The sequence below is a fragment of the Lissotriton helveticus genome, chromosome 3_1 (assembly GCF_964261635.1).
Source record: "Lissotriton helveticus chromosome 3_1, aLisHel1.1, whole genome shotgun sequence".
NCBI lineage: Eukaryota > Metazoa > Chordata > Amphibia > Caudata > Salamandridae > Lissotriton > Lissotriton helveticus.
Genome location: NC_136061.1, coordinates 1,555,454,176 through 1,555,526,264, shown reverse-complemented (window position 1 = coordinate 1,555,526,264; position 72,089 = coordinate 1,555,454,176).

The following is a 72,089-nucleotide window of genomic DNA, read 5'->3' as shown; positions in this document are numbered from 1 at the left end:
AGGCAAAGGTCAAAACTCAGCCTTCGGGGCCCAGTCTCGACTGAAACACTGCTTCGAAAGCCCCGCCATCGAGCCCAGCTCCGATGAAAATATTAAAGCCTTCCGGTAGCTCCATACCGAGCAACCCGCACATGCCGATACCACCAGCTCCCTCTGCACCGAAACCGAAAGAAGTCCCGGTTCCGAAACACACTCAAACAGTCGACTCCTTAAAAACAAGACGCTCCAGAAACAATGAAGCCTGCTTCCGGTGCTTCCAAGCCCACGAAACAGGCCTTGACTCCAAAGACAATATCTTCGGTGCCGAAAACTACGCCAAAGGACTCTATACCAGCTCCTAAGGCTGAAGACCAGCTACAACCATGCCAGGAACCGAAACAATTTACGCCAAAAGAGTTTCCTCAAGAAGAAGAGCTTTTTCAACCTGATCCTTTGCAAAAAAGGATCTACATTGATCCACAAATAGGACATGTTTCTACTATGCCACACAGAAAGAGGAAGTTGGATACAGCACCTACATCTCCAGTGCCTGTCAAGAAGGATTCTTCCACATCACCTATGCACCCTTCTCCTGTACCCTCTCCTTAACCTCCTCTTCCTTCAAACCTTTCACCTCAAAATTCTCCTCCTCATTCTTTGCCTCCACATACACCACACCACCTCAGAATGATGAGTATAACCTAGGGGAAAGGGGGACCCAGGTGAGCCTTTTCCCTACCCAAGTGATACACCAGACTGGGAGCACCCAAACCCACAGGATGTACCAGATATCCCAGATCCACATCCATACCCATCCAAACCATCTCCTCCAGAAGATATCGGTATTGGACACTTACTCAATAGGGCTGCCATCTATCACAATGCATTCAGATGAGGCAGAAAATTTTTTGCTAAATACTTTTGAACACTCACAAAAGTCAGTTCAAATACCTATGATTAAAGGGGTCACTAAGCATGCCCCAGAAGTCTTTAAAGATCCTGTACGAGCTAGGATCATAAATCCAAGAATAGAGAAAACGTACAGACCTGCTCCTGCGGATCCTGCCTACATTAAGGGACAGCTACCCTTAGACTCCCTAGTCATTTCAAATGCCAGAAAACGAGCAAACTCACAGACATTAGGTGAAGCACCACCTCCTAATAAGGAGTCAAAAATAATAGACTCTTCAGGCAAAAGAATAGCTGCCCAAGCTAGCAATACATGGTGCATAGCGAACACTCAAGCCCTCCTTGCAAGATACACAGGGCTCCCTATGATCAGTTAAACACTTACATCTACCTGACCAATATAAAGCACAGGCAAATCACCTTATACAAGAGGGTAAGCTAATCTCAAATGCCTCAACCAAGTGCATGCTAGATGTAGCAGACACTGCATCTAGAGCAATAAACACTAGTGTCCTACTTAGACGACATGCATGGCTACGCATTTCAGGATTTAAGCAGGAAGTGCAAACATCCATCTTAAATCAGCCATTTAACCAACATCAGTTGTTTGGTCCAGAAGTAGACACAGCACTTGAGACAATGTAGAAAGACACTGATGCAGCCAAATCTATGGGAACTCTGCAATCCACCCAAGCAGTAGGCTCCTTTTGTCGCTCCTTTTACAATGGAGGCTCCAAACAAGCTGGCGCAGACAATTCAGCTTCCTTTAAAACCAATACACAAACATCTTCCTAAAGAGGATATTTTAGAGGAGGCTATAGAGGCAGCAACAACAACAAGGGAAGAGGTCGAGGAAATAATAATTGAACCTCTCCCAACACAAAAAGGTGACTTCCTTCTGCTTCCCCAACAGCATTCCACTCCTGTAGGGGGCAGACTAACGCAGTTCCTACCTGTCTGGAATTCCATCACAACAGATAAGTGGGTAAGACATATTATCCAGTATGGCTACTGCCTAGAACTTACAGCTACCCCTCCACATATACCACCCAGACAGCGTCCAATGTCTACAGAATATCTAACGCTGCTCAAACAAGAGGTTCTATCATTGCTTCTAAAAAATGCAATAGAAATAGTTCCATTACAACATCAAGGAACAGGGGTTCACTCGCTGTATTTCCTAATACCCAAGAAGGACGGGACACAAAGACTAATTCTCGACCTCGGGCCCCTCAATCTATATATACACTCAGATCATTTTCATATGATCGCTTTACAGCAAGTGCTCCCTTTGTTCCAACAAGGCGATGTCCTTACTACATTATATCTCAAGGATGCCTACTTCCACATTCATCCTTCTCACAGGAAGTATCTAATGTTTGTGCTAGGACAACACTATCATTTCAAAGTCCTTCCATTTGGAGTCACAACTGCACCAAGTGTTTACAAAGTGCCTAGCAGTAGTAGCAGCACATTTCAGAAGACCACACATCCATGACTTCCCATACCTTTAGAGCGCAATGTCCGTGGACTCGATAATTCTCGCCTCAGAGCCTACTCTAATCATGGGTCCCACTCTGCAACTCTGGGCAATAGCTTGCTTAATCGCCACAACGCCCCCTACAACACTGGGATGCCTGGCTTCACCTTGGGGATGCCCAGGAGGGGCTTCTCACAGGGAGAGCCAGGAAGGGTTCCACAGCGTTATACAGCGCCGAGACGCCCCGTTGGGGCAGCTGTGCGCTTTACAAAATTTACTACATTTACATACCTAGACGATTGGCTTATAGAAGCCAAGTCGTTTAATCAGTGTGCCCAACACATATTATGAACGATTCAAACATTGCACAACTTAGGATTCACAATCAACTACACCAAGTCACATCTTCAGCCCTCTCATATACATCAATACCTAGGGTCTTCAATAACACAGCTACAGCTGTAGCTTATCCCAGTCCAGCCAGGATACAGAGCTTCCAAGCCTTAGTCACAAAGTTTCAAACACAACACTCTCTCCCAGCCAAAGTGTTCATGCAACTAATAGGCATGATGGCATCATGCATTTTTATTGTTCCATATGCAAGACTGCATATGCGCCCATTGCAAGAATGTCTAGCACATCAGTGGAACCAGGCTCAAGGACAACTTACAGACCTGGTGTTGGTAGACAGCTGCACACATCGCTCTCTGCAGTGGTGGAACACCAAAAACTTGTCCAAAGGGAGAAAGTTCCTCGAGCCTGTTCCACAAATAATACTTAAAACAGATTCATCCCTAACAGGATAGGGAGCCCATCTCCTACACCATACAACTCCAGGGAAATGGACCACTCAACAACAAATGCTCCACATCAATCACTTAGAGCTGCTAGCAATATTCCTAGCACTCCAGTCTTTTCAAGTACATGTACAGAACAAGACTGTCCTGATCTGGACGGACAACATGACAGCCATGTACTAAATTCAAAAACGGGGGGGGGGGGCACTCTGCAACTGTCCCAGCTCGCACAGATTATTTGGAGATGGGCAATTCCACAGAAAATATATCTGCTAGCAGAGCACCGTCCAGGTGTTCACAATCAGATAGCAGATCTGTTAAGTCGGCAGACACAAAAGATTCACGAATGGGAACTACATCAGCAAGTTCTTCTACCATTCTTTCACAAGTGGGGCCATCCAGGCATAGATCTGTTCACCACACACGAAAACGCAAAATGCCCAACCTTTGCCACTAGGTTTCCACACCCGTTGTCCAAAGGCAATGCGATATGGATCAACTGGTCCGGCAGATTTGCGTACGCTTTTGCGCCACTCCCACTAATACCGCTAGTAGTATGTAAGTAAAGACAACCGTCTCTCAAGATAATCCTAGTAGCTCCCACATGGGCCCGACAACCGTGGTTCACAACCCTGCTAGAACTCTCAATAGTTCCACACCAGAAACTGTCTGACACCATCCTTGCTAAGGCAGAACCATGGAGAAATCAGACATCCAGATCCAAATCAACTAAATCTAGTGATCTGGCTCCTGTAGTCTTAGAGTTTGGTTACCTTTACATACTACCAGACTGTATGAATATCATTAGGGAAGCCAGAAGACCTACTACTAGAGCCTGTTATGCAGCAAAATGGAAAAGATTTTCTATTTACAGCAACAATAATCAAATTGATCCACTGGATGCTTCTAGCCAGAATAGCATCTGCTACCTTCTACACTTACAAAGATGTAGTCTAGCATATTCATCTATAAGGCTTCATCTTGCAGCCATTGCTGCATACCTACAAAATAGACAACATCTGTCATTATTTAGGGTACCTGCGATTTAAAGCATTTATAGAAGGATTGAAAAGAGTCATTCCTCCTAGGTTACCACCCTCTCCAGTGTGGAACCTACACATTGTTCTTATCAGGCTCATGGGACCCCCTTTTGAACCTTTACACAAATGTGAACTACAATTCCTCACATGGAAAACAGCTTTCCTTATTGCCTCTCGGGAGAGTAAGTAAAATTCAGGCTTTCACTATACAAGAACCATTTTTACAACTACACCGTAACAAAGTGGTCCTAAGAACAAATCCAAAATACCTTCCTAAAGTCATTACTCCATTTCATCTAAACCAATCAGAGTTGCCAGTGTTTTTTCAAAATCCAGACTATGTAGCAGAAAGAGCTCTACACACCCTAGACGTAAAAAGAGCCCTTCTATATTACATTGATGGGACTAAAACCTTTCGAAAAACAAAATGATTGTTTGTAGCTTTCTCACCACCACATAAAGGCAACCCCATCTCTAAAGCTGGAATTGCTAGGTGGATTGTAAAATGCATACAAATATGCTATCAAAAAGCAAAACTTACATTAACAATTCCTCCTAGAGCGCACTCCACACTCAAACTAGGAGCCTCTATGGCCTTCTTAGGGAACATTCCGCTAGAAGACATATGCAAAGCAGCAACATGGTCTACAATACATACCTTCACTAAACACTATTGTGTTGATGTGCAAACAAAGCAGCAAGCTGCAGTAGGCCAAGCTGCCCTCAAAACTCTCTTTCAAAGTACTGCAACGGATACAGGCGGCCACCGCTAGGGGAAACATTGCTGTATAGTCCATGCTCAGTGTGAGATCTGCAGCTCATATGCCTTGAACGGTAAATGCTACTTACCAGTATGCATCTGTTCTTGGCATATAGGGCTGCAGAGTCTCACACGCCCACCTGCCTCCCCGGGACCTGTATCTGTTCCAGTTCTATCTTAATTAGATCTACACACATGGACATCCCTTTTTTTTCTATTTCTACTAACTCCATCATTTCCCATCATGGCGAAAAACAATCTAAGGATGGAGTCGAGCCCATGCGCACTATCGTCCAAGGGAGGAGTCACCCATCTCGTGACTACAAAGACTTCTTCCAAGACGACAACAGGCAATGATCCGAGCCCAACACCAGGTGGCGATCTAATGCTCAGTGTGAGAGACTGCAGCTCTACATGCCAAGAACAGATGCATACTGGTAAGTAGCATTTACCATTCTGTTTATTTTTCAAAGATTAAAGGGGGCAGACCGCAACTATTCAATGGCAGAAAAGGAGGCCCTCACTGTCTTTTAGGCAAAAAGTAGTTTGTTTGGGGATGTGATTTCACGGTTAATGTGGACCACAAACCACTCACATCTTTGAAAGGAAGGTCTTAATGAGATATCTGCTAGGATAAGTAAGTGAGTTGTATTAGAGAAGTTTTGCTTCACTGTGGAGTAACAGGCCTGAAGAATAATCTAGCAGATTATTAAATTGGAAGGGGATGCGAGTGAATACGTGGTATATCTGATCAGGAACTGTGTGATTGTAGAAGATGAGTGGATCTTGGAACTAGGCAGTGACATGGGTTTGCAGTTTGTGACCAATTGTATCAAAGAATTTTGGAAGAAATTCTTGAAGCTGAATGAGTCCAGGAAGGCATTTTGCAGAGTCTGGAGTAAACTTTCAGATCAGGATGGATTGTTGCTACAAGGTACTAGACTGATTCCTCCTAGTTTGGTGAAAGGGCACCTGATGGCATCCTATTATTCCCAAAACAAATGAAAGATTGCGACAGATGTATTGGTGGCCTCGGTTGACATTCAAGCTGAAAGGGCTGTGAGGGAGTTTATGGAATGTTTGTAGTGTGACAAAATGCTGAAATGTAAGTTTTAGCCCATGGTCTTGATCAAATTGCCCAGGGAACATTGGGAGGAGATGGCCATGGACATTTTAGGCCCCATTAGAGTGTCAAGTGTTGATGGGTATGTTATTGTGGTAATTGATAAGTATTCAAGATGGTCTGAGGTGGAAGTAACTATTCAGACAAAATGTGATTGGGTCTCTTGAACATGCTTTTGTGCAAGAAGGCTTTCCCTCCACTCTCTTGACAATGAAGTCCAATTTCTGCGCAATGAAATTGAAAAGTTTCTTGATCGGCATCATACCCAAAAGAAATGGCCTTTTATCACCCAGAGGCCAATAGGATGATGGAAAGGTTTAACCGTCTCTTGAAGGAAACAATTCCGAGTGGGCAGTGTTAAATCAGTTGTGTTAGAACTCTTTAATAAGATTTGGAATTTTAGAATTACCCTACACGCAATGACAGAAAAACTCCCTCTTGAGTATTTTTTTTGCAAAAGGAAAGAATGTACCTTGGTTTGTCCCTTTTGGATGGATGATGGAACCAAGTGTAGTGTAAGTGTGGAAGATGAGACAGGAAAAAGAATACGAGGAATTGAGGAAGATGCTTGCAAATAAAGGGGTTTGTGTGTAAAGTTGTCAACAAGACAGAGGTGCAAGTAGGTGACATGGTAATAATAAGATACCGTCCCAAAGGGTCAACCATTCTACGTTCCAGGTTCTTACCTCACTGAAGGTAATTGGACTTTTCAAATACGCTGTCAGAACGGAAGAGCATAAAGTATGGAATCTCAATAGGGTGGCAAAATTAACAGACATGGCAATGGTTGAAATGAGAAGATGTCTATTGGGATAGTTCGTGAGTGTGTGAGGAGAGGTGAAAGGTGTATCAAATCTGGTAAATACAATGTAATGCGCTTGCGTATAGCGGGGCAAAAAATGTTATGTACATATTAATTTGTGTAGTTATCTGTAGAGAGCTGGGCTTTGGTTGCATTTTCATGCCCCACCACACACACACACTTTTTTGCCCCCACTTTTGCTACTGGATACTAATTTTCTACTCTGAAAGTGCACAGAGGCCTGCTAACCAAACCTCCGTGCCAATGCTTCTTCACTAAAACAAGGTGTTATCAAATTGTGCTACAATTGGCAAAATACTTTTGCACCCCTGTAAGTCCCTGGTAAATGGTACTCCAGGTACCTAAGGCAGGGGTGGTGAAGAGGGTTGCTAAAGACTGCAGCATAACTTTTGCCACCCTAAGGGACCCTCATATAAATTCCACACAGACTGATTGCAGGTTGTGCAACATATTGCAAACCATGAGTGAAAACACGACATGACACACTCCTCTGTGTCATGCCAAAGTCACTGCATCTAATATATGTAAGTCCCCCCCCCCCTTGCAGGCGTTGGAGCCATAAGGCAGGGTGCAATATATTTTATGTAAGAACATATCTGCATGTCCCTATGATGTCTAGTTCAGTTTCTAGATATTGCAAGTGATCAGGGAAGCCTTTTTGAAAGCATGTGCTGGCCACTGGCGAAAGAGTTCCCCCAGCTACATGATTGCTTCACTGAAAATAGGGATGTTTGGGTTTATTAAAACAAGATGTTTGATACCAATCTGATGCCTGTTTTGGATTTGTTAATACATGCACACAGAGGGCACATCAGAGGTGCACCCTGAAAACCCACCAACCACTGGTGTGCTACTGACTTGCTTTCGCCAGCCTGGCACTAGAGACAAGTTTTTGACCCCCAAAGCTGAGGACCTTTGCACGATCAGGCTTTGTTTCTGAACTCCTGAGAGCAGAGGGTGTTTACACCCCCCTTCCTGAAAGATGACCTGCAGATTAGCATTCCAGGGCAGGGGAGCTTCAGAGTCCCACTGCCTTTGATATACAAATCTGGCTTCCGTCACAGTAGAGGAAGCTGATCCCCTTTGTCTAGAGCCCTTTGGCACCTGTACATTCGGGAACATTAGCAATGCAGGATGTGTGTTGCACTGCCAGGATGGGGCCACACTTCCAGGGTGACCCAGTCTGAAGTGAACACTACTTTGAAATTCCACCATATGGTGTGTGGTGGAATTAGGAATTCTGGAACTGGATGATGCTCGCTCTCAAAAGGAAGTGGTAATCTAGGGGGTGTAGTGACCCAAGGAGTGAGTAGCCCATTGGCTACTGCCCCCCCCCCTCAACTCTCCTAAATTGAGTATATAGGGCCCCTCTCCCCAGTACCAGATGTTCAGATTCTGATGGATCAAGAGAAGCAGTAGATAAAGAAGAGTCCTGCCACAAGAACTGAGGAGCACCAACTGATTTGGTGCCAACCCTGCAAGCCTCACTGCTGGCCCAACAATTGTAGAAAAAGCAAACTTGTCCTGCTGCTGTGCTGTCTTCAAGAAACCCGTAGCACTGCCATATCTTCACCAATTGCCTGAAGAAATTCCCTTGGAGTAGAGGCGCTACTTCCCTGCTGCTGCAGGCACTTAGTTGTCACTCCCCTGCCAGTTGGACCCAGCAGCAGCTCACCAGGAAGAGGACCCCATGCTCCTGATGGTCAGGTCTGGCTTCCCACCGAGGGAGAGGACACCAGGACCAACAAGAGCTGCACAGGACCAATACCAGGGGTACAGGACCCCTTGCAGCAGCCAAGGATCATTGTATTTAGTCCAGACACCAACACCGAGGAAAACCTACCTGCATGTTGAGGGACTTAAGGGACCGTGAGACCTACATCGTGAGTGGCCCAGCTGTCCTGTTTTTCCCTCTGCAGCAGAAACCAAGATAAAGGGGGATATTCTGCAGAACGTGGGATAACCATCACAAAAGTAACTTAACGCAACCTTCAACATCGCAGTCTATCTCTGGAAAATGACGGCGTATTAACCAAGTATTCACAACACGGTGGTACCATGCGATATTCTCCAGATAACGGGTCAAATGACCGCCACGCCACAAAAATGCAAAACACGAATGCAAAAAAAGCTGCGATGAGGCCAATCCTGATACAAAAATCAGTGAAACCCAGCGATGGGACTGCATTTCACAGGAGTCAGGCAGGAAAAATCACCATAAGTAGAAAAAAAAACAGACCAATGCCAAACAGCAAAGCATAATGGATGTTGCCTGGGCAAGTACGGAGGAGAACCAGAACCCCCGGAGGACCAGCCTAGGACATCGGGGGTCAGGGAAGGCCGAGGTGAAGAAGAGTAGGAAGAAGCGGTTCAGTCAGAGGAAAACAGGATCCTGATAATGGAGGTGGTAGAACACCATTGTTAGAAACCGGTAGAGTGGTGCAGAGTGGGCGGGCCGGCCCAAAGTCCGGAGGAAATATGTAAAGCATCCGTGCAGCACACACAGGCGACACACCAGGCACGCTACAAAAGGGACTCCACACCAGATTAGGTGAAAAATAACGTGTGTATTATGAAAAACACGCCAGAATGTAATCACAGTTGCATATACAATGTGCCAACCGACACTGGGTAGCAATTTACATGGGGACTATTTACAGGGCAGCGCCAATCGGGCTGCTGCCAGAACCATCGCAAAGTACAAAGAATAAAGGTAAAGTCCATCAGCAATTAAGGTATCTCCTTGGCATTAGGCCTGAAAGGAAATCATGCTGGCAGGTCATGAGGCCGCGCCATAGGCCTAAGGACGTCGTCGGGCATTGAGGGAAAAAGCATTAACATTGAACGCAAACACATCAGCAGCCAGCCTGGGTGAGGGGGGAAACATTATCATTAACATAGAGCATTAGGCCGGAACATCTGCAATGAAAACATCATGAGTCAAATGAGAATAAATGTACAGCCCATCATGCCTAGCCTTAGCAACATCGCCATAGACATAAAACATTATCATTTGGCATAAGTTAGAAACCTGAAGCATCCTAACATGGCATCCGGCAGGAACATCTGCAGTAGGCATACCAAAAACCTTATTAGCATCAATACCTTAGGGGAAATACATTAGGCATCCTCCTGAGCATAGCCTGCATCAGGCATAACCTTAGGCCTACTCCTTTTAGCGTAGGACACAATCACGCTTGCAGTAGGTATAACAGAATAGGTCCTGCACCTCTCCTGGGGGATAAACATAGTAGGCATACACATATGTGCTAGGCATCAACAGGGGCATAGCACACAATTTAGCAAATACATCATGGTATAGCCCTAGTAGGTCAGGCATAAATCCATCAGCAGGGTCATAATACAAAATTAGCATATGCATCAACCTAGGAGCATGCAGCCTCTCCTTAGCGTAAATTACATTAGACATAAATTATGAGGCTCCTCCCTGGGCATAAATGCACACCATCAACATGGGACCTACACATGAGGCCTAGAAGGAAAGCCTCCCTGCATCATCATAAACAACTTACCTCCTGCGGCATATAAGCCTATTATACCTCATAGGCAAAAAGCAGATGAACATGGAGGCGGCATCTCAGCACATCACCTTAGGGTTAGGCATGAACATATGAGTATTGGGCGTACAAAATCAGCAGGGCCACCATAGGGGAAAGCTATGCCTTTTTTAAATGTCACCGCATTGCAACTGCCCACTGTCCAGCGGGGCAGTTGTGCCAGGCACAGTCAGTACAGTACTGGGCACGTGGGACAATACATTTAGCATCCAATCAGCAGGGCATCGCGATACATTCTGCAGGACCGTATTAGGATGGGGCATAAAACACCTGAAATACTTGTCCAAAATTGCAGATTAGCTTCTGGCATCTGAAAGAGACACGTTAGTATTAGATTCCTTACCTTAGAATATCCCCAGGCGTCAGACTGGATCCGGAAATGTTTGCGTAGCAGTACCCTTGCGCGTCGGTAGGCGTCGTCTGTGGCTCCGCGTCCGTCGTCGGCGTCGTGGGCGCCGTGATGATGTCGTCGGAGTACTTAGACGCCGCCTCCGCGTGCTGACGTCAGTTCTTCTTTTTTCCGCGCCAGCAAGCGCAGATCTGGAAAAAGCAGTAACCCTAGTCAATTTTTTACTACCTTTTTTGATCCTTTTTGATCCTATTCGAGTCTCTCGACTCCGACACGGTGCCTTTAGGGATGCCCGGCTTCAAACCCTGTGACGATTGTGACCGGCTGATGTCGGTCACGGATCCTCACCGCGTCTGTTTGTCGTGTTTGGGCGTCGACCACGACGACAAGGCCTGCTCCGACTGCCGGGCCCTCTCTTCGAAAGCCAGGCGGGAGCGGTCCCGTAGGCACCTCGACCTCCGGCAGTCGGCCCCGCGCCGTGAGAGGTCCCGATCCCATGGGAGGTCGAGGGACAGGTCGCGGGCTCGGAGCCATCACAGCTCCGAGAGTAGGCCGCACTCCTCCGGGTCGAAGTCGTCGTCAGGTAAGAGGCACAAGAAGTCCAAGCTGCGTCATCGCTCCTCGGACTCCCCCCGACGCTCGCGCGATGCGGCAGGGGGTTCGGGTGACACTGCCCACGCGGCTCCGTCCGAGTCGCTGGCGCCGCGTGCAGCTCCGGTCCCTGGGCTGAATGCGACGCCGGAGGAGGTCGAGCGCTTCCTCATGGCCATGAGGAAACTCTCTCCTCCGACGGGCTCTGCGGCGCCTTCTGGCCCAGCGGACCCGTCTGGGGGCTCTAGCGGGTCGGCGGCTCCGGCCCCGACGCCGTCGGGTGCTTTGGCCCCGACACCGCCGCCGCCTTCGGGCCCGGCGCCGCAGGTCTCCGTTGTCCCGCCGCCGCCTTCGGGCCCGGCGCCGAGGGGTCCAGTTGTTCCGACGCCGCCGGCGCCTTCGGGCACGGCGCCGCAGGATGCCGCTGGTCCTCCTTCGGGCTCTGGTTCGTCGCCGGTGGATCTGACGGCCTCCCCGGTGTCGGACCCTCAGGTGGCGCCGTCCCCGGTTCCACCTTCGTTCCTGTTCCGGCGTCGGGACGGCCACGATGGGCACCGCTCCAGACGCCTATTGGAGAGTTCTCTCTCTACGAGCAGGCCCCATTAGATGAGAACCCTGACTTTCAGGAGATGGGTGATGAAGAGGACTGGGAGGGGTCTGAGGACCCTCTGACCAGGGAGTGTCAGTCTCATGAGGACTGGACAGGAGACCTTGGGGAGGCCAGTGGCCTGGACACCTCTCCAGACACTGGTTTTGTCTCCCCTCCTTCCGTGGCATCGGAGGAGGGGGCAACTTATAGTGTGGTGCTGATGAGGGCTGCCAAGGCCTTGGGCCTTGAGCTCCCCGTCACGGCCGTGAGGTCTAACCTCCTCACTGAGGTCCTTAAACCGCAGTCAAGCACGGCCGAGCCTCTGCTGCCCTTTAATGAGGCCTTGACAGACGTTCTTCTGGGCACTTGGTCCAAGCCCGCAATGGGTTCGCCCGTAGATAGGAACGTGGCCAGACGCCACCGCCCAGCCCCGGGCGACCCATGTTTCCTGTCCTCCCACCCTACCCCTGAGAGCCTGGTCATCCAGGCCTCCAATTCCCAGACCGCATTCCCGTCCGCCCCCCCGGACCGGGAATCCAAGAGGTATGACCAGTATGGGAAGAAGATCTTCTCATCCCTTACCCTCGGCCTGCGGTCTTCTAACACCGCCTGCCTCTTGGGACGTTACACCCACTCTGTGTGGGATAAGGTCACGGAAGTGCTGCCAAAGTGTCCGTTGGAGGTACGGGCCAAACTCGGCCAAGCCCTTGTGGAGGGCCGGGATGCAGCTAAGTATTCCATCCGGTGTGGGCTGGATACCACTGACTCGCTGGGTAGAGCGATGGCAACGGCGGTGGCGGTCAGACGCCACGCCTGGCTGAGGTCCGCCAACTTCTCGGCAGATGCCCAGAACACGCTTATGGACATGCCGTTCGATGGCCGTCGCCTCTTTGGCGACAAGGCAGACCATGCGCTTGAGCGTTTTAAGGACTCCAGGGCTACGGCCAAGTCCTTAGGCCTCTCGGGCCAGCGCCAGCAATCGGCTGCCTATCACTCCTTTCGTGGCCACGGAAGGGGTGCGCCCACACGTGCCGCCAGCCACGCACCGCAGGGCAATACCCAACGCGGTGGCGGCCGTGGGAACCGCCGTCCAGGTGGTCGGGGTCAGCGACGAGGTCAGTCCACACCTTCCCCCGCAGCATCCGCCTCTAAACCCTCCTAGTCCGTGCTCTCAGGCCCATGTGACGCCAGTGGGGGGCAGGGTTCGCCATCACCACCTCCACTGGCGCACTGTCACGTCGGACAGGTGGGTGCTGCAAATCGTCCGAAGGGGCTACTCCCTCCCCTTCGAGGCGACTCCTCCAGCCATGCCACCGCAGAACCACCGTGTATCGGGGGATCACTTGCGACTTCTGCAGGAGGAAGTTACGGCCCTCTTGGCCAAGGGGGCCATCGAGCGCATTCCTGGGCCAGAAGTAGGGTGTGGTTGCTACTCCCACTACTTTCTGGTACCCAAGAAGGGCAAAGGGGGCCTACGCCCTATCTTGGATCTGCGGAACGTCAATGGCTTCCTCCGAAGGAGAAGTGTAAAATGCTGACACTGGCTCAGATCTTAGCTGCCCTGGACCCAGGAGACTGGATGGTAGCGTTGGACTTGCAGGACGCTTATTTTCACATCCCCGTCCTACCGGCGCTACCTGCGGTTCACGGTTGGCCGCGAGCACTTTCAGTTTACCGTGCTCCCCTTCGGCCTTACCAGCGCCCCACGGGTGTTCACAAAGGTGGTCGCCGCTCATCTGCGCAGGTTAGGGGTTTCAGTCTTCCCCTACCTCGACGACTGGTTGTTGAAGGCGGGCTCGCCCCAGACAGTCGTCAGCCACCTCCAGACGGCGGCAGACCTCCTGCACCAGCTGGGGTTCTCCATCAATGTGCCGAAGTCACACCTGGGTCCCTCTCAGAAGCTCCTCTTCATCGGAGCGGTTCTGGACTCGGCGCGGTTTCGGGTTTATCCGCCGAACAGCGGGTCCGGGATATTCAGGCTCTGATTCCCATCTTTCAGCCGTTATCCCGGGTTTCGGTCAGGTTGACGCTGCGGCTTCTGGGGCTGATGGCCCCCTGCATCCTACTGGTACATCACGCCAGATGGCCGATGCGGGCTCTGCAGTGGGACCTGAAGTTTCAGTGGGCCCAGCATCAGGGCAACCTATCCGACCACGTCCTGATCTCGGAGGGCACTGCGAGACAGCTGCAGTGGTGGCTCACGGACCGCGATTGGGTCAGCGGCAGATCCCTTTCCCTTCCCCAACCGGAGCACGTAGTTGTGACGGACGCGTCCCTCCAGGACTGGGGAGGCCACATGGGAGAGGCGGAGATCAGAGGCCTCTGGTCTCCGGCGGAGACCCGGCTCCACATCAACCTGTTGGAGCTCAGGGCGATTCGTCTAGCACTGAAGGCATTCCTCTCCTCTGTCCGGGGGAGTGTAGTGCAGGTGTTCACGGACAACACCACCGCCATGTGGTACTGCAACAAACAAGGCGGGGTGGGGTCGTGGATCCTTTGTCAAGAGGCTCTTCGCCTTTGGCAATGGCTGGAACGCCAGGGCGTGACCCTGGTGGCTCAACACCTGGCGGGTTCTCTGAACGCCAGGGCGGACGAGCTCAGCCGTCGGTGCATGATGGATCACGAATGGCGTCTGAACTCGGACGTGGCGCAAGGCCTCTTTCAGCGATGGGGAGAGCCTTGGTTAGATCTATTCGCCACCGAAGAGAACGCGCAATGTCATCTGTTCTGCGCGTTGGAGTTTCCAAGGCGGCACTCGCTCAGAGACGCTTTTCGTCGCGAGTGGAGTTGCGGTCTGTTGTACGCCTTTCCGCCTATACCACTTCTGCCCAGAGTGCTGAAGAAGATCAAGCGCGACCGGGCCCAAGTCATCCTTGTGGCTCCGGACTGGGCGAGAAGGTACTGGTATCCAGAGCTACTTAGTATGTCAGTCGATCCCCCGGTTCGTCTGTCCAGTACTTCAACTAGAAATTCGACCAAAAAAATCCACAAAACAGCAAAGCCTGGACAGATTTCCCTTGCTTCAGCAGCAAAAACCCTATGGAATGATAGAGAGGAGGATCTGGACAGACAAGCCCCATAGGCTGCCATTATGTGGCTCAGAACAGGATACTGTGCCTTTAAGAGAACCTTCCAGAACTTCACAGTATCCCAGAATGCACTGCTGGTCCCTGTTACTTTCAGTTCTTTTTTCCGGCTCCTGCCAGCAGGACCCTGGAGCATTGAGCTCTCCCTTTTCAAGGGTTTATTGGTGATTTTTCACTATTAATTTTGTTTTGAGTGCTTCTAAAGTACTTTAGTGCTGTTCTTCTTGGGTTTTGCTCCTTTTTGATGTCAAATATGCCTGCATTATATGACAAATGCCCGGAGTGCTCCAGGAAGAAGGCCAAATCGGATTCCCATGAGGTGTGTATCTTCTGCCTTCCCTCTTCCCATGTCCCAGAGGAGTGTGAGATTTGTCAGGGCTTCTCTGGCAGGACCCTGAAGGAAAGAAAGAAGATCAGGCTTCAGGGACTCGAGGAAAGAAGGCTGAAGGCACAAGGTGGGTCTGGAGGGGCTCCTTCTACCCCTGCTGAGGCCTCTGGGGGGCTCCCCAGGGGCAGGAAGACCAGCAAACATGTCCACTCTCCGTCTGGGTCGATTGTAGAGACCACGACGTCGAGAGGAATGACTGCGGTCATTCCTCTCGACGAGGGATCGAGGGATGTGCACAGACCGCCGTCGAAGTCTCCGGTGACGATTTCGTCGGTCTTGACCTCGAGTGATTGACGTCGAAGGGCCCGGCGTCTGCGCTCGCCGTCGAAGCGACATCGCCGTTCGCCGTCGGCGAAGAGGAGGAGAACATCGTCGTCGAAGAGTGGTCCGACGTCGAGGCGGTCGAGGTCGAGGTCGACGTCGAGGCGTACGAAGTCGACGTCGAGGCATGGACGACGGTCGACATTGAGGAAGAGACGCTCGACGTCGAGGGGCCGACGCTCGCCGTCTAGTCACCGTTCTTCGACGTCGAAGAAGCGGGAGAGGAGGCCTGATGCCATGGGAGGCTCTCCGACGCCCCAGGCTGGTGGGTGATCACCGGGCTCGGTGTATTCCGAGGTGTATACGCCTTCGCAGGTTACGCCTCCGCCGCCATTGCCGAGGGGTCCCCCTCCGAGGGTTCCTACCCCTCCGCCTCCGCAAACCGTCCCTCAACCTCAGGTGCCACGGAAGCCTCCTCCAGTTCCTCCAAGGTCGTTTTCGTTGCCCAGGTTTCCGACACCTCCCAAGAGGACTCCTAAGCCGCAGGCCCCGGCCAAACCTAAGTCGCCCGCGCCGGTGGTACCGACGAATCGCCCGAGGCCTAGAAAGTCAAGATCGCGCTCCGGACGGAGAGGAAGATCTAGGAGTCGGCGCAGATCCTCCACTAGATCTAGGCGCCGCCATAGGAGGCGAGGGTCCAGGTCCCGCACGGACTCCTCCAGGACACGATCCTATTCGCCGACCTTGTCGGATTCCACGGGGACAAGGGTGTCTCCGGTGGACGACATCAGCACGTTCCAGGAGGTTCTCCTGAGGGGGGCTACGAAATTGGGCATCACGGTGACGGCTCCTACACCTACGACGTCCATGATATTCGAGACACTTCACAAGAAGCATCTGTCTCACCCTCTGCTGCCATTGGTGCCAGGACTGGTCGAACCTGCGGAGGAGCTGTTTCTTACGCCTGCGGTGGTGAAGGCCGCTCCCTCCTGACTTCTGAAGAAGTACAGGGCACCGGATTCGGACCCGGCATTCCTGCGGATGGACCCAGTGCCCGACTCAGTTATAGTGACGGCGGCCAGGAAGTTACACTCTACCTCCCCGTCCTCCATCGTGCTGCCGGGTAAGGAAAGCCGATGAATTGATTCGGCTGGGCGGAAGGCTTGAAAGCCTCCAGCGATTCGGCTTTGCTGGAGGCTTTCCCTGTGGGACTCCCTGGAACAGTTCACGGACCTTCTGCCACGAGACAAGAAGGAGGACTTTCTAGAAATACTTAAGGAAGGGATGCTGGTTTCAAACCAGGTCATCAGCGCGGCTGCGGATATCTCGCTGTTGGCAGCCCATGGTTACTGTCACGGGATCAACCAGCGCCGCCATGCTTGGCTCAGGCTCAGGCTCATGTCACTCAAGCCGGAGGCCCAGCAGTGGGTGGCCAATCTGCCCTTTTCCGGAGAAACACTGTTCGGAAAACATGCCGATGATGAGATGGCCCGCATGAAGGCGGAGGCGGAGACCCTGACGGCTGTGGGCTTGGAAAAGCCCAAAGAAAAGAAGTTCTACCGCCCGTTCCAGAGACGGTTCGGTGCTCAGGGGAAAGGACGAGGACAGTCTTCGGGACAGCAGCAGCAGCAACAGCAGCAGTTCCGGAGACCCTTCCAAAAGCGCCAGATGGGTAGAGGTGGACAACAGTCCTCTATAGCTAACAAAGGCCCGGCCGGGTCTCGACCCTGAACGGTTACTTCCCCCTTCATCCGTTACACGCTCCGGTGGGGGGAAGCGTTCAACTTTTTCTGGCAGAGTGGAGAAAAATTACTCAGGACAAGTGGGTGCTGAATATTGTTTGCAATGGATACAGTCTTCGGTTCATCAGCCCTTCTCCATCGATTCCTCCGATCAGCTCGCAGTATCAACTGCGCGAGCTCCAGGCGGAGGCCGATATCCTGTCACGGTAAAGGGCGATAGAAGACGTACCTCTGTCTCAAAGAGGAATAGGTCTGTACTCCCGGTTCTTTCTGGTCCGCAAGAAGGACAAGAACGAGTTCAGGCCCATTCTGGACTTGCGACAGGCGAACAAATGGATTCGCAGAGAGAAGTTTCGCATGCTGTCGTTGCATCAGATTTATCCTCAGTTGCAACAGGGAGACTGGCTATGTGCAATAGACCTACAGGATGCGTACTTCCATGTGCCCATTGCACACAAACACAGGAAGTTCCTGCGATTTCAAGTTGGCACCAATCACTATCAGTACACAGTACTTCCATTCGGGCTGAAGTCTGCGCCCAGGACTTTCTCGAAGTGCATGGCAGTGGTAGCGGCACACCTGAGGAAGAACAAGGTGTTTGTCTACCCGTACCTGGACGATTGGTTGATCAAGGCCTCCTCCTTCTCGGACGCTCAAGCGCATTTCCAGAAGACGTGCGTTCTCTTGAACAAGCTGGGGTTGCACATCAACATGTGCAAGTCTGTCCCGACTCCGGTCCAGTGCATTCAGTACTTGGGGGCCACCATCGTTACGAGGTCAGCAAGTGTGTCTCCTTCGGGGGAGTGACGATTATCGCTTCGTCGGAAGGCTCAGGCTCTTCTGACCACTCCTTCAACAACAGTGAGGACGGTGTCTTCTCTACTGGGATCGATGGCCTCTTGTATCTTCCTGACGCCACATGCGCGGCTGCACATGAGACCGCTGCAGGAGTGCTTGGAGGATCAGTGGGACCAGAGGAGAGGATCTTGGGACGACAGGATACGACTGTCTCTGCATGCTCTTCAGTCTCTGAAGTGGTGGTGTTCAGCGGAGAATCTCCTCAGAGGGGTTCCCTTCCACAAGGACATTCCCACTCAGACTATCGTGACGGATGCGTCTCTCCAGGGCTGGGAAGCGCACTCCGGGGACTTACAGATTCAAGGGACGTGGTCTCTGACGGAGTCCACGTACCACATCAATTTCCTGGAACTCAGAGCTGTTCACTTGGCACTGAAGGCCTTTCACCCGTCCTTCCAGACCAACTCTTTGCTTGTACAGACGGACAATACGACCACGATGTATTACCTCAACAAGCAGGGGGGCTCGAGATCACGCACCCTGTCGCAGGAGGCGCAGGCGATCTGGCACTGGCTTCTGGCCCGAGAACTGACGATAACGGCCACCCATCTGCCAGGTGTGCAGAATGTTCAGGCAGACGCACTGAGCAGACTGATTCAGGAAAACCACGAATGGGTCATAAACGACGAAGTACTAGGAGAAGTCTTCGCAAGGTGGGGAACTCCAGACGTAGATCTGTTCGCCACCGCAGAAAACAGCAAATGCCGAGACTTCGCCTCCAGGGGACGCTGGGGAATGCGTTATGGATCAACTGGTCGAACAGCTTTCTGTACGCTTTTCCACCCATTCCCCTGATTCCGACGGTTCTCATCAAGCTGTCCCAGTCCAGGGCGCGGATGATACTGATTGCCCCGGAATGGCCCAGGCAGTGGTGGTTCACGGACCTGCTTCACCGGTCTCTCCTTCGTCACATGAAGTTGCCGTGCAGGCCGGACCTTCTCACGAAGTTCGGGGGGCTGATGTTGCACCCCAACCTCTCGTCTTTGAGTTTGGCGGCATGGCTCCTGAGATAGTGCAATATGGCCATCTTAATCTCCCAGTAGATTGCATGGACATACTGAAGGAGGCTAAGCGACCTTCCACTAGGACTTCTTATGCTTACAAGTGGAAGAGGTTTTGTATCTGGTGCAAGTCCAAGAACTATGACCCCACGACATGTAAGGAAGATGTCATCCTTCCATACCTTCTACATCTGGCGCAGTCTGGCCTTAATGTCCATTCCATTAAGGTCCATCTGGCTGCATTGACTGCCTACAGGAAATGCCCTTCACAGACTTCCTTCTTCCAGATCCCTGTGATCAAAGACTTTTTGGAAGGCTTGAAGAAAGTGTTTCCTCGTGTCAGGCTTCCTTCGCCTTCATGGGAATTGAATGTGGTGCTGTCCAGGTTGAAGAAGGAGCCTTTTGAACCTATTCATAAGGCTTCGTTGCAGCACCTGTCCTGGAAGGCGGCGTTCCTCGTGGCCATTACATCGGCCCGCAGGGTGAGTGAAATTCAGGCGTTGTGTTGCCAAGAACCTTATACTGTATTTCATGCTGCTAAGGTTGTTATGCGTACTCACCCTGTTTCTTCCCAAGGTTATTTCTGAATTTCATGTCAACCAGACTATAACTTTGCCTACGTTTTTTCAGAATCCTTCATCTCCTGCTGAAAGGTCTTTACATTCCCTGGATGTACGGAGGGTGTTGAAATTTTATCTGGATAAAACCAAAGATATTCGTAGGTCGGACCAATTGTTTATCAATTATGGATCAGTCAGGACAGATCTTGCTACCTCTAAGCAGTCCTTCTCGAGGTGGATTGTGTCCTGCATACAACTGTGTTACCAAAAACCTTTAAAAGACCTTAGGAGGTAAACCTAAGGCTCATTCCACCAGGGGCAAAGCTGCCACGACTGCTTTGCTCCGTAATGTTCCAATTGCAGAAATCTGCAAGGCGGCCACTTGGAAGTCGGTCCATACCTTTGCTAAGCATTACTGCCTGGACACTGATGCCAGAGCAGACGCTCAGGTTGGGCAGGCTTCGCTGCGAAATCTGTTCGCACAATAGTGGTGTTATTTCTCGTTTCTCCACCGCCGCTTTGGTGTGGGTATGGGCTTGCCATTCTATTCACTAGATTATGACTATACACAGAGATCCCCTACTACAGAAGGAGTAGTTTCTGTCCTGTAACTCCAGTTCTGTAGTAGGGGTATCTCTGTTATAGTCATAAGCGCCCGCCCTCCTCCCCGGTGGAGAGAGATATTCATGTAAGGAATGCTACAGGTCTGGCATGTTACGCCTTCAAAAAGAACTGAAAGTAAAAGGGACCTGCAGTGCATTCTGGGATACTGTGAAGTTCTGGAAGGTTCTCTTAAAGGCACAGTATCCTGTTCTGAGCCACATATTGGCAGCCTATGGGGCTTGTCTGTCCAGATCCTCCTCTCTATCATTCCAGAGGGTTTTTGCTGCTGAAGCAAGCGAAATCTGTACAGGCTTTGCTGTTTTGTGGATTTTTTTGGTGGAATTTCTTGTTGAAGTACTGGACAGTGTAGCCTGTGTTATAGGCTGCATTATCTGTCTTTAATTCTCTCTTGTGTCTGTGCAGGTCTGCATTTTTCGACACTGTAAGAGATTATTTTTGATTGCTCCAGGGTCCACGCACATGGGCGGGACTATTCACTAGATTATGACTATAACAGAGATACCCCTACTACAGAACTGGAGTTACAGGACAGAAACTACTCCTTATTTTTCTTTCTCAGACTTCAAAGTGAGAGGATTTACATGACCCTTATGACAATGGTGGAAACACATATTTTATTAAGATCTAAGCAAATCAATACACTAGGTGATGACATTTTTCCACATTGTTTGTGCACTGTATACTTCTATCAGTAAAACTGTATGTTGGTGCAAATGTTAATTTCAGTTGAAGATGTAATGGCAGTACACTACAACACCACGCACACTTTGCTTTACTGCACTCTACTCTTCACTACTCCACACCACTACAGTCTATTCTGCACCACTCCACTCTGTGCCTCTATAATTCTTGACACTACACCGCGCTACTCTATGCCCATGCACTCTACCACACACTACTCTACTATGCACCACTGCAGTCTTTGTCACTGCACTCTGCACCATTTCACTCTATGCCACTCCACTCTGCCATTCTACTCTGCATACCTGCACTCCACACTAATGCACTCTACACCACTTTACTCAAAACCTATGCACTCTGTGCCAATTTACTCACCGCCTCTGCACTCTACACCACTGTACTATATACCACTGCACTCTACAACTGTGTACTCTGCAACACTGCACTCCGTGCTTCTGAAATCTACGCCACTCTGCACAACTCCACACCAATAATTCTATGATATTCCACTCTACGCCAATGCATTCTACAATACTTTACTCAAATCAACGCACTCTGCCACTGCACTCTAAGCTACTCTTCACTGCACTCTACCTTGCACCACTCCATGCCACTCCAGGACCGACCCTCTGATCCATTCCAGGACCGACCCTCTGATCCATTCCAGGACCGACCCTCTGATCCATTCCAGGACCGACCCTCTGATCCACTCCAGGACCCACCCTCTGATCCACTCCAGGACCCACCCTCTGATCCTCTCCAGGACCCACCCTCTGATCCACTCCAGGACCCACCCTCTGATCCACTCCAGGACCCACCCTCTGTTCCACTCCAGGACCCACCCTCTGATCCACTCCAGGACCCACCCTCTGATCCACTCCACACTACTTTACTCAAACCCCTTACACTCTACACCAGTCTACTTTGCACCATGGCACTCTACACCACTATACCCTACCATTGCACTCTCCAACACTCTCCTCTGCAATACTGCACTCTATAATACTGCACACTACAACACTCTCCTCTGCAATACTGCACACTACAACACTCTCCTCTGCAATACTGCACACTACAACACTCTCCTCTGCAAAACTGCACTCTACAACACTCTGCAATATTGCACTCGCTGCCACGTAATTCTACAACAGTACTATGTACCACTGCATCACTTAACTTTATGCCACTCTACACCTTATGCCACTCTACTGAGCACCACTCCATGCTGTTGCCAGGACTATACTTGGGACCATAGAACCATAGTAGCTAGGGACTGAGTTAACCTACCACCTTAGTACCCATGAGCCCGGGACTGACTAGCTATAGTGTCTCACTTGCCTTCCTACTCCCTCACAGAGGAACAAGTGCTTAGACACCCCAGAACGCAACACTCATGACTCTCCTAGGAATCATTGTGACAGGGCACACCCTTTCGATCTCTCACAGGTACTTGTCCACTATAAGTTCTGACCGATGTAAAAAGGTTAAAGTATTTATTTTAACCATCGTGCTCTAGTATGCAGTATACGTGCCACAATAAGTAAGAAGACACTGAACACAAATATGGCCAGCATAGTTAGTAATCCATAAGTCATAAAAGGACCTGTCATATAATGATATAAGACAGAGTAAACTAATTCCCCCTCCCACAGAAGCAATGTGATTATGTATCAAAAGATCTCTGGGTGTTTGCAGCAGACCCTGTACCTCAGCATGCACAGATGAAGGCTCTACATCTCCGTTGTAGTTGCGATCTCGTCTGTGTATTTACATGTCTGTGCATACCTATATGGCAGAGTGCATATTACCAAACAGCTGCATGTGTTTTTGTCTACGTGCTAGAGCCTGACCAAAACAGAATAACGAGGGGCATTGTCGTTTGACATTGTCTAGTGCTCAGACTAAATCCCAGGAAAATAAAGAACACAAAAATAAGTAAGTTCTGTGTGAAAGTACAGAGTGGCACAAGGCAAATACGTGTATATAGTAACTTGCAAAGTAAAGACAGCAGCATCCTCATGCTAACATAGGGAAACCAGTGAGGGGCCTGCACGGGACATGTGACACCCTCCCCTTGGTCAGGATAGTAGCACCAACGGTGATAACAGAAATTGGGCAATAATCAGTCCTAAAGCGCTAGATCAGCAGTGCAGTCAATAGTTCATGGATTGTTAGGATCATGAGTAAATGCGTAAATAAAAAAAGAAAATGTAGCATTGTAACGTTTCAAAAAGTGTTGCTGGGCCCTAATACGTGTGATGCCATCTGAGAGGCCGACAATTCCATTATTAAATGTTCTCCTTCCGAGAGAAAAATATCAGCTATCCAATTGAGCAGGGCAAAGGAACAAATGTGCCCCTGAGAGCCAGATTTCAAGACCATTATGGGGCAACGTGTGTTGATTTGGATGAAACTGAGATCCAGAAGACGCTTTGCTGTTGAACAGGAGCTATTTCTGGCCACTGGCCATAACGCCGGGTTATAAAGCAGTCGCATGCCCAAGGAACAGACCTGGTAATGGGCCACTAAGGGACTCGTCAACAGGTTGAAATCGAGGGCAGCTTGAGATGGCATAGCCAGGCAGACGTCAAGGGCCCATTGAAAGGGCCACTGGATAGAATGAAACACAGATTGCACGCAGGTGACTTAAGCATAGCGGAAGGTTAAACAGAACGCTGCATCCAGAGCCACTACTGCAAAGAGTCGTAGCATGCGCTCACGGTACAGCTGAAGCAAGGCCTGCCCTGGAAGGACCACAAATAGAGCATCCTTTGTGGAAGAGCAGGAACAGTCCTACAATGCCCAAAATCAAGACTATCAGCAGCAGGAACCCACCAAACATGATATAACTAATAGAATGTATGTAAGCTGTTATTATTCCAAATTTAGCTAGAAATTAGATCACATGGCCAGAGCCCTCATGTTTAAAAGACAAAAAGTGGGCCAGGCCCGTGTTATCAGAGTCCATAAATATGCGTTAATCAGTTCACCAGAATTTAGGGGGAGATTTGTGTTTAACAATGACTGTATTTCACTGGATGTTCTTACCAGCTGCAGTTCAAAGGGTTCGTGAGCTGAAGTAAGAGCCACTTCTTGTTGAAACTGGAACGCTTTGAGTCTGCTCATCTCCTTGAAATCTGTTCTCACTGTTGGAATGGAAGGCCAGATTGAACTATCAATACTCAGAGGAGGAGGAAACAGGACGTTGTTGCAGCAAGTTACTAACTGGGAAACTAACACTACATGCGGGATTCCTGCCCGCAAACCGCAACAGTCCTGATTATGAAGGTCGAGATAGCTTCCATTTGAAAGCAATATGAGAGTGGGAGCAATGTGAGAGTGGAAATAATCGAGGGAACGGGAGTTCTTTTTAAATAACAAGCCAAATTAGGGGCAGACACATTACAGGCACCATGGATTTTTAGGTGGTGACAAACAAGAGAATGACCGGCAGTGTAATCACATTCCTCCCCTGTAAGAAAAACGTCTCTTCCGTTGACAATATGTAAATGACAGGGACCTCAATTCATGTATATAACCGCTCCCAAAAGGTTTATATGGACCCATCGGGAAGTGTTTCATGCAAGTAGCGAACTGAAAAGTAGAGCTGGGTAATGAGAACTCTGTGTATTAACCAGACTGCATACGGTATTTCTGCTATTGTAAAAGGAAGTTGTTCAGGTTTCTCAATGTGTAACATGGTATAACTAGAATTTTTCATAGCCATTAATTCCGGTCTACCTGTCAATTTTAATGGGAAGAAAAATGCTGTGGAATTATGGCAATGCCAAGGAATGCGCCCGTTATTCAGTGTTTGGGGTGACTATATTGCATTACGGATCTAAGTTGAGTCTGACCACGATATAATGTAGACACGTCACTTTGCACACTATCAATGACAAATGATATCATATTTTCCAAACTATAAATATGAGATGTCAAAGTATTTATACTATTATCTACCACGGCAAGGTCTTTATCCAAACTATCTTGATCAATTTGACATAAACGGACTGCAGCTTCCATTTGCGATCATTTCCAAATTTCATTTTAAGCAGGATAAACAAATTATTTAGAACATGGGGATTTTGGTCCCAAAAGGAAATCCGAAAGATTCATGTCTTTGGCTAGGAGGGAAAGGTGTTGTTTCACTGAAGACAATGTGGAATGTTCTAACCATTGTTGGCATAATTTACCCACGGAATAAGTGGTTACAGTGATAGCTTGACAATTGTTAATGTTCACTGGCCATATCAACCACCCTCCTGGAGCCATAAGTGAAGAATTAAATGTACCATTTTGAGTCATGCCATTTAATTGATCATCAGTATAATTTGTATAAGATTGCTAATCAAAAGGAGCAAGGGATGGACTAGTTGAAGTGTTCAATTCTTTAATTTTAGCCAGCACGTACACGGAATAAAGATTCTGTACCTTGGACTGGCCAGGACTTAGTGCCTCAAACTGATTTCAAATCGATACGGTCTTGCCAATAATCGTAGCGTTTAGGCTAATTCTTCCATAAAGGAAGCTGTATAGATTATCTTAGTTTGAGTAAGCATATATTTCTTCAAGGGATTGGTAACCAGTTTGAAATGGTATGATATTGGGTCTGATGAGTTCTAACCAGTGAACTGTTTACTTCATTTTTTGTTTTTGAGTTACCCTGAGGTTCAATCGGGCAATGCTCACATTGAGTAGAGTTATATTGGGGACGCTATCTACTAGTCCAATGCAAAACATTGATGTCCATAATGTTGATAACAGAACAAATCTGCATAGTAGCAGAACTTAAGTACAAATCCTCAGAGTCAACGACAGTATAATATTGTAGTTCGGAAAACATCAAATTCACAATATCAACATCCCAAACATCTGAATGAAACCCATGTATTATGACCTCAACCATGGAAACTCTGAAAACATATGGTATTTGCAGTGTCTCCGGAGGACCAAATACATCGAATGGTACTCTATCCCATGCAATTCAATCAGTGACTGGGACCACTGAAATTTTAACATGGGACTGGTGTCTCTTACAGAGGCTTCTGGAATGTGGTTATTCACATAGTTTCCTAAAAAGATCAAGGACGCGAGCGTGGTACTGTCATAGAGACCTACTCCTACAAAGAAACACTGACAAATCCACACATATTAACCGGATAGTTTGTGTTTCAACATTCAGCAATAGGAGTAATGAAATAAAACCAGATTATCAACAAGAATTGGCACCTAGTGTCGGAAGAAATAGGCATTACCGATCACCCCTTGCTTGCTTTTAAATGGTGGAGGAACATCAAGGATTATATTGTCCGCTTATTTCTTAGAGAAGAACCAGTACCTGACACTAGATCACTATTGATGTTACTACAAGGTTACTTCAAATGTGGACTTGGTAAAGCATGTGAGCTTACTGTAGAACAAAAAGAATTTGCACACAATGGCAGAAATTACAGTTTACATAGTCACACTAACTGTAACACACAGGACGTCATTTATGTGATTAGGTGTCCATGCCAAAAGGTCTACATATGACAGACAAAACAAAAAATAAAGACAAGAATTTTGCAACATTGTTCATGCATCCATTGCAAAGTGCAGGGTGCTCCATTAGTTGAACATTTTGTAGACAATTGCCACAAAAGTGATAACCTGGTGTGGTGGGTACTCGAAAGAATCTTGCCCAACCCCAGGGGTAGTTTACTATCAGCGATTATCAATTTACGAGAGTGTAAATGGATCCATTTACTTAATTCAGTTGAAGTGGGACTGAATGAACAAGAGGAAATTTCTAGATGGATTTCTCTACTCAGCTTGACTTAGTCTAAATGGGTAACTATTAGCTGATGATGTACCTAATGTGCATATTGGTTACGCATTTTGTTGTGTATAACATCAACACAAATGGAGTAAGACCCACAATGCCTTTATGATGGCTAAAACTGACATACATGATGGTTATATGATAGGGATCCTTCTTATGACCGACATGATTGTTCTATGTATAAACAGGGATCTGTATGTCTTATTGTTCATCAAGAGACATATATATATAGATTGTCCACATTGTGATAGTAACATCAGAATATGCTTTGATATCATGTGTCTTCCATAATTTGCATGTGTTTACATCAAAATGTAAATAATTGTTGATAGATATTGTTTTGCATTAACACTCCTTCATGTGCACAGAAATGTCAAACATTGCAATTACATGACTGCTTCAGACAAGACATGAATATGTGTAATGATAACATTGTTTAGAGTCACAAAGTCGCACACAGAATGTACACAGTAAAATAATGGGATTACAGCTCTCATGAATAGCTTGGTTATCAACCTCTGACACAAACAATGCTTTTTAAATTTGAACACATATCTTGGGAACTTATGGAATGGATTGGGAGTGGAGCTTCAATGAAATGTTTTATCAGCCCATGACCCAAACAATGCCCTTTGCATTCCCCCTTTTTATGTTTTTGAACGCATATCCTGAGAACATAAGGGATGGATTGGTTCACAGTTTTGATTTCAAACAGAGATACTTTGGAGAATGTATATCACTCCACTCGCCCGTGTTCGGAGCACTATGTGGGAAATCTGCCTCGCTCCCTTAAGTTAGGTTTAGGAATTGAAGTATGCAATTTACCGGTGATCCCCACTGGAGGGCAGTCAAGTATAGTATGCAGCGTCCACACACGAGAACGTTTTCGTCAGTTTTGAATCAGCGTGCCCTACTTAGAGAGCGGGTGATGCCTATCGAGAGAATCCCTTTTCTCCAATGGCAAGTTGACACGCCGAAGGTAAGACGCTGATCTGTGCCATTCAGTTTGAATTGAATAGCCATGGGAACCAATTAGCTAACACTAAACCAGCCCAGAAGATTGTGACCAGAGCCTGGGGAAAACTGGATATTAATACATTTGGAAACTCCCTTAGTAGCTCGATGTGATACCCTCCCACAGGAGTAGAAAATGCTGCGGCGGCCTATAATCAATGGTTAGCCACATCTTGCAATCAGCTATCTCCTAGGAAGCAATGGCTTCCCAAACAAGCCCTACCGTCAGCTCCCTGTTATTCGGAAGAACTCAGAGCTAAAAAACTGGATTCTAAATTGTTAGAAAGGGCAAGGCGAAAAAATTACGGTGAAGCAGACAAGGACAGATGCAAACACTGCATCACTATTTATAAGCAATTGTTACTGGAAGCCAAACGAAAGTTTTTTCAACTCAGATAGCATTGGCCAAGTCCAATTCAAAGGAACTTTGAATTGGACTACTATTAAAAATTGTCTACCCCAATTGCCCTCAGGAGCCATAGCAATCCATTATTTTGTAATAAAATTGCTGACTTTTAAACATAGAGTTGAAATTATATATTCTTCCTTCACTAAAGCCCAAAAAACTGCACAGTTAAACTCTAACAGGAATAGACCAGGCAGTAGTGGTCACGGTGACGGCTCCTACACCTACGACGTCCATGATATTCGAGACACTTCACAAGAAGCATCTGTCTCACCCTCTGCTGCCATTGGTGCCAGGACTGGTCGAACCTGCGGAGGAGCTGTTTCTTACGCCTGCGGTGGTGAAGGCCGCTCCCTCCTGACTTCTGAAGAAGTACAGGGCACCGGATTCGGACCCGGCATTCCTGCGGATGGACCCAGTGCCCGACTCAGTTATAGTGACGGCGGCCAGGAAGTTACACTCTACCTCCCCGTCCTCCATCGTGCTGCCGGGTAAGGAAAGCCGATGAATTGATTCGGCTGGGCGGAAGGCTTGAAAGCCTCCAGCGATTCGGCTTTGCTGGAGGCTTTCCCTGTGGGACTCCCTGGAACAGTTCACGGACCTTCTGCCACGAGACAAGAAGGAGGACTTTCTAGAAATACTTAAGGAAGGGATGCTGGTTTCAAACCAGGTCATCAGCGCGGCTGCGGATATCTCGCTGTTGGCAGCCCATGGTTACTGTCACGGGATCAACCAGCGCCGCCATGCTTGGCTCAGGCTCAGGCTCATGTCACTCAAGCCGGAGGCCCAGCAGTGGGTGGCCAATCTGCCCTTTTCCGGAGAAACACTGTTCGGAAAACATGCCGATGATGAGATGGCCCGCATGAAGGCGGAGGCGGAGACCCTGACGGCTGTGGGCTTGGAAAAGCCCAAAGAAAAGAAGTCCTACCGCCCGTTCCAGAGACGGTTCGGTGCTCAGGGGAAAGGACGAGGACAGTCTTCGGGACAGCAGCAGCAGCAACAGCAGCAGTTCCGGAGACCCTTCCAAAAGCGCCAGATGGGTAGAGGTGGACAACAGTCCTCTATAGCTAACAAAGGCCCGGCCGGGTCTCGACCCTGAACGGTTACTTCCCCCTTCATCCGTTACACGCTCCGGTGGGGGGAAGCGTTCAACTTTTTCTGGCAGAGTGGAGAAAAATTACTCAGGACAAGTGGGTGCTGAATATTGTTTGCAATGGATACAGTCTTCGGTTCATCAGCCCTTCTCCATCAATTCCTCCGATCAGCTCGCAGTATCAACTGCGCGAGCTCCAGGCGGAGGCCGATATCCTGTCACGGTAAAGGGCGATAGAAGACGTACCTCTGTCTCAAAGAGGAAGAGGTCTGTACTCCCGGTTCTTTCTGGTCCGCAAGAAGGACAAGAACGAGTTCAGGCCCATTCTGGACTTGCGACAGGCGAACAAATGGATTCGCAGAGAGAAGTTTCGCATGCTGTCGTTGCATCAGATTTATCCTCAGTTGCAACAGGGAGACTGGCTATGTGCAATAGACCTACAGGATGCGTACTTCCATGTGCCCATTGCACACAAACACAGGAAGTTCCTGCGATTTCAAGTTGGCACCAATCACTATCAGTACACAGTACTTCCATTCGGGCTGAAGTCTGCGCCCAGGACTTTCTCGAAGTGTATGGCAGTGGTAGCGGCACACCTGAGGAAGAACAAGGTGTTTGTCTACCCGTACCTGGACGATTGGTTGATCAAGGCCTCCTCCTTCTCGGACGCTCAAGCGCATTTCCAGAAGACGTGCGTTCTCTTGAACAAGCTGGGGTTGCACATCAACATGTGCAAGTCTGTCCCGACTCCGGTCCAGTGCATTCAGTACTTGGGGGCCACCATCGTTACGAGGTCAGCAAGTGTGTCTCCTTCGGGGGAGTGACGATTATCGCTTCGTCGGAAGGCTCAGGCTCTTCTGACCACTCCTTCAACAACAGTGAGGACGGTGTCTTCTCTACTGGGATCGATGGCCTCTTGTATCTTCCTGACGCCACATGCGCGGCTGCACATGAGACCGCTGCAGGAGTGCTTGGAGGATCAGTGGGACCAGAGGAGAGGATCTTGGGACGACAGGATACGACTGTCTCTGCATGCTCTTCAGTCTCTGAAGTGGTGGTGTTCAGCGGAGAATCTCCTCAGAGGGGTTCCCTTCCACAAGGACATTCCCACTCAGACTATCGTGACGGATGCGTCTCTCCAGGGCTGGGAAGCGCACTCCGGGGACTTACAGATTCAAGGGACGTGGTCTCTGACGGAGTCCACGTACCACATCAATTTCCTGGAACTCAGAGCTGTTCACTTGGCACTGAAGGCCTTTCACCCGTCCTTCCAGACCAACTCTTTGCTTGTACAGACGGACAATACGACCACGATGTATTACCTCAACAAGCAGGGGGGCTCGAGATCACGCACCCTGTCGCAGGAGGCGCAGGCGATCTGGCACTGGCTTCTGGCCCGAGAACTGACGATAACGGCCACCCATCTGCCAGGTGTGCAGAATGTTCAGGCAGACGCACTGAGCAGACTGATTCAGGAAAACCACGAATGGGTCATAAACGACGAAGTACTAGGAGAAGTCTTCGCAAGGTGGGGAACTCCAGACGTAGATCTGTTCGCCACCGCAGAAAACAGCAAATGCCGAGACTTCGCCTCCAGGGGACGCTGGGGAATGCGTTATGGATCAACTGGTCGAACAGCTTTCTGTACGCTTTTCCACCCATTCCCCTGATTCCGACGGTTCTCATCAAGCTGTCCCAGTCCAGGGCGCGGATGATACTGATTGCCCCGGAATGGCCCAGGCAGTGGTGGTTCACGGACCTGCTTCACCGGTCTCTCCTTCGTCACATGAAGTTGCCGTGCAGGCCGGACCTTCTAACGAAGTTCTGGGGGGCTGATGTTGCACCCCAACCTCTCGTCTTTGAGTTTGGCGGCATGGCTCCTGAGATAGTGCAATATGGCCATCTTAATCTCCCAGTAGATTGCATGGACATACTGAAGGAGGCTAAGCGACCTTCCACTAGGACTTCTTATGCTTACAAGTGGAAGAGGTTTTGTATCTGGTGCAAGTCCAAGAACTATGACACGACATGTAAGGAAGATGTCATCCTTCCATACCTTCTACATCTGGCGCAGTCTGGCCTTAATGTCCATTCCATTAAGGTCCATCTGGCTGCATTGACTGCCTACAGGAAATGCCCTTCACAGACTTCCTTCTTCCAGATCCCTGTGATCAAAGACTTTTTGGAAGGCTTGAAGAAAGTGTTTCCTCGTGTCAGGCTTCCTTCGCCTTCATGGGAATTGAATGTGGTGCTGTCCAGGTTGAAGAAGGAGCCTTTTGAACCTATTCATAAGGCTTCGTTGCAGCACCTGTCCTGGAAGGCGGCGTTCCTCGTGGCCATTACATCGGCCCGCAGGGTGAGTGAAATTCAGGCGTTGTGTTGCCAAGAACCTTATACTGTATTTCATGCTGCTAAGGTTGTTATGCGTACTCACCCTGTTTCTTCCCAAGGTTATTTCTGAATTTCATGTCAACCAGACTATAACTTTGCCTACGTTTTTTCAGAATCCTTCATCTCCTGCTGAAAGGTCTTTACATTCCCTGGATGTACGGAGGGTGTTGAAATTTTATCTGGATAAAACCAAAGATATTCGTAGGTCGGACCAATTGTTTATCAATTATGGATCAGTCAGGACAGATCTTGCTACCTCTAAGCAGTCCTTCTCGAGGTGGATTGTGTCCTGCATACAACTGTGTTACCAAAAACCTTTAAAAGACCTTAGGAGGTAAACCTAAGGCTCATTCCACCAGGGGCAAAGCTGCCACGACTGCTTTGCTCCGTAATGTTCCAATTGCAGAAATCTGCAAGCGGCCACTTGGAAGTCGGTCCATACCTTTGCTAAGCATTACTGCCTGGACACTGATGCCAGAGCAGACGCTCAGGTTGGGCAGGCTTCGCTGCGAAATCTGTTCGCACAATAGTGGTGTTATTTCTCGTTTCTCCACCGCCGCTTTGGTGTGGGTATGGGCTTGCCATTCTATTCACTAGATTATGACTATACACAGAGATCCCCTACTACAGAAGGAGTAGTTTCTGTCCTGTAACTCCAGTTCTGTAGTAGGGGTATCTCTGTTATAGTCATAAGCGCCCGCCCTCCTCCCCGGTGGAGAGAGATATTCATGTAAGGAATGCTACAGGTCTGGCATGTTACGCCTTCAAAAAGAACTGAAAGTAAAAGGGACCTGCAGTGCATTCTGGGATACTGTGAAGTTCTGGAAGGTTCTCTTAAAGGCACAGTATCCTGTTCTGAGCCACATATTGGCAGCCTATGGGGCTTGTCTATCCAGATCCTCCTCTCTATCATTCCAGAGGGTTTTTGCTGCTGAAGCAAGCGAAATCTGTACAGGCTTTGCTGTTTTGTGGATTTTTTTGGTGGAATTTCTTGTTGAAGTACTGGACAGTGTAGCCTGTGTTATAGGCTGCATTATCTGTCTTTAATTCTCTCTTGTGTCTGTGCAGGTCTGCATTTTTCGACACTGTAAGAGATTATTTTTGATTGCTCCAGGGTCCACGCACATGGGCGGGACTATTCACTAGATTATGACTATAACAGAGATACCCCTACTACAGAACTGGAGTTACAGGACAGAAACTACTCCTTATTTTTCTTTCTCAGACTTCAAAGTGAGAGGATTTACATGACCCTTATGACAATGGTGGAAACACATATTTTATTAAGATCTAAGCAAATCAATACACTAGGTGATGACATTTTTCCACATTGTTTGTGCACTGTATACTTCTATCAGTAAAACTGTATGTTGGTGCAAATGTTAATTTCAGTTGAAGATGTAATGGCAGTACACTACAACACCACGCACACTTTGCTTTACTGCACTCTACTCTTCACTACTCCACACCACTACAGTCTATTCTGCACCACTCCACTCTGTGCCTCTATAATTCTTGACACTACACCGCGCTACTCTATGCCCATGCACTCTACCACACACTACTCTACTATGCACCACTGCAGTCTTTGTCACTGCACTCTGCACCATTTCACTCTATGCCACTCCACTCTGCCATTCTACTCTGCATACCTGCACTCCACACTAATGCACTCTACACCACTTTACTCAAAACCTATGCACTCTGTGCCAATTTACTCACCGCCTCTGCACTCTACACCACTGTACTATATACCACTGCACTCTACAACTGTGTACTCTGCAACACTGCACTCCGTGCTTCTGAAATCTACGCCACTCTGCACAACTCCACACCAATAATTCTATGATATTCCACTCTACGCCAATGCATTCTACAATACTTTACTCAAATCAACGCACTCTGCCACTGCACTCTAAGCTACTCTTCACTGCACTCTACCTTGCACCACTCCATGCCACTCCAGGACCGACCCTCTGATCCATTCCAGGACCGACCCTCTGATCCATTCCAGGACCGACCCTCTGATCCATTCCAGGACCGACCCTCTGATCCACTCCAGGACCCACCCTCTGATCCACTCCAGGACCCACCCTCTGATCCTCTCCAGGACCCACCCTCTGATCCACTCCAGGACCCACCCTCTGATCCACTCCAGGACCCACCCTCTGTTCCACTCCAGGACCCACCCTCTGATCCACTCCAGGACCCACCCTCTGATCCACTCCACACTACTTTACTCAAACCCCTTACACTCTACACCAGTCTACTTTGCACCATGGCACTCTACACCACTATACCCTACCATTGCACTCTCCAACACTCTCCTCTGCAATACTGCACTCTATAATACTGCACACTACAACACTCTCCTCTGCAATACTGCACACTACAACACTCTCCTCTGCAATACTGCACACTACAACACTCTCCTCTGCAAAACTGCACTCTACAACACTCTGCAATATTGCACTCGCTGCCACGTAATTCTACAACAGTACTATGTACCACTGCATCACTTAACTTTATGCCACTCTACACCTTATGCCACTCTACTGAGCACCACTCCATGCTGTTGCCGGGACTATACTTGGGACCATAGAACCATAGTAGCTAGGGACTGAGTTAACCTACCACCTTAGTACCCATGAGCCCGGGACTGACTAGCTATAGTGTCTCACTTGCCTTCCTACTCCCTCACAGAGGAACAAGTGCTTAGACACCCCAGAACGCAACACTCATGACTCTCCTAGGAATCATTGTGACAGGGCACACCCTTTCGATCTCTCACAGGTACTTGTCCACTATAAGTTCTGACCGATGTAAAAAGGTTAAAGTATTTATTTTAACCATCGTGCTCTAGTATGCAGTATACGTGCCACAATAAGTAAGAAGACACTGAACACAAATATGGCCAGCATAGTTAGTAATCCATAAGTCATAAAAGGACCTGTCATATAATGATATAAGACAGAGTAAACTAATTCCCCCTCCCACAGAAGCAATGTGATTATGTATCAAAAGATCTCTGGGTGTTTGCAGCAGACCCTGTACCTCAGCATGCACAGATGAAGGCTCTACATCTCCGTTGTAGTTGCGATCTCGTCTGTGTATTTACATGTCTGTGCATACCTATATGGCAGAGTGCATATTACCAAACAGCTGCATGTGTTTTTGTCTACGTGCTAGAGCCTGACCAAAACAGAATAACGAGGGGCATTGTCGTTTGACATTGTCTAGTGCTCAGACTAAATCCCAGGAAAATAAAGAACACAAAAATAAGTAAGTTCTGTGTGAAAGTACAGAGTGGCACAAGGCAAATACGTGTATATAGTAACTTGCAAAGTAAAGACAGCAGCATCCTCATGCTAACATAGGGAAACCAGTGAGGGGCCTGCACGGGACATGTGACACCCTCCCCTTGGTCAGGATAGTAGCACCAACGGTGATAACAGAAATTGGGCAATAATCAGTCCTAAAGCGCTAGATCAGCAGTGCAGTCAATAGTTCATGGATTGTTAGGATCATGAGTAAATGCGTAAATAAAAAAAGAAAATGTAGCATTGTAACGTTTCAAAAAGTGTTGCTGGGCCCTAATACGTGTGATGCCATCTGAGAGGCCGACAATTCCATTATTAAATGTTCTCCTTCCGAGAGAAAAATATCAGCTATCCAATTGAGCAGGGCAAAGGAACAAATGTGCCCCTGAGAGCCAGATTTCAAGACCATTATGGGGCAACGTGTGTTGATTTGGATGAAACTGAGATCCAGAAGACGCTTTGCTGTTGAACAGGAGCTATTTCTGGCCACTGGCCATAACGCCGGTTATAAAGCAGTCGCATGCCCAAGGAACAGACCTGGTAATGGGCCACTAAGGGACTCGTCAACAGGTTGAAATCGAGGGCAGCTTGAGATGGCATAGCCAGGCAGACGTCAAGGGCCCATTGAAAGGGCCACTGGATAGAATGAAACACAGATTGCACGCAGGTGACTTAAGCATAGCGGAAGGTTAAACAGAACGCTGCATCCAGAGCCACTACTGCAAAGAGTCGTAGCATGCGCTCACGGTACAGCTGAAGCAAGGCCTGCCCTGGAAGGACCACAAATAGAGCATCCTTTGTGGAAGAGCAGGAACAGTCCTACAATGCCCAAAATCAAGACTATCAGCAGCAGGAACCCACCAAACATGATATAACTAATAGAATGTATGTAAGCTGTTATTATTCCAAATTTAGCTAGAAATTAGATCACATGGCCAGAGCCCTCATGTTTAAAAGACAAAAAGTGGGCCAGGCCCGTGTTATCAGAGTCCATAAATATGCGTTAATCAGTTCACCAGAATTTAGGGGGAGATTTGTGTTTAACAATGACTGTATTTCACTGGATGTTCTTACCAGCTGCAGTTCAAAGGGTTCGTGAGCTGAAGTAAGAGCCACTTCTTGTTGAAACTGGAACGCTTTGAGTCTGCTCATCTCCTTGAAATCTGTTCTCACTGTTGGAATGGAAGGCCAGATTGAACTATCAATACTCAGAGGAGGAGGAAACAGGACGTTGTTGCAGCAAGTTACTAACTGGGAAACTAACACTACATGCGGGATTCCTGCCCGCAAACCGCAACAGTCCTGATTATGAAGGTCGAGATAGCTTCCATTTGAAAGCAATGTGAGAGTGGGAGCAATGTGAGAGTGGAAATAATCGAGGGAACGGGAGTTCTTTTTAAATAACAAGCCAAATTAGGGGCAGACACATTACAGGCACCATGGATTTTTAGGTGGTGACAAACAAGAGAATGACCGGCAGTGTAATCACATTCCTCCCCTGTAAGAAAAACGTCTCTTCCGTTGACAATATGTAAATGACAGGGACCTCAATTCATGTATATAACCGCTCCCAAAAGGTTTATATGGACCCATCGGGAAGTGTTTCATGCAAGTAGCGAACTGAAAAGTAGAGCTGGGTAATGAGAACTCTGTGTATTAACCAGACTGCATACGGTATTTCTGCTATTGTAAAAGGAAGTTGTTCAGGTTTCTCAATGTGTAACATGGTATAACTAGAATTTTTCATAGCCATTAATTCCGGTCTACCTGTCAATTTTAATGGGAAGAAAAATGCTGTGGAATTATGGCAATGCCAAGGAATGCGCCCGTTATTCAGTGTTTGGGGTGACTATATTGCATTACGGATCTAAGTTGAGTCTGACCACGATATAATGTAGACACGTCACTTTGCACACTATCAATGACAAATGATATCATATTTTCCAAACTATAAATATGAGATGTCAAAGTATTTATACTATTATCTACCACGGCAAGGTCTTTATCCAAACTATCTTGATCAATTTGACATAAACGGACTGCAGCTTCCATTTGCGATCATTTCCAAATTTCATTTTAAGCAGGATAAACAAATTATTTAGAACATGGGGATTTTGGTCCCAAAAGGAAATCCGAAAGATTCATGTCTTTGGCTAGGAGGGAAAGGTGTTGTTTCACTGAAGACAATGTGGAATGTTCTAACCATTGTTGGCATAATTTACCCACGGAATAAGTGGTTACAGTGATAGCTTGACAATTGTTAATGTTCACTGGCCATATCAACCACCCTCCTGGAGCCATAAGTGAAGAATTAAATGTACCATTTTGAGTCATGCCATTTAATTGATCATCAGTATAATTTGTATAAGATTGCTAATCAAAAGGAGCAAGGGATGGACTAGTTGAAGTGTTCAATTCTTTAATTTTAGCCAGCACGTACACGGAATAAAGATTCTGTACCTTGGACTGGCCAGGACTTAGTGCCTCAAACTGATTTCAAATCGATACGGTCTTGCCAATAATCGTAGCGTTTAGGCTAATTCTTCCATAAAGGAAGCTGTATAGATTATCTTAGTTTGAGTAAGCATATATTTCTTCAAGGGATTGGTAACCAGTTTGAAATGGTATGATATTGGGTCTGATGAGTTCTAACCAGTGAACTGTTTACTTCATTTTTTGTTTTTGAGTTACCCTGAGGTTCAATCGGGCAATGCTCACATTGAGTAGAGTTATATTGGGGACGCTATCTACTAGTCCAATGCAAAACATTGATGTCCATAATGTTGATAACAGAACAAATCTGCATAGTAGCAGAACTTAAGTACAAATCCTCAGAGTCAACGACAGTATAATATTGTAGTTCGGAAAACATCAAATTCACAATATCAACATCCCAAACATCTGAATGAAACCCATGTATTATGACCTCAACCATGGAAACTCTGAAAACATATGGTATTTGCAGTGTCTCCGGAGGACCAAATACATCGAATGGTACTCTATCCCATGCAATTCAATCAGTGACTGGGACCACTGAAATTTTAACATGGGACTGGTGTCTCTTACAGAGGCTTCTGGAATGTGGTTATTCACATAGTTTCCTAAAAAGATCAAGGACGCGAGCGTGGTACTGTCATAGAGACCTACTCCTACAAAGTAACACTGACAAATCCACACATATTAACCGGATAGTTTGTGTTTCAACATTCAGCAATAGGAGTAATGAAATAAAACCAGATTATCAACAAGAATTGGCACCTAGTGTCGGAAGAAATAGGCATTACCGATCACCCCTTGCTTGCTTTTAAATGGTGGAGGAACATCAAGGATTATATTGTCCGCTTATTTCTTAGAGAAGAACCAGTACCTGACACTAGATCACTATTGATGTTACTACAAGGTTACTTCAAATGTGGACTTGGTAAAGCATGTGAGCTTACTGTAGAACAAAAAGAATTTGCACACAATGGCAGAAATTACAGTTTACATAGTCACACTAACTGTAACACACAGGACGTCATTTATGTGATTAGGTGTCCATGCCAAAAGGTCTGCATATGACAGACAAAACAAAAAATAAAGACAAGAATTTTGCAACATTGTTCATGCATCCATTGCAAAGTGCAGGGTGCTCCATTAGTTGAACATTTTGTAGACAATTGCCACAAAAGTGATAACCTGGTGTGGTGGGTACTCGAAAGAATCTTGCCCAACCCCAGGGGTAGTTTACTATCAGCGATTATCAATTTACGAGAGTGTAAATGGATCCATTTACTTAATTCAGTTGAAGTGGGACTGAATGAACAAGAGGAAATTTCTAGATGGATTTCTCTACTCAGCTTGACTTAGTCTAAATGGGTAACTATTAGCTGATGATGTACCTAATGTGCATATTGGTTACGCATTTTGTTGTGTATAACATCAACACAAATGGAGTAAGACCCACAATGCCTTTATGATGGCTAAAACTGACATACATGATGGTTATATGATAGGGATCCTTCTTATGACCGACATGATTGTACTATGTATAAACAGGGATCTGTATGTCTTATTGTTCATCAAGAGACATATATATATAGATTGTCCACATTGTGATAGTAACATCAGAATATGCTTTGATATCATGTGTCTTCCATAATTTGCATGTGTTTACATCAAAATGTAAATAATTGTTGATAGATATTGTTTTGCATTAACACTCCTTCATGTGCACAGAAATGTCAAACATTGCAATTACATGACTGCTTCAGACAAGACATGAATATGTGTAATGATAACATTGTTTAGAGTCACAAAGTCGCACACAGAATGTACACAGTAAAATAATGGGATTACAGCTCTCATGAATAGCTTGGTTATCAACCTCTGACACGAACAATGCTTTTTAAATTTGAACACATATCTTGGGAACTTATGGAATGGATTGGGAGTGGAGCTTCAATGAAATGTTTTATCAGCCCATGACCCAAACAATGCCCTTTGCATTCCCCCTTTTTATGTTTTTGAACGCATATCCTGAGAACATAAGGGATGGATTGGTTCACAGTTTTGATTTCAAACAGAGATACTTTGGAGAATGTATATCACTCCACTCGCCCGTGTTCGGAGCACTATGTGGGAAATCTGCCTCGCTCCCTTAAGTTAGGTTTAGGAATTGAAGTATGCAATTTACCGGTGATCCCCACTGGAGGGCAGTCAAGTATAGTATGCAGCGTCCACACACGAGAACGTTTTCGTCAGTTTTGAATCAGCGTGCCCTACTTAGAGAGCGGGTGATGCCTATCGAGAGAATCCCTTTTCTCCAATGGCAAGTTGACACGCCGAAGGTAAGACGCTGATCTGTGCCATTCAGTTTGAATTGAATAGCCATGGGAACCAATTAGCTAACACTAAACCAGCCCAGAAGATTGTGACCAGAGCCTGGGGAAAATTGGATATTAATACATTTGGAAACTCCCTTAGTAGCTCGATGTGATACCCTCCCACAGGAGTAGAAAATGCTGCGGCGGCCTATAATCAATGGTTAGCCACATCTTGCAATCAGCTATCTCCTAGGAAGCAATGGCTTCCCAAACAAGCCCTACCGTCAGCTCCCTGTTATTCGGAAGAACTCAGAGCTAAAAAACTGGATTCTAAATTGTTAGAAAGGGCAAGGCGAAAAAATTACGGTGAAGCAGACAAGGACAGATGCAAACACTGCATCACTATTTATAAGCAATTGTTACTGGAAGCCAAACGAAAGTTTTTTCAACTCAGATAGCATTGGCCAAGTCCAATTCAAAGGAACTTTGAATTGGACTACTATTAAAAATTGTCTACCCCAATTGCCCTCAGGAGCCATAGCAATCCATTATTTTGTAATAAAATTGCTGACTTTTAAACATAGAGTTGAAATTATATATTCTTCCTTCACTAAAGCCCAAAAAACTGCACAGTTAAACTCTAACAGGAATAGACCAGGCAGTAGTGGTCACGGTGACGGCTCCTACACCTACGACGTCCATGATATTCGAGACACTTCACAAGAAGCATCTGTCTCACCCTCTGCTGCCATTGGTGCCAGGACTGGTCGAACCTGCGGAGGAGCTGTTTCTTACGCCTGCGGTGGTGAAGGCCGCTCCCTCCTGACTTCTGAAGAAGTACAGGGCACCGGATTCGGACCCGGCATTCCTGCGGATGGACCCAGTGCCCGACTCAGTTATAGTGACGGCGGCCAGGAAGTTACACTCTACCTCCCCGTCCTCCATCGTGCTGCCGGGTAAGGAAAGCCGATGAATTGATTCGGCTGGGCGGAAGGCTTGAAAGCCTCCAGCGATTCGGCTTTGCTGGAGGCTTTCCCTGTGGGACTCCCTGGAACAGTTCACGGACCTTCTGCCACGAGACAAGAAGGAGGACTTTCTAGAAATACTTAAGGAAGGGATGCTGGTTTCAAACCAGGTCATCAGCGCGGCTGCGGATATCTCGCTGTTGGCAGCCCATGGTTACTGTCACGGGATCAACCAGCGCCGCCATGCTTGGCTCAGGCTCAGGCTCATGTCACTCAAGCCGGAGGCCCAGCAGTGGGTGGCCAATCTGCCCTTTTCCGGAGAAACACTGTTCGGAAAACATGCCGATGATGAGATGGCCCGCATGAAGGCGGAGGCGGAGACCCTGACGGCTGTGGGCTTGGAAAAGCCCAAAGAAAAGAAGTCCTACCGCCCGTTCCAGAGACGGTTCGGTGCTCAGGGGAAAGGACGAGGACAGTCTTCGGGACAGCAGCAGCAGCAACAGCAGCAGTTCCGGAGACCCTTCCAAAAGCGCCAGATGGGTAGAGGTGGACAACAGTCCTCTATAGCTAACAAAGGCCCGGCCGGGTCTCGACCCTGAACGGTTACTTCCCCCTTCATCCGTTACACGCTCCGGTGGGGGGAAGCGTTCAACTTTTTCTGGCAGAGTGGAGAAAAATTACTCAGGACAAGTGGGTGCTGAATATTGTTTGCAATGGATACAGTCTTCGGTTCATCAGCCCTTCTCCATCGATTCCTCCGATCAGCTCGCAGTATCAACTGCGCGAGCTCCAGGCGGAGGCCGATATCCTGTCACGGTAAAGGGCGATAGAAGACGTACCTCTGTCTCAAAGAGGAAGAGGTCTGTACTCCCGGTTCTTTCTGGTCCGCAAGAAGGACAAGAACGAGTTCAGGCCCATTCTGGACTTGCGACAGGCGAACAAATGGATTCGCAGAGAGAAGTTTCGCATGCTGTCGTTGCATCAGATTTATCCTCAGTTGCAACAGGGAGACTGGCTATGTGCAATAGACCTACAGGATGCGTACTTCCATGTGCCCATTGCACACAAACACAGGAAGTTCCTGCGATTTCAAGTTGGCACCAATCACTATCAGTACACAGTACTTCCATTCGGGCTGAAGTCTGCGCCCAGGACTTTCTCGAAGTGCATGGCAGTGGTAGCGGCACACCTGAGGAAGAACAAGGTGTTTGTCTACCCGTACCTGGACGATTGGTTGATCAAGGCCTCCTCCTTCTCGGACGCTCAAGCGCATTTCCAGAAGACGTGCGTTCTCTTGAACAAGCTGGGGTTGCACATCAACATGTCCAAGTCTGTCCCGACTCCGGTCCAGTGCATTCAGTACTTGGGGGCCACCATCGTTACGAGGTCAGCAAGTGTGTCTCCTTCGGGGGAGTGACGATTATCGCTTCGTCGGAAGGCTCAGGCTCTTCTGACCACTCCTTCTACAACAGTGAGGACGGTGTCTTCTCTACTGGGATCGATGGCCTCTTGTATCTTCCTGACGCCACATGCGCGGCTGCACATGAGACCGCTGCAGGAGTGCTTGGAGGATCAGTGGGACCAGAGGAGAGGATCTTGGGACGACAGGATACGACTGTCTCTGCATGCTCTTCAGTCTCTGAAGTGGTGGTGTTCAGCGGAGAATCTCCTCAGAGGGGTTCCCTTCCACAAGGACATTCCCACTCAGACTATCGTGACGGATGCGTCTCTCCAGGGCTGGGAAGCGCACTCCGGGGACTTACAGATTCAAGGGACGTGGTCTCTCACGGAGTCCACGTACCACATCAATTTCCTGGAACTCAGAGCTGTTCACTTGGCACTGAAGGCCTTTCACCCGTCCTTCCAGACCAACTCTTTGCTTGTACAGACGGACAATACGACCACGATGTATTACCTCAACAAGCAGGGGGGCTCGAGATCACGCACCCTGTCGCAGGAGGCGCAGGCGATCTGGCACTGGCTTCTGGCCCGAGAACTGACGATAACGGCCACCCATCTGCCAGGTGTGCAGAATGTTCAGGCAGACGCACTGAGCAGACTGATTCAGGAAAACCACGAATGGGTCATAAACGACGAAGTACTAGGAGAAGTCTTCGCAAGGTGGGGAACTCCAGACGTAGATCTGTTCGCCACCGCAGAAAACAGCAAATGCCGAGACTTCGCCTCCAGGGGACGCTGGGGAATGCGTTATGGATCAACTGGTCGAACAGCTTTCTGTACGCTTTTCCACCCATTCCCCTGATTCCGACGGTTCTCATCAAGCTGTCCCAGTCCAGGGCGCGGATGATACTGATTGCCCCGGAATGGCCCAGGCAGTGGTGGTTCACGGACCTGCTTCACCGGTCTCTCCTTCGTCACATGAAGTTGCCGTGCAGGCCGGACCTTCTAACGAAGTTCTGGGGGGCTGATGTTGCACCCCAACCTCTCGTCTTTGAGTTTGGCGGCATGGCTCCTGAGATAGTGCAATATGGCCATCTTAATCTCCCAGTAGATTGCATGGACATACTGAAGGAGGCTAAGCGACCTTCCACTAGGACTTCTTATGCTTACAAGTGGAAGAGGTTTTGTATCTGGTGCAAGTCCAAGAACTATGACCCCACGACATGTAAGGAAGATGTCATCCTTCCATACCTTCTACATCTGGCGCAGTCTGGCCTTAATGTCCATTCCATTAAGGTCCATCTGGCTGCATTGACTGCCTACAGGAAATGCCCTTCACAGACTTCCTTCTTCCAGATCCCTGTGATCAAAGACTTTTTGGAAGGCTTGAAGAAAGTGTTTCCTCGTGTCAGGCTTCCTTCGCCTTCATGGGAATTGAATGTGGTGCTGTCCAGGTTGAAGAAGGAGCCTTTTGAACCTATTCATAAGGCTTCGTTGCAGCACCTGTCCTGGAAGGCGGCGTTCCTCGTGGCCATTACATCGGCCCGCAGGGTGAGTGAAATTCAGGCGTTGTGTTGCCAAGAACCTTATACTGTATTTCATGCTGCTAAGGTTGTTATGCGTACTCACCCTGTTTCTTCCCAAGGTTATTTCTGAATTTCATGTCAACCAGACTATAACTTTGCCTACGTTTTTTCAGAATCCTTCATCTCCTGCTGAAAGGTCTTTACATTCCCTGGATGTACGGAGGGTGTTGAAATTTTATCTGGATAAAACCAAAGATATTCGTAGGTCGGACCAATTGTTTATCAATTATGGATCAGTCAGGACAGATCTTGCTACCTCTAAGCAGTCCTTCTCGAGGTGGATTGTGTCCTGCATACAACTGTGTTACCAAAAACCTTTAAAAGACCTTAGGAGGTAAACCTAAGGCTCATTCCACCAGGGGCAAAGCTGCCACGACTGCTTTGCTCCGTAATGTTCCAATTGCAGAAATCTGCAAGGCGGCCACTTGGAAGTCGGTCCATACCTTTGCTAAGCATTACTGCCTGGACACTGATGCCAGAGCAGACGCTCAGGTTGGGCAGGCTTCGCTGCGAAATCTGTTCGCACAATAGTGGTGTTATTTCTCGTTTCTCCACCGCCGCTTTGGTGTGGGTATGGGCTTGCCATTCTATTCACTAGATTATGACTATACACAGAGATCCCCTACTACAGAAGGAGTAGTTTCTGTCCTGTAACTCCAGTTCTGTAGTAGGGGTATCTCTGTTATAGTCATAAGCGCCCGCCCTCCTCCCCGGTGGAGAGAGATATTCATGTAAGGAATGCTACAGGTCTGGCATGTTACGCCTTCAAAAAGAACTGAAAGTAAAAGGGACCTGCAGTGCATTCTGGGATACTGTGAAGTTCTGGAAGGTTCTCTTAAAGGCACAGTATCCTGTTCTGAGCCACATATTGGCAGCCTATGGGGCTTGTCTGTCCAGATCCTCCTCTCTATCATTCCAGAGGGTTTTTGCTGCTGAAGCAAGCGAAATCTGTACAGGCTTTGCTGTTTTGTGGATTTTTTTGGTGGAATTTCTTGTTGAAGTACTGGACAGTGTAGCCTGTGTTATAGGCTGCATTATCTGTCTTTAATTCTCTCTTGTGTCTGTGCAGGTCTGCATTTTTCGACACTGTAAGAGATTATTTTTGATTGCTCCAGGGTCCACGCACATGGGCGGGACTATTCACTAGATTATGACTATAACAGAGATACCCCTACTACAGAACTGGAGTTACAGGACAGAAACTACTCCTTATTTTTCTTTCTCAGACTTCAAAGTGAGAGGATTTACATGACCCTTATGACAATGGTGGAAACACATATTTTATTAAGATCTAAGCAAATCAATACACTAGGTGATGACATTTTTCCACATTGTTTGTGCACTGTATACTTCTATCAGTAAAACTGTATGTTGGTGCAAATGTTAATTTCAGTTGAAGATGTAATGGCAGTACACTACAACACCACGCACACTTTGCTTTACTGCACTCTACTCTTCACTACTCCACACCACTACAGTCTATTCTGCACCACTCCACTCTGTGCCTCTATAATTCTTGACACTACACCGCGCTACTCTATGCCCATGCACTCTACCACACACTACTCTACTATGCACCACTGCAGTCTTTGTCACTGCACTCTGCACCATTTCACTCTATGCCACTCCACTCTGCCATTCTACTCTGCATACCTGCACTCCACACTAATGCACTCTACACCACTTTACTCAAAACCTATGCACTCTGTGCCAATTTACTCACCGCCTCTGCACTCTACACCACTGTACTATATACCACTGCACTCTACAACTGTGTACTCTGCAACACTGCACTCCGTGCTTCTGAAATCTACGCCACTCTGCACAACTCCACACCAATAATTCTATGATATTCCACTCTACGCCAATGCATTCTACAATACTTTACTCAAATCAACGCACTCTGCCACTGCACTCTAAGCTACTCTTCACTGCACTCTACCTTGCACCACTCCATGCCACTCCAGGACCGACCCTCTGATCCATTCCAGGACCGACCCTCTGATCCATTCCAGGACCGACCCTCTGATCCATTCCAGGACCGACCCTCTGATCCACTCCAGGACCCACCCTCTGATCCACTCCAGGACCCACCCTCTGATCCTCTCCAGGACCCACCCTCTGATCCACTCCAGGACCCACCCTCTGATCCACTCCAGGACCCACCCTCTGTTCCACTCCAGGACCCACCCTCTGATCCACTCCAGGACCCACCCTCTGATCCACTCCACACTACTTTACTCAAACCCCTTACACTCTACACCAGTCTACTTTGCACCATGGCACTCTACACCACTATACCCTACCATTGCACTCTCCAACACTCTCCTCTGCAATACTGCACTCTATAATACTGCACACTACAACACTCTCCTCTGCAATACTGCACACTACAACACTCTCCTCTGCAATACTGCACACTACAACACTCTCCTCTGCAAAACTGCACTCTACAACACTCTGCAATATTGCACTCGCTGCCACGTAATTCTACAACAGTACTATGTACCACTGCATCACTTAACTTTATGCCACTCTACACCTTATGCCACTCTACTGAGCACCACTCCATGCTGTTGCCGGGACTATACTTGGGACCATAGAACCATAGTAGCTAGGGACTGAGTTAACCTACCACCTTAGTACCCATGAGCCCGGGACTGACTAGCTATAGTGTCTCACTTGCCTTCCTACTCCCTCACAGAGGAACAAGTGCTTAGACACCCCAGAACGCAACACTCATGACTCTCCTAGGAATCATTGTGACAGGGCACACCCTTTCGATCTCTCACAGGTACTTGTCCACTATAAGTTCTGACCGATGTAAAAAGGTTAAAGTATTTATTTTAACCATCGTGCTCTAGTATGCAGTATACGTGCCACAATAAGTAAGAAGACACTGAACACAAATATGGCCAGCATAGTTAGTAATCCATAAGTCATAAAAGGACCTGTCATATAATGATATAAGACAGAGTAAACTAATTCCCCCTCCCACAGAAGCAATGTGATTATGTATCAAAAGATCTCTGGGTGTTTGCAGCAGACCCTGTACCTCAGCATGCACAGATGAAGGCTCTACATCTCCGTTGTAGTTGCGATCTCGTCTGTGTATTTACATGTCTGTGCATACCTATATGGCAGAGTGCATATTACCAAACAGCTGCATGTGTTTTTGTCTACGTGCTAGAGCCTGACCAAAACAGAATAACGAGGGGCATTGTCGTTTGACATTGTCTAGTGCTCAGACTAAATCCCAGGAAAATAAAGAACACAAAAATAAGTAAGTTCTGTGTGAAAGTACAGAGTGGCACAAGGCAAATACGTGTATATAGTAACTTGCAAAGTAAAGACAGCAGCATCCTCATGCTAACATAGGGAAACCAGTGAGGGGCCTGCACGGGACATGTGACACCCTCCCCTTGGTCAGGATAGTAGCACCAACGGTGATAACAGAAATTGGGCAATAATCAGTCCTAAAGCGCTAGATCAGCAGTGCAGTCAATAGTTCATGGATTGTTAGGATCATGAGTAAATGCGTAAATAAAAAAAGAAAATGTAGCATTGTAACGTTTCAAAAAGTGTTGCTGGGCCCTAATACGTGTGATGCCATCTGAGAGGCCGACAATTCCATTATTAAATGTTCTCCTTCCGAGAGAAAAATATCAGCTATCCAATTGAGCAGGGCAAAGGAACAAATGTGCCCCTGAGAGCCAGATTTCAAGACCATTATGGGGCAACGTGTGTTGATTTGGATGAAACTGAGATCCAGAAGACGCTTTGCTGTTGAACAGGAGCTATTTCTGGCCACTGGCCATAACGCCGGGTTATAAAGCAGTCGCATGCCCAAGGAACAGACCTGGTAATGGGCCACTAAGGGACTCGTCAACAGGTTGAAATCGAGGGCAGCTTGAGATGGCATAGCCAGGCAGACGTCAAGGGCCCATTGAAAGGGCCACTGGATAGAATGAAACACAGATTGCACGCAGGTGACTTAAGCATAGCGGAAGGTTAAACAGAACGCTGCATCCAGAGCCACTACTGCAAAGAGTCGTAGCATGCGCTCACGGTACAGCTGAAGCAAGGCCTGCCCTGGAAGGACCACAAATAGAGCATCCTTTGTGGAAGAGCAGGAACAGTCCTACAATGCCCAAAATCAAGACTATCAGCAGCAGGAACCCACCAAACATGATATAACTAATAGAATGTATGTAAGCTGTTATTATTCCAAATTTAGCTAGAAATTAGATCACATGGCCAGAGCCCTCATGTTTAAAAGACAAAAAGTGGGCCAGGCCCGTGTTATCAGAGTCCATAAATATGCGTTAATCAGTTCACCAGAATTTAGGGGGAGATTTGTGTTTAACAATGACTGTATTTCACTGGATGTTCTTACCAGCTGCAGTTCAAAGGGTTCGTGAGCTGAAGTAAGAGCCACTTCTTGTTGAAACTGGAACGCTTTGAGTCTGCTCATCTCCTTGAAATCTGTTCTCACTGTTGGAATGGAAGGCCAGATTGAACTATCAATACTCAGAGGAGGAGGAAACAGGACGTTGTTGCAGCAAGTTACTAACTGGAAAACTAACACTACATGCGGGATTCCTGCCCGCAAACCGCAACAGTCCTGATTATGAAGGTCGAGATAGCTTCCATTTGAAAGCAATGTGAGAGTGGGAGCAATGTGAGAGTGGAAATAATCGAGGGAACGGGAGTTCTTTTTAAATAACAAGCCAAATTAGGGGCAGACACATTACAGGCACCATGGATTTTTAGGTGGTGACAAACAAGAGAATGACCGGCAGTGTAATCACATTCCTCCCCTGTAAGAAAAACGTCTCTTCCGTTGACAATATGTAAATGACAGGGACCTCAATTCATGTATATAACCGCTCCCAAAAGGTTTATATGGACCCATCGGGAAGTGTTTCATGCAAGTAGCGAACTGAAAAGTAGAGCTGGGTAATGAGAACTCTGTGTATTAACCAGACTGCATATGGTATTTCTGCTATTGTAAAAGGAAGTTGTTCAGGTTTCTCAATGTGTAACATGGTATAACTAGAATTTTTCATAGCCATTAATTCCGGTCTACCTGTCAATTTTAATGGGAAGAAAAATGCTGTGGAATTATGGCAATGCCAAGGAATGCGCCCGTTATTCAGTGTTTGGGGTGACTATATTGCATTACGGATCTAAGTTGAGTCTGACCACGATATAATGTAGACACGTCACTTTGCACACTATCAATGACAAATGATATCATATTTTCCAAACTATAAATATGAGATGTCAAAGTATTTATACTATTATCTACCACGGCAAGGTCTTTATCCAAACTATCTTGATCAATTTGACATAAACGGACTGCAGCTTCCATTTGCGATCATTTCCAAATTTCATTTTAAGCAGGATAAACAAATTATTTAGAACATGGGGATTTTGGTCCCAAAAGGAAATCCGAAAGATTCATGTCTTTGGCTAGGAGGGAAAGGTGTTGTTTCACTGAAGACAATGTGGAATGTTCTAACCATTGTTGGCATAATTTACCCACGGAATAAGTGGTTACAGTGATAGCTTGACAATTGTTAATGTTCACTGGCCATATCAACCACCCTCCTGGAGCCATAAGTGAAGAATTAAATGTACCATTTTGAGTCATGCCATTTAATTGATCATCAGTATAATTTGTATAAGATTGCTAATCAAAAGGAGCAAGGGATGGACTAGTTGAAGTGTTCAATTCTTTAATTTTAGCCAGCACGTACACGGAATAAAGATTCTGTACCTTGGACTGGCCAGGACTTAGTGCCTCAAACTGATTTCAAATCGATACGGTCTTGCCAATAATCGTAGCGTTTAGGCTAATTCTTCCATAAAGGAAGCTGTATAGATTATCTTAGTTTGAGTAAGCATATATTTCTTCAAGGGATTGGTAACCAGTTTGAAATGGTATGATATTGGGTCTGATGAGTTCTAACCAGTGAACTGTTTACTTCATTTTTTGTTTTTGAGTTACCCTGAGGTTCAATCGGGCAATGCTCACATTGAGTAGAGTTATATTGGGGACGCTATCTACTAGTCCAATGCAAAACATTGATGTCCATAATGTTGATAACAGAACAAATCTGCATAGTAGCAGAACTTAAGTACAAATCCTCAGAGTCAACGACAGTATAATATTGTAGTTCGGAAAACATCAAATTCACAATATCAACATCCCAAACATCTGAATGAAACCCATGTATTATGACCTCAACCATGGAAACTCTGAAAACATATGGTATTTGCAGTGTCTCCGGAGGACCAAATACATCGAATGGTACTCTATCCCATGCAATTCAATCAGTGACTGGGACCACTGAAATTTTAACATGGGACTGGTGTCTCTTACAGAGGCTTCTGGAATGTGGTTATTCACATAGTTTCCTAAAAAGATCAAGGACGCGAGCGTGGTACTGTCATAGAGACCTACTCCTACAAAGTAACACTGACAAATCCACACATATTAACCGGATAGTTTGTGTTTCAACATTCAGCAATAGGAGTAATGAAATAAAACCAGATTATCAACAAGAATTGGCACCTAGTGTCGGAAGAAATAGGCATTACCGATCACCCCTTGCTTGCTTTTAAATGGTGGAGGAACATCAAGGATTATATTGTCCGCTTATTTCTTAGAGAAGAACCAGTACCTGACACTAGATCACTATTGATGTTACTACAAGGTTACTTCAAATGTGGACTTGGTAAAGCATGTGAGCTTACTGTAGAACAAAAAGAATTTGCACACAATGGCAGAAATTACAGTTTACATAGTCACACTAACTGTAACACACAGGACGTCATTTATGTGATTAGGTGTCCATGCCAAAAGGTCTGCATATGACAGACAAAACAAAAAATAAAGACAAGAATTTTGCAACATTGTTCATGCATCCATTGCAAAGTGCAGGGTGCTCCATTAGTTGAACATTTTGTAGACAATTGCCACAAAAGTGATAACCTGGTGTGGTGGGTACTCGAAAGAATCTTGCCCAACCCCAGGGGTAGTTTACTATCAGCGATTATCAATTTACGAGAGTGTAAATGGATCCATTTACTTAATTCAGTTGAAGTGGGACTGAATGAACAAGAGGAAATTTCTAGATGGATTTCTCTACTCAGCTTGACTTAGTCTAAATGGGTAACTATTAGCTGATGATGTACCTAATGTGCATATTGGTTACGCATTTTGTTGTGTATAACATCAACACAAATGGAGTAAGACCCACAATGCCTTTATGATGGCTAAAACTGACATACATGATGGTTATATGATAGGGATCCTTCTTATGACCGACATGATTGTTCTATGTATAAACAGGGATCTGTATGTCTTATTGTTCATCAAGAGACATATATATATAGATTGTCCACATTGTGATAGTAACATCAGAATATGCTTTGATATCATGTGTCTTTCATAATTTGCATGTATTTACATCAAAATGTAAATAATTGTTGATAGATATTGTTTTGCATTAACACTCCTTCATGTGCACAGAAATGTCAAACATTGCAATTACATGACTGCTTCAGACAAGACATGAATATGTGTAATGATAACATTGTTTAGAGTCACAAAGTCGCACACAGAATGTACACAGTAAAATAATGGGATTACAGCTCTCATGAATAGCTTGGTTATCAACCTCTGACACGAACAATGCTTTTTAAATTTGAACACATATCTTGGGAACTTATGGAATGGATTGGGAGTGGAGCTTCAATGAAATGTTTTATCAGCCCATGACCCAAACAATGCCCTTTGCATTCCCCCTTTTTATGTTTTTGAACGCATATCCTGAGAACATAAGGGATGGATTGGTTCACAGTTTTGATTTCAAACAGAGATACTTTGGAGAATGTATATCACTCCACTCGCCCGTGTTCGGAGCACTATGTGGGAAATCTGCCTCGCTCCCTTAAGTTAGGTTTAGGAATTGAAGTATGCAATTTACCGGTGATCCCCACTGGAGGGCAGTCAAGTATAGTATGCAGCGTCCACACACGAGAACGTTTTCGTCAGTTTTGAATCAGCGTGCCCTACTTAGAGAGCGGGTGATGCCTATCGAGAGAATCCCTTTTCTCCAATGGCAAGTTGACACGCCGAAGGTAAGACGCTGATCTGTGCCATTCAGTTTGAATTGAATAGCCATGGGAACCAATTAGCTAACACTAAACCAGCCCAGAAGATTGTGACCAGAGCCTGGGGAAAACTGGATATTAATACATTTGGAAACTCCCTTAGTAGCTCGATGTGATACCCTCCCACAGGAGTAGAAAATGCTGCGGCGGCCTATAATCAATGGTTAGCCACATCTTGCAATCAGCTATCTCCTAGGAAGCAATGGCTTCCCAAACAAGCCCTACCGTCAGCTCCCTGTTATTCGGAAGAACTCAGAGCTAAAAAACTGGATTCTAAATTGTTAGAAAGGGCAAGGCGAAAAAATTACGGTGAAGCAGACAAGGACAGATGCAAACACTGCATCACTATTTATAAGCAATTGTTACTGGAAGCCAAACGAAAGTTTTTTCAACTCAGATAGCATTGGCCAAGTCCAATTCAAAGGAACTTTGAATTGGACTACTATTAAAAATTGTCTACCCCAATTGCCCTCAGGAGCCATAGCAATCCATTATTTTGTAATAAAATTGCTGACTTTTAAACATAGAGTTGAAATTATATATTCTTCCTTCACTAAAGCCCAAAAAACTGCACAGTTAAACTCTAACAGGAATAGACCAGGCAGTAGTGGTCACGGTGACGGCTCCTACACCTACGACGTCCATGATATTCGAGACACTTCACAAGAAGCATCTGTCTCACCCTCTGCTGCCATTGGTGCCAGGACTGGTCGAACCTGCGGAGGAGCTGTTTCTTACACCTGCGGTGGTGAAGGCCGCTCCCTCCTGACTTCTGAAGAAGTACAGGGCACCGGATTCGGACCCGGCATTCCTGCGGATGGACCCAGTGCCCGACTCAGTTATAGTGACGGCGGCCAGGAAGTTACACTCTACCTCCCCGTCCTCCATCGTGCTGCCGGGTAAGGAAAGCCGATGAATTGATTCGGCTGGGCGGAAGGCTTGAAAGCCTCCAGCGATTCGGCTTTGCTGGAGGCTTTCCCTGTGGGACTCCCTGGAACAGTTCACGGACCTTCTGCCACGAGACAAGAAGGAGGACTTTCTAGAAATACTTAAGGAAGGGATGCTGGTTTCAAACCAGGTCATCAGCGCGGCTGCGGATATCTCGCTGTTGGCAGCCCATGATTACTGTCACGGGATCAACCAGCGCCGCCATGCTTGGCTCAGGCTCAGGCTCATGTCACTCAAGCCGGAGGCCCAGCAGTGGGTGGCCAATCTGCCCTTTTCCGGAGAAACACTGTTCGGAAAACATGCCGATGATGAGATGGCCCGCATGAAGGCGGAGGCGGAGACCCTGACGGCTGTGGGCTTGGAAAAGCCCAAAGAAAAGAAGTCCTACCGCCCGTTCCAGAGACGGTTCGGTGCTCAGGGGAAAGGACGAGGACAGTCTTCGGGACAGCAGCAGCAGCAACAGCAGCAGTTCCGGAGACCCTTCCAAAAGCGCCAGATGGGTAGAGGTGGACAACAGTCCTCTATAGCTAACAAAGGCCCGGCCGGGTCTCGACCCTGAACGGTTACTTCCCCCTTCATCCGTTACACGCTCCGGTGGGGGGAAGCGTTCAACTTTTTCTGGCAGAGTGGAGAAAAATTACTCAGGACAAGTGGGTGCTGAATATTGTTTGCAATGGATACAGTCTTCGGTTCATCAGCCCTTCTCCATCGATTCCTCCGATCAGCTCGCAGTATCAACTGCGCGAGCTCCAGGCGGAGGCCGATATCCTGTCACGGTAAAGGGCGATAGAAGACGTACCTCTGTCTCAAAGAGGAAGAGGTCTGTACTCCCGGTTCTTTCTGGTCCGCAAGAAGGACAAGAACGAGTTCAGGCCCATTCTGGACTTGCGACAGGCGAACAAATGGATTCGCAGAGAGAAGTTTCGCATGCTGTCGTTGCATCAGATTTATCCTCAGTTGCAACAGGGAGACTGGCTATGTGCAATAGACCTACAGGATGCGTACTTCCATGTGCCCATTGCACACAAACACAGGAAGTTCCTGCGATTTCAAGTTGGCACCAATCACTATCAGTACACAGTACTTCCATTCGGGCTGAAGTCTGCGCCCAGGACTTTCTCGAAGTGCATGGCAGTGGTAGCGGCACACCTGAGGAAGAACAAGGTGTTTGTCTACCCGTACCTGGACGATTGGTTGATCAAGGCCTCCTCCTTCTCGGACGCTCAAGCGCATTTCCAGAAGACGTGCGTTCTCTTGAACAAGCTGGGGTTGCACATCAACATGTCCAAGTCTGTCCCGACTCCGGTCCAGTGCATTCAGTACTTGGGGGCCACCATCGTTACGAGGTCAGCAAGTGTGTCTCCTTCGGGGGAGTGACGATTATCGCTTCGTCGGAAGGCTCAGGCTCTTCTGACCACTCCTTCTACAACAGTGAGGACGGTGTCTTCTCTACTGGGATCGATGGCCTCTTGTATCTTCCTGACGCCACATGCGCGGCTGCACATGAGACCGCTGCAGGAGTGCTTGGAGGATCAGTGGGACCAGAGGAGAGGATCTTGGGACGACAGGATACGACTGTCTCTGCATGCTCTTCAGTCTCTGAAGTGGTGGTGTTCAGCGGAGAATCTCCTCAGAGGGGTTCCCTTCCACAAGGACATTCCCACTCAGACTATCGTGACGGATGCGTCTCTCCAGGGCTGGGAAGCGCACTCCGGGGACTTACAGATTCAAGGGACGTGGTCTCTGACGGAGTCCACGTACCACATCAATTTCCTGGAACTCAGAGCTGTTCACTTGGCACTGAAGGCCTTTCACCCGTCCTTCCAGACCAACTCTTTGCTTGTACAGACGGACAATACGACCACGATGTATTACCTCAACAAGCAGGGGGGCTCGAGATCACGCACCCTGTCGCAGGAGGCGCAGGCGATCTGGCACTGGCTTCTGGCCCGAGAACTGACGATAACGGCCACCCATCTGCCAGGTGTGCAGAATGTTCAGGCAGACGCACTGAGCAGACTGATTCAGGAAAACCACGAATGGGTCATAAACGACGAAGTACTAGGAGAAGTCTTCGCAAGGTGGGGAACTCCAGACGTAGATCTGTTCGCCACCGCAGAAAACAGCAAATGCCGAGACTTCGCCTCCAGGGGACGCTGGGGAATGCGTTATGGATCAACTGGTCGAACAGCTTTCTGTACGCTTTTCCACCCATTCCCCTGATTCCGACGGTTCTCATCAAGCTGTCCCAGTCCAGGGCGCGGATGATACTGATTGCCCCGGAATGGCCCAGGCAGTGGTGGTTCACGGACCTGCTTCACCGGTCTCTCCTTCGTCACATGAAGTTGCCGTGCAGGCCGGACCTTCTAACGAAGTTCTGGGGGGCTGATGTTGCACCCCAACCTCTCGTCTTTGAGTTTGGCGGCATGGCTCCTGAGATAGTGCAATATGGCCATCTTAATCTCCCAGTAGATTGCATGGACATACTGAAGGAGGCTAAGCGACCTTCCACTAGGACTTCTTATGCTTACAAGTGGAAGAGGTTTTGTATCTGGTGCAAGTCCAAGAACTATGACCCCACGACATGTAAGGAAGATGTCATCCTTCCATACCTTCTACATCTGGCGCAGTCTGGCCTTAATGTCCATTCCATTAAGGTCCATCTGGCTGCATTGACTGCCTACAGGAAATGCCCTTCACAGACTTCCTTCTTCCAGATCCCTGTGATCAAAGACTTTTTGGAAGGCTTGAAGAAAGTGTTTCCTCGTGTCAGGCTTCCTTCGCCTTCATGGGAATTGAATGTGGTGCTGTCCAGGTTGAAGAAGGAGCCTTTTGAACCTATTCATAAGGCTTCGTTGCAGCACCTGTCCTGGAAGGCGGCGTTCCTCGTGGCCATTACATCGGCCCGCAGGGTGAGTGAAATTCAGGCGTTGTGTTGCCAAGAACCTTATACTGTATTTCATGCTGCTAAGGTTGTTATGCGTACTCACCCTGTTTCTTCCCAAGGTTATTTCTGAATTTCATGTCAACCAGACTATAACTTTGCCTACGTTTTTTCAGAATCCTTCATCTCCTGCTGAAAGGTCTTTACATTCCCTGGATGTACGGAGGGTGTTGAAATTTTATCTGGATAAAACCAAAGATATTCGTAGGTCGGACCAATTGTTTATCAATTATGGATCAGTCAGGACAGATCTTGCTACCTCTAAGCAGTCCTTCTCGAGGTGGATTGTGTCCTGCATACAACTGTGTTACCAAAAACCTTTAAAAGACCTTAGGAGGTAAACCTAAGGCTCATTCCACCAGGGGCAAAGCTGCCACGACTGCTTTGCTCCGTAATGTTCCAATTGCAGAAATCTGCAAGGCGGCCACTTGGAAGTCGGTCCATACCTTTGCTAAGCATTACTGCCTGGACACTGATGCCAGAGCAGACGCTCAGGTTGGGCAGGCTTCGCTGCGAAATCTGTTCGCACAATAGTGGTGTTATTTCTCGTTTCTCCACCGCCGCTTTGGTGTGGGTATGGGCTTGCCATTCTATTCACTAGATTATGACTATACACAGAGATCCCCTACTACAGAAGGAGTAGTTTCTGTCCTGTAACTCCAGTTCTGTAGTAGGGGTATCTCTGTTATAGTCATAAGCGCCCGCCCTCCTCCCCGGTGGAGAGAGATATTCATGTAAGGAATGCTACAGGTCTGGCATGTTACGCCTTCAAAAAGAACTGAAAGTAAAAGGGACCTGCAGTGCATTCTGGGATACTGTGAAGTTCTGGAAGGTTCTCTTAAAGGCACAGTATCCTGTTCTGAGCCACATATTGGCAGCCTATGGGGCTTGTCTGTCCAGATCCTCCTCTCTATCATTACAGAGGGTTTTTGCTGCTGAAGCAAGCAAAATCTGTACAGGCTTTGCTGTTTTGTGGATTTTTTTGGTGGAATTTCTTGTTGAAGTACTGGACAGTGTAGCCTGTGTTATAGGCTGCATTATCTGTCTTTAATTCTCTCTTGTGTCTGTGCAGGTCTGCATTTTTCGACACTGTAAGAGATTATTTTTGATTGCTCCAGGGTCCACGCACATGGGCGGGACTATTCACTAGATTATGACTATAACAGAGATACCCCTACTACAGAACTGGAGTTACAGGACAGAAACTACTCCTTATTTTTCTTTCTCAGACTTCAAAGTGAGAGGATTTACATGACCCTTATGACAATGGTGGAAACACATATTTTATTAAGATCTAAGCAAATCAATACACTAGGTGATGACATTTTTCCACATTGTTTGTGCACTGTATACTTCTATCAGTAAAACTGTATGTTGGTGCAAATGTTAATTTCAGTTGAAGATGTAATGGCAGTACACTACAACACCACGCACACTTTGCTTTACTGCACTCTACTCTTCACTACTCCACACCACTACAGTCTATTCTGCACCACTCCACTCTGTGCCTCTATAATTCTTGACACTACACCGCGCTACTCTATGCCCATGCACTCTACCACACACTACTCTACTATGCACCACTGCAGTCTTTGTCACTGCACTCTGCACCATTTCACTCTATGCCACTCCACTCTGCCATTCTACTCTGCATACCTGCACTCCACACTAATGCACTTCACACCACTTTACTCAAAACCTATGCACTCTGTGCCAATTTACTCACCGCCTCTGCACTCTACACCACTGTACTATATACCACTGCACTCTACAACTGTGTACTCTGCAACACTGCACTCCGTGCTTCTGAAATCTACGCCACTCTGCACAACTCCACACCAATAATTCTATGATATTCCACTCTACGCCAATGCATTCTACAATACTTTACTCAAATCAACGCACTCTGCCACTGCACTCTAAGCTACTCTTCACTGCACTCTACCTTGCACCACTCCATGCCACTCCAGGACCGACCCTCTGATCCATTCCAGGACCGACCCTCTGATCCATTCCAGGACCGACCCTCTGATCCATTCCAGGACCGACCCTCTGATCCACTCCAGGACCCACCCTCTGATCCACTCCAGGACCCACCCTCTGATCCTCTCCAGGACCCACCCTCTGATCCTCTCCAGGACCCACCCTCTGATCCACTCCAGGACCCACCCTCTGATCCACTCCAGGACCCACCCTCTGTTCCACTCCAGGACCCACCCTCTGATCCACTCCAGGACCCACCCTCTGATCCACTCCACACTACTTTACTCAAACCCCTTACACTCTACACCAGTCTACTTTGCACCATGGCACTCTACACCACTATACCCTACCATTGCACTCTCCAACACTCTCCTCTGCAATACTGCACTCTATAATACTGCACACTACAACACTCTCCTCTGCAATACTGCACACTACAACACTCTCCTCTGCAATACTGCACACTACAACACTCTCCTCTGCAAAACTGCACTCTACAACACTCTGCAATATTGCACTCGCTGCCACGTAATTCTACAACAGTACTATGTACCACTGCATCACTTAACTTTATGCCACTCTACACCTTATGCCACTCTACTGAGCACCACTCCATGCTGTTGCCGGGACTATACTTGGGACCATAGAACCATAGTAGCTAGGGACTGAGTTAACCTACCACCTTAGTACCCATGAGCCCGGGACTGACTAGCTATAGTGTCTCACTTGCCTTCCTACTCCCTCACAGAGGAACAAGTGCTTAGACACCCCAGAACGCAACACTCATGACTCTCCTAGGAATCATTGTGACAGGGCACACCCTTTCGATCTCTCACAGGTACTTGTCCACTATAAGTTCTGACCGATGTAAAAAGGTTAAAGTATTTATTTTAACCATCGTGCTCTAGTATGCAGTATACGTGCCACAATAAGTAAGAAGACACTGAACACAAATATGGCCAGCATAGTTAGTAATCCATAAGTCATAAAAGGACCTGTCATATAATGATATAAGACAGAGTAAACTAATTCCCCCTCCCACAGAAGCAATGTGATTATGTATCAAAAGATCTCTGGGTGTTTGCAGCAGACCCTGTACCTCAGCATGCACAGATGAAGGCTCTACATCTCCGTTGTAGTTGCGATCTCGTCTGTGTATTTACATGTCTGTGCATACCTATATGGCAGAGTGCATATTACCAAACAGCTGCATGTGTTTTTGTCTACGTGCTAGAGCCTGACCAAAACAGAATAACGAGGGGCATTGTCGTTTGACATTGTCTAGTGCTCAGACTAAATCCCAGGAAAATAAAGAACACAAAAATAAGTAAGTTCTGTGTGAAAGTACAGAGTGGCACAAGGCAAATACGTGTATATAGTAACTTGCAAAGTAAAGACAGCAGCATCCTCATGCTAACATAGGGAAACCAGTGAGGGGCCTGCACGGGACATGTGACACCCTCCCCTTGGTCAGGATAGTAGCACCAACGGTGATAACAGAAATTGGGCAATAATCAGTCCTAAAGCGCTAGATCAGCAGTGCAGTCAATAGTTCATGGATTGTTAGGATCATGAGTAAATGCGTAAATAAAAAAAGAAAATGTAGCATTGTAACGTTTCAAAAAGTGTTGCTGGGCCCTAATACGTGTGATGCCATCTGAGAGGCCGACAATTCCATTATTAAATGTTCTCCTTCCGAGAGAAAAATATCAGCTATCCAATTGAGCAGGGCAAAGGAACAAATGTGCCCCTGAGAGCCAGATTTCAAGACCATTATGGGGCAACGTGTGTTGATTTGGATGAAACTGAGATCCAGAAGACGCTTTGCTGTTGAACAGGAGCTATTTCTGGCCACTGGCCATAACGCCGGGTTATAAAGCAGTCGCATGCCCAAGGAACAGACCTGGTAATGGGCCACTAAGGGACTCGTCAACAGGTTGAAATCGAGGGCAGCTTGAGATGGCATAGCCAGGCAGACGTCAAGGGCCCATTGAAAGGGCCACTGGATAGAATGAAACACAGATTGCACGCAGGTGACTTAAGCATAGCGGAAGGTTAAACAGAACGCTGCATCCAGAGCCACTACTGCAAAGAGTCGTAGCATGCGCTCACGGTACAGCTGAAGCAAGGCCTGCCCTGGAAGGACCACAAATAGAGCATCCTTTGTGGAAGAGCAGGAACAGTCCTACAATGCCCAAAATCAAGACTATCAGCAGCAGGAACCCACCAAACATGATATAACTAATAGAATGTATGTAAGCTGTTATTATTCCAAATTTAGCTAGAAATTAGATCACATGGCCAGAGCCCTCATGTTTAAAAGACAAAAAGTGGGCCAGGCCCGTGTTATCAGAGTCCATAAATATGCGTTAATCAGTTCACCAGAATTTAGGGGGAGATTTGTGTTTAACAATGACTGTATTTCACTGGATGTTCTTACCAGCTGCAGTTCAAAGGGTTCGTGAGCTGAAGTAAGAGCCACTTCTTGTTGAAACTGGAACGCTTTGAGTCTGCTCATCTCCTTGAAATCTGTTCTCACTGTTGGAATGGAAGGCCAGATTGAACTATCAATACTCAGAGGAGGAGGAAACAGGACGTTGTTGCAGCAAGTTACTAACTGGGAAACTAACACTACATGCGGGATTCCTGCCCGCAAACCGCAACAGTCCTGATTATGAAGGTCGAGATAGCTTCCATTTGAAAGCAATGTGAGAGTGGGAGCAATGTGAGAGTGGAAATAATCGAGGGAACGGGAGTTCTTTTTAAATAACAAGCCAAATTAGGGGCAGACACATTACAGGCACCATGGATTTTTAGGTGGTGACAAACAAGAGAATGACCGGCAGTGTAATCACATTCCTCCCCTGTAAGAAAAACGTCTCTTCCGTTGACAATATGTAAATGACAGGGACCTCAATTCATGTATATAACCGCTCCCAAAAGGTTTATATGGACCCATCGGGAAGTGTTTCATGCAAGTAGCGAACTGAAAAGTAGAGCTGGGTAATGAGAACTCTGTGTATTAACCAGACTGCATACGGTATTTCTGCTATTGTAAAAGGAAGTTGTTCAGGTTTCTCAATGTGTAACATGGTATAACTAGAATTTTTCATAGCCATTAATTCCGGTCTACCTGTCAATTTTAATGGGAAGAAAAATGCTGTGGAATTATGGCAATGCCAAGGAATGCGCCCGTTATTCAGTGTTTGGGGTGACTATATTGCATTACGGATCTAAGTTGAGTCTGACCACGATATAATGTAGACACGTCACTTTGCACACTATCAATGACAAATGATATCATATTTTCCAAACTATAAATATGAGATGTCAAAGTATTTATACTATTATCTACCACGGCAAGGTCTTTATCCAAACTATCTTGATCAATTTGACATAAACGGACTGCAGCTTCCATTTGCGATCATTTCCAAATTTCATTTTAAGCAGGATAAACAAATTATTTAGAACATGGGGATTTTGGTCCCAAAAGGAAATCCGAAAGATTCATGTCTTTGGCTAGGAGGGAAAGGTGTTGTTTCACTGAAGACAATGTGGAATGTTCTAACCATTGTTGGCATAATTTACCCACGGAATAAGTGGTTACAGTGATAGCTTGACAATTGTTAATGTTCACTGGCCATATCAACCACCCTCCTGGAGCCATAAGTGAAGAATTAAATGTACCATTTTGAGTCATGCCATTTAATTGATCATCAGTATAATTTGTATAAGATTGCTAATCAAAAGGAGCAAGGGATGGACTAGTTGAAGTGTTCAATTCTTTAATTTTAGCCAGCACGTACACGGAATAAAGATTCTGTACCTTGGACTGGCCAGGACTTAGTGCCTCAAACTGATTTCAAATCGATACGGTCTTGCCAATAATCGTAGCGTTTAGGCTAATTCTTCCATAAAGGAAGCTGTATAGATTATCTTAGTTTGAGTAAGCATATATTTCTTCAAGGGATTGGTAACCAGTTTGAAATGGTATGATATTGGGTCTGATGAGTTCTAACCAGTGAACTGTTTACTTCATTTTTTGTTTTTGAGTTACCCTGAGGTTCAATCGGGCAATGCTCACATTGAGTAGAGTTATATTGGGGACGCTATCTACTAGTCCAATGCAAAACATTGATGTCCATAATGTTGATAACAGAACAAATCTGCATAGTAGCAGAACTTAAGTACAAATCCTCAGAGTCAACGACAGTATAATATTGTAGTTCGGAAAACATCAAATTCACAATATCAACATCCCAAACATCTGAATGAAACCCATGTATTATGACCTCAACCATGGAAACTCTGAAAACATATGGTATTTGCAGTGTCTCCGGAGGACCAAATACATCGAATGGTACTCTATCCCATGCAATTCAATCAGTGACTGGGACCACTGAAATTTTAACATGGGACTGGTGTCTCTTACAGAGGCTTCTGGAATGTGGTTATTCACATAGTTTCCTAAAAAGATCAAGGACGCGAGCGTGGTACTGTCATAGAGACCTACTCCTACAAAGTAACACTGACAAATCCACACATATTAACCGGATAGTTTGTGTTTCAACATTCAGCAATAGGAGTAATGAAATAAAACCAGATTATCAACAAGAATTGGCACCTAGTGTCGGAAGAAATAGGCATTACCGATCACCCCTTGCTTGCTTTTAAATGGTGGAGGAACATCAAGGATTATATTGTCCGCTTATTTCTTAGAGAAGAACCAGTACCTGACACTAGATCACTATTGATGTTACTACAAGGTTACTTCAAATGTGGACTTGGTAAAGCATGTGAGCTTACTGTAGAACAAAAAGAATTTGCACACAATGGCAGAAATTACAGTTTACATAGTCACACTAACTGTAACACACAGGACGTCATTTATGTGATTAGGTGTCCATGCCAAAAGGTCTACATATGACAGACAAAACAAAAAATAAAGACAAGAATTTTGCAACATTGTTCATGCATCCATTGCAAAGTGCAGGGTGCTCCATTAGTTGAACATTTTGTAGACAATTGCCACAAAAGTGATAACCTGGTGTGGTGGGTACTCGAAAGAATCTTGCCCAACCCCAGGGGTAGTTTACTATCAGCGATTATCAATTTACGAGAGTGTAAATGGATCCATTTACTTAATTCAGTTGAAGTGGGACTGAATGAACAAGAGGAAATTTCTAGATGGATTTCTCTACTCAGCTTGACTTAGTCTAAATGGGTAACTATTAGCTGATGATGTACCTAATGTGCATATTGGTTAAGCATTTTGTTGTGTATAACATCAACACAAATGGAGTAAGACCCACAATGCCTTTATGATGGCTAAAACTGACATACATGATGGTTATATGATAGGGATCCTTCTTATGACCGACATGATTGTTCTATGTATAAACAGGGATCTGTATGTCTTATTGTTCATCAAGAGACATATATATATAGATTGTCCACATTGTGATAGTAACATCAGAATATGCTTTGATATCATGTGTCTTCCATAATTTGCATGTGTTTACATCAAAATGTAAATAATTGTTGATAGATATTGTTTTGCATTAACACTCCTTCATGTGCACAGAAATGTCAAACATTGCAATTACATGACTGCTTCAGACAAGACATGAATATGTGTAATGATAACATTGTTTAGAGTCACAAAGTCGCACACAGAATGTACACAGTAAAATAATGGGATTACAGCTCTCATGAATAGCTTGGTTATCAACCTCTGACACGAACAATGCTTTTTAAATTTGAACACATATCTTGGGAACTTATGGAATGGATTGGGAGTGGAGCTTCAATGAAATGTTTTATCAGCCCATGACCCAAACAATGCCCTTTGCATTCCCCCTTTTTATGTTTTTGAACGCATATCCTGAGAACATAAGGGATGGATTGGTTCACAGTTTTGATTTCAAACAGAGATACTTTGGAGAATGTATATCACTCCACTCGCCCGTGTTCGGAGCACTATGTGGGAAATCTGCCTCGCTCCCTTAAGTTAGGTTTAGGAATTGAAGTATGCAATTTACCGGTGATCCCCACTGGAGGGCAGTCAAGTATAGTATGCAGCGTCCACACACGAGAACGTTTTCGTCAGTTTTGAATCAGCGTGCCCTACTTAGAGAGCGGGTGATGCCTATCGAGAGAATCCCTTTTCTCCAATGGCAAGTTGACACGCCGAAGGTAAGACGCTGATCTGTGCCATTCAGTTTGAATTGAATAGCCATGGGAACCAATTAGCTAACACTAAACCAGCCCAGAAGATTGTGACCAGAGCCTGGGGAAAACTGGATATTAATACATTTGGAAACTCCCTTAGTAGCTCGATGTGATACCCTCCCACAGGAGTAGAAAATGCTGCGGCGGCCTATAATCAATGGTTAGCCACATCTTGCAATCAGCTATCTCCTAGGAAGCAATGGCTTCCCAAACAAGCCCTACCGTCAGCTCCCTGTTATTCGGAAGAACTCAGAGCTAAAAAACTGGATTCTAAATTGTTAGAAAGGGCAAGGCGAAAAAATTACGGTGAAGCAGACAAGGACAGATGCAAACACTGCATCACTATTTATAAGCAATTGTTACTGGAAGCCAAACGAAAGTTTTTTCAACTCAGATAGCATTGGCCAAGTCCAATTCAAAGGAACTTTGAATTGGACTACTATTAAAAATTGTCTACCCCAATTGCCCTCAGGAGCCATAGCAATCCATTATTTTGTAATAAAATTGCTGACTTTTAAACATAGAGTTGAAATTATATATTCTTCCTTCACTAAAGCCCAAAAAACTGCACAGTTAAACTCTAACAGGAATAGACCAGGCAGTAGTGGTTCTTCATTGGTATTTGACCAATTCTCTCCACTGGAGGTATCAGAGACAATTAAGGTCCTGACCTCGATCCGCTCAGGAGCCCCTAGTGATCCTTGCCCTGCCTGGGTCATTAAACAAATACCTGAAGTGATAGGAATGGCCTTGACTCCCCTGTTGAATGCAATTTTCGCATCTGGCATATTCCCTATAATCTGGAAGCAAGCTTCTGTTCTTCCACTTTTGAAGAAGCAGAATCTGGATCCAAAAGACCCCAACAACTACAGGCCAATCTCACGGCTCCCTTTTCCTGCTAAGATCTTGGAAAAGGGGATGAACATCCAACTCAGTGCATTTCTCCACCGTAATAATTCTCTGGATCCTTCGCAATATGGGTTCAGGGCAGATCAAAGCACTGACCTGGCTCTGTTGAAATCCACGGAGGAAATTAGAGAGGCCGTAGATAGAGGAGGTAGTGCAGTACTAATTTTATTGGACTTGTCTGCGGCCTTTGACACGGTCCATCATAAATTATTGCTGGACCGGTTGTCTGTGATCGGAGTTGAAGGGCCAGCATGGAAACTCTTACAATCTTTCCTAGCTGACAGGTCACAAACTGTGGATCTGGATGGTAATTCATCTAAACCATTCCCACTCCCTTGTGGGGTGCCACAGGGCTCTTCTCTTAGCCCAACGCTTTTTAATATATATGTGGCACCATTGGCAGGAGTTATTAGATCCTTTGGCTTCCAGCTCACCTTCTATGCTGACAACACACAAATAGTGTGGACGTTGACAAGGGGAGGTGAGAAAAACTGGGGACTGGTTCCATGAATGCATGAGCACAATATCCTGTTGGATGTCCTCCGATTGCTTAAAACTTAATTCCAACAAGACCGAGGTCTGAAAGTTTGGGAATAATCCACAGGTGTGGACACCAAATTAGTGGCCGGAAGACCTGGGCTCTGGCCCTGTACCCACCAGGAAGGCCAAAAACCTTGGGGGTATTAGTGGACAACAAACTCACAATGGGTGATCAAGTAAGCATGGTGACCTCAGATTGCTTTATGATTCTTAGAATCATAAGGAACATCAAGATCTTCTTGACCGAGAGCAATCTCAAGACAGTAGTCTGGCCCTTATAACGTTACGTATTATAATAGCCTATATCTGAACATACAAAAGCAACATTTGTATAGGCTTCAATTAGTCCAAAACACAGCGGCCAGGCTGCTGTCCGGAACATCCAAATTTGTCTCTGTGAAAGGAGAGCTTAAGAAGCTACATTGGCTTCTGATAAAACAAAGAGCTCGCTTTAAGGCACTCTGTATTGTTTTTAAAGCCATTAATGGAATTGGTCCTGAGTTTCTTAAGCAAAAGTTTCACTGGTATGTTCCTGGTAGAACACTAAGATCTACCAGTGCTAACAAGTGCAAGTCCCTATGTCAAAAAAAGTTAATTGCGGGGGCAAGAGTTTCACTCTTTGTACCTCGAAAAGCTTGGAATGAGCTTCCCTTTTTTCTTAAGATTGCCCCGGATCTTCTTTCGTTTTGGAAGGGCCTGAAGACATGGCTCTTCTCGCAGTAGTACTCTCTCAGCTTCCCCAGGTAACCAGTACTTAGCGCCAGGACACCCAAGGGTAATCACGCGCTCTACAAGTGCAAATAACATAACATCTAGTGCGTAAACTGTAACTTTTTCTCAGTTTTTTAACCATGCGACCATTAAATGGATGCGCTCGCTCTTTATTCACTTCATAGCTTTCAAAGGCAATTATTCAGCCTTGAAGCGGTTTCTCTGGAGGTGGAAGACCCCAGAAAACTTATTTTGGAAACAAGGAGATCTTCTCAATTGGAACCCCGAACGCCGGAGGTTAGTGTTTTTTCATTTATAGACATTAAGTCACCAATAGGTATTTAAATCACTTTGTTAACATGGTGTAGATAGACACATGCATTCAACAAGAATCCTCATCCCCATATAGATACATAGGCACGAAGTGCATGTGCCTTGGACTCATTTTTACTCCAGATTAAGATGAGTAACGTCGGATACAGGTACAGTCCCTGTAAGGGCATTCACTATAGAGTTTTTACCCATGACTTCACTATATAGGTTGTGACAGGCACTATTTATTTATTATTGATAGGTCATCTGTTATGAACAAGCAGGCGTGCTGTCATAACAATCAAGGTGGAACTCCGTGAAGGTGAGCGGAGACTCATGGTCTCTCCACTTCAAAATAATTGTCCAAACCATGTTCAAATAATAAAGTGCCTTAATTTTTCTTGAACAGGCCACACACAGATTCCCTTTTTAGTCCTGAAGAAGACCCCACTCAGATGAATACACTTTATTCCTAGGGGTCGATACGTCAACGCTTAATAATAAGTGCATATAATCACCCATACTGATTGAAAAAACTAGATTAATTCATAAATTGGGACGATACATATTCAAAAACACTTCCCCTTTTTGTCTAAATGTCTTGTTTGGATTCATAACTATGTGGTATCTTTGTATTGTGTCGTGATGTATATATGATTGTTGGTATTCACTTCACGTCATTTTGATGTAATTGTACAGTGTTAATCAGTGTGTGTGTATATATATATATATATATAATTGTTCTTTTTTTGACTACATGATTTACATACATTTTCTAGAAATAACTGCGTTTGTCTCTTCAATTTGTACTTTTTGGTTTGGATGAAATTAATTGATATTATGTATTTTCATTGAATGTTAGCCCTACCAGAAGAGAGGGCCACAAATAGAGTATAAGCTAGATGCTCCTTTGAAGCTAATAAGTTGCAGAACCATTCTCCCCTTAAAGCACTCGGAAGCATAAGCATACTGCGTCTCCTCAGGGATGAGATGTGAAAAAGAAGGGAGGATTATATCTTCCCCCGAGGACAAGCAAGAACAAAGGAGGGAGGCCAATCGGCCTCCTTCATATGACATTTTATCAACAAAGTCAAATTGTCCCAAAATATAGCATTAATAGTGTGTTTGATATCGCCTTCAATCTGAATATCTAAATGATAGTCTATCAGGAGGTGCAATACAGGTATCTGTGGTCTCAACTGTAACAAAGGTTTCAGTTGCTCTTGCCTCCAGAAAGCGTCTGAGTCTCTGGTGTACTGCTGTGACTTGTGCTGCACTGTCAATGAGGGTCACTGCCCAACTCCCGTCGAGGAGGAGGATTCTCACCGTCCGGGGCATATTTTGCTGGTAAAGCAGCAACCTTCTTCTTTTGGAAGGGAGCTCTATATGGAAGTGTTTCCTCTTGTGACTTTAGTATCACAAGAGCGCTGCATGTCCTGTTTAGGCTGCACGGACTCGCCTTGCATGCGATCCTGTCGCCTGCCTCTGTCGTACTGTTGATCAGATGATTCCTGAAAGGAACGAGGAGAATGAGGATCAGAAACCTGAAAACACTCTGGAGTTTTAATTTTGTTGCGATCACGCAAATCATATAGTCGCTGTCGGAAAATAGGATCTGCTTTCATGGTTACTGCCACTTTTTTGCTGATGTTCTGTTTTCTGACTGGGATCCTGCTAATCAGGTCCCCAGTCACTGTGCTTCCTCCCCAAATTGACAGTGTTAAGTTCTTTGTTACCTTCCCAATTCCTACTGGTGTACCCCTGTAAGTCCCTAGTATATGGTACTAAGGTACCCAGGGCATAGGTACACAAGGGGTCTCCCTTGGGCTGCAGCATATATTATGCCACTCATGAGAGCCCACCTGTTAGAAACGGGTAGCGTGGTGCAGAGCGGGCGGGCCAAACTCCGGAGAAAATGTGTAAAGCATCCGTGCAGCACACACAGGCGACACACCAGGCACACTATGAAAAGAGACTCCACACCAGGCTGCATGAAAAATAACTTGTGTATTCATAAAAAGACATTAAACTGCAAAACACAGGTGTGAACACAGCGCCAACTGGCACCAGGTAGCCATATACAGGGGATTATTTACAGGGCAGGGCCAATCAGGCTGCTGCCAACATCATCACCAAGTACACAGATAAAAGGAAAGTCCATAAGCAGTAAACATATAACAGCCAGTAGTTACTAGTCAGACCATGCCCTTAGTCGAAATCCTTGGCATAAACATCAACAATGTGCACCCTAGGAAAAAGCATTAGGCCCATCAGCACAACCATAGGTATAAATCACTTTAGCATGAGGCATAACCTGGAACATCAAAACCTGACATTATGCAACTTCAGATGCATTAGGCATCAGTAGGCACGGAAACCACCACAGCATGAAGTGGGCGTAAAACACATTAGCATAGGTATACATCATGAACATGGGGCACACTGTGCATAACCATAGGCACAAAACATATGAGCATGGAGGGATAAACATATTTGCATAAAATCACTCTAGGCATATACTAAGTAGCCCTTGGGCAAAGAACCTCATGCAGGGCATCAGTAAGCAGGAAAACATTAGCATGGGTGCACTTTACACAAACCCCACTTAGGCCCAGGATCAGCAGCGCCAACCTTTGGGAAAAAGATATTAGGCAGGATCACCGCACCTCCTAGGGCGTGAAAACACAACGTGCAGACCTTCAGCCTCTTATTGGCATCAACCTCATTGGCTGTGGGCAAATAATGAAAACATCATAATAAGACATTAGGCCTAGAAACCCCTTAGGCATGACACTAGGCATGAAAACAGTAGGCATGAAAACCTCGGTAGGCATAAAAGCATTAGGCATGAATTACATTTGTAGGAGGCATCATCAGTAGCATACAGGCCACAGTAGGCCTGCCAATTATAATCTGCATCAATCCTAGGGTATAAACATATTATCATGTGGCACCTCTTTCGCAGGAACACAATAGGCCTAAAATCAGCACTGCAAACTGGAGGGAAAAGCATTAGGTATCATACTAGGTACAAATGCATTATGCAACAATATTATGCAAGAAATCATATGGGGCAATAGGCCTCGCCAGCATAAACACAGTTCGCCCCAAGTGGGGGCACAACACTCTGAAACTGGCCCCAGGCCAACTGGCCTCTCTCCGGGGCGCAAATGCCCTATGTCCCGCAAAGTTAGGGCTGGAACACGCACTGCTCCCACTTCTTCGGTGGCTGCGGGGCTCTCTCTGGCAATAACTTGGGGAGTACCACAGGCCTTCTCCTTGGGGGTGGGGGTTGAAATACAGCACACAGGAAAGTAGCGCCCACGTTCCTCACTTCCTTTTGGGGCATGGCTGTAGCGCTCCCGAGGCGCTAGAGTCCTCCCAAGTCCAGGGTCCCCCAGAATAAAGTAGCGCTCTGGCATCACAGCGCTGCAGGTGGCAGCTCGTCACCTCCTTAAGGTACAGGCCACCAAATATAGCGCTTTGACAGCACAGTGCTGTATTGACAATAACCAGCTCTCCCTGGCAGTACGCGCAGCAGGTCCCACGCACCTTCTTCTCCTGGGCAGGTGCTGGAGGCAGTGCTCACCAGGCGCTAGAGAGGCCCATCAGCTCCAGGGACAACAGACAGTACTCCTCTTCTCTGGCAATGTAGACAATTGTGCCCACGAGGCGCTAAGAAGCAGGAAAGTCCTTGGGGGCTGGGATAGTGCTGCAGCCCTCACAAGGCACTAGACAGCAGAATGAGCCCAGTCACTTGAAATGTATCGCTCACGAGGCGCTAGGGGCCAGGAGACAGTTAATGCAGGGCAAGATCAGCAAGCAGCAGGGCAGCTCACCCAAAAATGAAGCAGCAGTTCCTGGGAACAGTCATCCTCCATTACAATGGCAATCCTGCTAGCACAGCAGTCTCCACTCCAGCAGAGTCTCTCAGTGGCCTGTGGACAGCAGAGGGGTACAGATGGGCACAGGGGCCACCACACAGGCCCTTGTGGCGGTACCTCCTGGCAGAGTGCCCCCTCTCAATTAAGTCCACCCTCCGTCTGAGCAAGTGGCATCTCTACTGCTCTACATATACACCCCGTCTCCCACCTACCATAAATTTGATTTGATAGATTTGATTTTTAAATTTATAGAGTGCAACGAATGCCCGGAGGCGTCTTGGCGCTGAGGACTCAGAAACATGTGAGGCTATCATGCGGGTAACATTAGAGGTCAGATTGGATTAACCATGTTTTTACTGCCTTCCTGAATGCTTTCAGATCTGAGCTGTTTTTAATTGCTACTGGAAGAAGGTTCCAGGATTTGGCAGATCTCAACAAGAAATGCCTACCTCCCCATCGTGCTTGTTTTAACCTAGGAATTTGCAGCAGTTTTTGTTGTGCAGATCCTAGGTTCCTAGACGGTACGTAGTATTTTATGCGCGATGTCAAGTACGAGGGACCCTTTCCCTGGAGTGCTTTGAACGTAATGCACAATGATTTAAATACTATTCTTTTCTTAGCTGGTAGCCAGTGCAATGCATCTAGCTGCCGGGAGACTGACTCATGTTTAGGGATATCCAGAATAAGTCTTGCTGCTGCATTCAGCAGCCGTTGTAGCTTTTTCAAGAATTGAGTTTGGATCCCCAAGTAAAGTGCATTGCCATAATCCAACCTGGAAATGGCAAGGGCAGTCACCACTGTTTTTAAAGCCTCGGGAGAAATGAAGGCACAAATCTTCCTAATCATTTTGAGGATTTTCCCAGAAACTGGAAGTAAGGCAGTTGATTTGGCTGTCAAACGTCAGCCTACAGTCGAAAGTAATCCCAAGTTTTTGCCTTTGAGACGGGTGTAGGACATTCACCCAGCTCTGAAGGCCACCAGTTCAGAGACCAGGCCATGGGGTTGGCACCCAGCAGCAATACTTCGGTCTTACTGCCGTTAAGTTTAAGACAGTTGGATTGCATCGAAAAGTTAACATGGTGCATGCAGTTGTTAAAGCTATCGGCAGTCTCCTCCGCATTATTGGTTACTGAGTCGACTGCCTGCGAGTCGTCTGCGTATGACACTATAGAGAACCCATATTGTCTTGTCAGAGGGGTCACGTAAATGTTAAATAACGTAGGGCTCAAGGACGAGCCCTGCGGTACTCCACATTGCAGATTAAAAGTTTGAGAGCTGGATTTGTTAAGTTCGACTCTAAAGGATCTCTCAGTAAGATAGGATGTTAAAAGAGTAATGGCAGAATCTTGAATGCCCATATCAGACAGTCTGGTGATTAAGATTTTATGATTGACAGTGTCGAAGGTCACCAATGGATCT